Source organism: Schistocerca gregaria, chromosome 9, assembly GCF_023897955.1.
Source record: "Schistocerca gregaria isolate iqSchGreg1 chromosome 9, iqSchGreg1.2, whole genome shotgun sequence".
In the NCBI taxonomy this organism is placed as follows: Eukaryota; Metazoa; Arthropoda; class Insecta; order Orthoptera; family Acrididae; genus Schistocerca; species Schistocerca gregaria.
The window spans coordinates 215,851,826-215,923,914 of NC_064928.1; the positions used below are offsets into that span (position 1 = coordinate 215,851,826).

Sequence of the window (72,089 nt, forward strand, 5' to 3'; positions counted from 1 at the left end):
ATGCTGCAACCAAAAGTTTTGATCACTTACCCATTGATAAAAAATGCCTGACACACAGCAAAATAAAATTTGAAACTAAACTGAAAACGTTTCTCTTTGATAATTCATCTTATTCCGCAGAAGATTATCTGTTACTCTAATGCGTAAATGGTGATAGGTACGAATCACTAACATCTGTCTTTAATTAAAAAAAAAACGTAAAAACTAATAAATGATCAGCATGGAGACATATTTACAAAATAATTGATGTCAGTATATAAAGACTCGTTCCATATCATTAAGATTTACCACGCAGACGATACATGGAACAAGAAAGCAAGGAAATAATTATTGGTATATCACAAAGCATGGTATAGGTTTACATACTTTGAAAACCTCAGAATGAAATTCAAAAGTAAAACTAAGAAGGTGATCAAAGTAGACGTACATTCCAATTGTGCTATCTTTTCTTATGCCTAAAAAAATGCGAGTTACTGGCGAGAAATATTCTGGGAAAAGAAGAAAATAGGCTACTGTTGAAGAGGTAAGTGTACAAGGCACACGGATTAGGCCAACGTTACTAAAAACTACTCCCATACATGTTAAGACAAAATATCCATATTAAAGGGTCTTAAGTGTTTGAGGCCATGGCCTTAATCACATTTATAGCATTCCACAGTGCGGGAAGATGTCAGAAAATTTTTATAGTTTTTTAATCCTGTAAATTGCAATTACCGGTCACACACTGAACGACACATAATGAGTAAGATTTTAAAGTGAGAAAATATGTAAGCTACAGTGAAAGTAATGAACTGGCAAGCTAATAAAACGAACTCTGTTCTGCATGCAGATATAACTAACTCTATGCAATCGTGTTTCTATGACATTTCAGTAATCGTTCGCTTCGCTGGAATGCACAAGATACAATAGCACGCCTAGCTTCTTTCCTCGTTGCACACGTTTATTTTAGAATCATTTTTACAAGCATCTATGTCTTCTGATATTACACAAACTCTTGGAGGCAAAAAATAATTCAAATATTTCGTAAATCACTTAGGAAACAGATCCAAATCAAACACTACGCTTACGACGCATCTAAAGTTCCCCTTTCTCGCCACTTAGAACGCTAGGGTCGCTTCAGTTGTCAAATGGTAACAACATGTACAGCAGTGAGTGTCGCGTCTGTTATGTTAGACTGTGGTATAGCGTAAATCTGTAGTGTCAGTCCAGCAATGCATCTGTGTGGTGTAAGCTATGCTCACTCCATAGATATTCCTACCTACGAGTGAGACCAAAGTTATTCCATGCATCGATTTCAGAGATGATACTCTGTCGAACGTATAGCTGAAATCATATGAAGATCTAGAGTCAGTAAACAATAAATAACGTGGTGCTATCTCCAGCGTGTACAAAATTTTTTGTGAGCTTTCGTCGGCAATAAGTCGTTTGTGAAAAGGAGTGCGATAAAATCGTATTGGAGAATCTTTCACGTCTTCATGTTGGAAACCCTAGGTAAAGTTTCTTTGCTTATGCACCAGGAGGCTGAAATTTAACGCAATTTCTGTAATAGTTCGCTTCGTTGGCATGCACAAGATACAATAGCATGCCTAGCGTCTTTCCTCGTTGCACACGTTTATTGACTAGCAAAGACCACATATGTAAATTTTTTGCAAACGTGAACACTAAGAATGTTGTGCATACGAGGTGTAAGCTGAAAATGTAACTAACAAGATGCAGTACAGATGCCAGTAAGCAAATAGGCGCTGATTCCGGAGTTCCAGTTTCGTTTGATGTCGATACAAATACAGTAAAGTGGCATTAAATCGATTACGAAAGCGTGCTTTTCACATCACATCTTTCTGTTTCTGGTTATATGAAATACAGTAGCAAAAATAAGTTACGTTAACGAAGCCAAATGTGTTATTTTACTAGAGCAAAAAGGCATTCGAGAACAGAAAAACGTTGGAAATAGAGTTCTTGACGTAGACGCTACAGTTTTTTTATTGAAAACAGTTGTGCACACATAACAGAAATACTGAACAAGAAGCAGTCGTAAACAGCAATCTGCTAATGTTTTGGGCTAGTCAAAATGGCGGCAGACCCCTCCCACTTCGGCTTCTAAACAACGTATAGTGTACGTCTGGAGTGTCACGTCCCTTCTTATTTTACCTCCATGACGTTATTGCCAGTCCAGCAATGCGTGTGTATGGTGTAAGCACAGAGTAGAAATATCTCTGGAGTGAGCATTCAGAAGCGCTGAATTCATTTTGTGTTGTCAACATACGTTGCCACAATGGTCACGTGATCTCAGAACGCCGTAGATTTGTTCTGTACATTTTGAATGTTGTCATATCGCTAGTAAAGACAGATTCCCTTCGTAAGTGCTGTGGATTTAGTACAGACGTTTTGCAGGCACCATAGCAGTTTACGTCTGATATTTGAAATAAATTGTGCTCTTAGCTTTGAAGAGCAAAATGAACGAGCATGACGTCACAGAAGCTTCACGTCAGCATGTATTTACAATGTCTTTCATGTCACATCTCGTCAAGTCGCTTAACACAGTACTGAATGGCAAAATTGGGGTTTTGAGTCGCCATCCCTAATATGCATAAATGTTAGAGTATAGTATCTAACAATGGCGAAAGTTTGTCAATGGCCGAAGCAAACTTTATAACCTATGTTCTTGAGCAGTTCAGTAAATTACTGAGAAGTGAGACAACGTTTCAAAACATCGACAATTATTTGCTAGGGAAAATGTGTACATTCATACACATCAAAGAAAGCTTCAAACGAATTAATGAAGCCTGTTAAACTTATCCATTATGTTTTTTCTTACGTAATAATAACGCCATAAACAACTGTATTTTACTCCTTCATTAAAGTTGACTTTTTTGCTTAAAATGTCATATGGTGGAATTTGCTTCGTCTGCTTATGTTCTTATACATATATATTGTGGGCGTCAGCTCTGTTGTGTTATCGTAAAACCTAAATAACTTCTTCGCCTTCAGATATAAGCCCTTGGTTGTGTACGAAAGTAGAAAAAATATCCCACTCGTCATGGAACATCTCCAATTTGTCACTAAAACAAAGCGCTATTATAAAATAAAGATTATGAAGATACAACAGTGCAAAATCCACTATTATAAGGAGAATGAGCGCGGCGAAAATAGGTTAACTTCAGATATTAAGAGACCGGTACCGTGATAATTTTCTTCCCGAGAAAGCTTGACGTACCGTGAAATGACGTGACGTTCCGTTGACGACCTGTGCGAATGCCTCAATTCGAAGGTTATTGTAGAATGTTTTGATGTTATGTGACAAGACGTGACGTGCGTTAAACAATCGACGTCGTCCCGAGATCACGTGACAATTCCAGTTTAATGTTGACAACGTGCGCAGGACGCAATGCTCACTCCAGAGATATTTCTGCTCTATGGGTGTAAGCTATGCTCACTCCATAGATATTCCTACATATTGATGGCATCAGAGTTAATTATGCATCGATTTCAGAGATGATACTCTGTCAAATGTAAAGCTGACATCGTATGTTGATCTAGAGACAGTAAACAATGAATAACGTGTTGGTTCCTCCAGAGTGTACAAAATTTTGTGTAAGCTTTCGTCGGCAGTATGTTAGTCGTTTGTGAATGGGAGTGCGATAAAACTGTGTAGGAGAATCTTCTTGTAGGAAAGCGCGCCGATCGTAAAATTTCAGCGAGACACTGAATGCAATTGACGTGTGACAGTCTGGATAGATAGGTGTCTGTTGAAGGACGGGGCAGCAAATTTTTTCTACATTGTCGCTGGTGGGCCGACAGCGAAATTTGCAAACAGACGCCGGACAAAGCAGTTGCGTATTGCACGTATGGCGTTTGTGCTTCAGATTGTCGTGTGGAGCTCTGTCGTCGCGATGACAGGGTGCGGCCTGAATACGCCAGAGGAACTGCGGATGGGGAGAGAAGCCATCGAGCAGTGGCGCTCCGTGAAGGAAGACAACGGCCGTCTTGGAAACAGAGTGTTTGGAGGATTCGTGACCCACGTCAGCCAGTATCCGTTCGCCATCTACTTCATGGGGAAGGAGGAGGGGAGAGTCTGGGACTGCTCGGGCAGTATACTGGCACCCACGTGGATCCTGACAGCGGCGCATTGCATGGGTCTCAAGAGAATCTGGGCAGGTGAGTACAGCTCGTAGATGCGTATTCAGTTTCCAGAATGCGTGTATATCTAAATTTCACTAGGTGGTATTCGTGTGCTGCGCTTGTTTGCGGTATACAGTAGATGTCTCCATGTCAAGTTGGTGGTAGCCACAGAAACGATATTATGTTTCCAAAATGAGATTTTCACTCTGTTGCGGAGTGTGCGCTAATATGAAACTTCCTGGCAGATTAAAACTGTGTGCCGGACCGAGACTCGAACTCGGGACCTTTCGCGGGCAAGTGCTCTACCAACATTTTTTAAAAAAATTATTTAATCTCATTTTGTTCGTTTTCGTTCGTTGTATCTGCTCCGGGTGGACGTCGAAAGATACCCGTTTCAGTTCGTTGTTGATCCATTAACTCAGTTTTTTTTATTACAGAGGGCAGGTAGCCCTCTGACCGATCAACTGAGTTACCCAAGCACGACTCACGCCCCGTCCTCATAGCTTTGCTTCTGCCAGTACCTCGTCTCCTACCTTCCAAACTTTACAGAAGCTCTCCTGCGAAACTTGCAGAACTAGCAGTCCTGAAAGAAAAGATATTGCGGGGACATGGCTTAGCCACAGCCTGGGGGATGTTTCCTGAATGAGATAACTCAGTTGGTAGAGCACTTGCCCGCGAAAGGCAAAGATCCCGAGTTTGAGCCTCGGCCCGGCACACAGTTTTAATGTGCCAGGAAGTTTCATATCAGCGTACACTCCGCTGCAGAGTGAAAATCTCATTCTGGAAACATCACCCAGGCTGTGGCTAAACCATGTCTCCGCAATATCCTTTCTTTCAAGAGTAAAGTTCTGCAAGTTTCGCAGGAGAGCTTCTGTAAAGTTTGGAAGGTAGGAGACGAGGTACTGGCAGAAGTAAAGCTGTGAGGACGGGGCGTGAGTCGTGCTTGGGTAGCTCAGTTGGTAGAGCACTTGCCCGCGAAAGACAAAGGTTCCGAGTTCGAGTCTCGGTCCGCCACACAGTTTTAATCTGCCAGGAAGTTTCAGGATATTATGTGGTAGCCAAGAAAAAGCTGTTACCTCTTGCCATTAACAGAAGAGTTCATCATACAGGGTGAGTCACCTAACATTACCGCTGGATATATTTCGTAAACCACATCAAATACTGACAAAGCGATTCCACAGACCGAACGTGAGGAGAGGGGCAGGTGTAATTGGTTAATACAAACCATAAAAAAATGCACCGAACTATGTTTTTAACACAACCAACGTCTTTTTAAATGGAACCCCGTTAGTTCTGTTAGCACAACTGAACATATAAACAAATACGTAATCAGTGCCGTTTGTTGCATTGTAAAATGTTAATTACATCCGGAGATATTGTAACCTAAAGTTGACGCTTGAGAGCACCGAATTACGCAGGGATCCAAAGGGAACGGTGATGGACCTTACGTACAGAAGAGACTGGAACAGCACATTACATCCACATGCTAACACCTTTTTATTGGTCTTTTTCGCTGACGCACATGTACATTACAATGAGGGGTGAGGTACACGTACACACGTGGTTTCCGTTTTCAATTACGAAGTGGAATAGAGTGTGTCCCGACATGTCAGGCCAATAGATGTCCAATGTGGTGGCCATCATTTGCTGCACACAATTGCAATCTCTGGCGTAATGAATGTCGTACACGCCGCAGTACATCTGGTGTAATGTCGCCGCAGGCTGCCACAATACGTTGTTTCGTATCCTCAGGGGTTGTAGGCACATCACGGTTCACATTCTCCTTTAACGTACCCCAGAGAAAGAAGTCCAGTGGTGTAAGATCAGGAGAAAGGGTTGGCCAATTTATGCGTCCTCCACGTCATGGTAATGTACATGTGCGTCAGTGAAAAAGACCAATAAAAAGGTGTTAGCATGAGGACGTAATGTGCTCCTCCAGTCTCTTCTGTACCTTAGGTCCATCACGTTCCCTTTGGATCCCTACGTAATTCGGTGCTCTCCAATACACACGATCGAACAGCGGAGGGGTGGTACTCAAGCGTCAACTTTAGGTTACAATATCTCCGGATGTAATTAACATTTTACAATGCAACAGACGGCACTGATTACGTATTTGTTTATATGTTCAGATGTGCTAACAAAACTAACGTGGTTCCATTAAAAAAAGACGTAGGTTTGTGTTAAAAAACATACTTCCGTGTATTTTTTTAATGGTTTGTGTTAAACAATTACACTAGCCCTCTCCTCACGTTCGGTCTGTGGAATCGGTTCGTCAGTATTTGATATGGTTTACGAAATATATCCAGCGGTAACGTTAGGTGACTCACCCTGTATTTCGTGGACGCCCCTTTTCCATATTCTGCTTTTGCTGCATACTGACATTATGTTTATATACTGAGGTGAGAAAAGCCATGGAATACCCTCTAAGATCGTGTCGGAGCTCCTTTTGCCTGGCGTAGTCCAGCAACTCGATGTGGCAACGACTCAACAAGTGAATGGAAGTTACCTGCAGAGATACTGAACCATGCTTACTCTATAGCCGTCCATAATTGCAAAGGGCTTACCGATGCAGGATTTTGTGCTCGAACTCACCTCTCCATTATGTCCCACAAATGTTCGATGCGATTCACATCGGGTGATATTGGAGGCCAAATCACTCGTTCGAACTGTACTGGGTGTCCTGACATGGCTTTTTGTCGTCCATAAAAATTTAATTGTTGATTGGAAACGAAGTCACATGAATGGCTGCAACTGGCGTCTAAGTAGCCGACCGTAACCACTTCCACTCAATGATCCGTTCCGTTGGACCAGAGGGGCCGGTCGATTCCACGTAGACACAGCACACACCATCATGGAGTCACCACAAGTCTGTGGAGTTGACAACGTGGGTCTTCTGCTGCCATACACCATAAAGGCCAAATTTTGCCGCACTATCCAAATGGATACGTTCGTCATACGTCCTACATTGATTTCTGCTGCTAATTCAGTCTCGTATTACTGACATATGCAAACGCCGCAGCTCCCGATAGTTCAATGAATGACGTCGGCCACTGCGTTGTCCGTGATGAGAGGCAATGCCTGCAATTAGGTATTCTCGGTACACTCTTGAAACCGTGGATTTCAAAATATTGAATTCCTTAACGATTTCGAAATGAATGCCCTATGCGTCTAGCTCCAACGACCATTCCGCGTTAAAAGTCTTAATTACGATCGTGCTGCCACAATCACGTCTGGAACCTTTCCAGAACGATCACCCGAGTTCAGTCAGCCTGCGTAGCTGTGTAGTAACGTGCTTGCCTCCCGTGCAAGCGAACCCGGGTTCCATTCCCGGCCGGTTGGTTCAAATAGCTCTGAGCACTATAGGACTTAACATCGGGGGTCATCAGGCCCCTAGAACTTAGAACTATTTAAAACTAACCAACCTAAGGACATCAGACACATCCATGACTGAGAGAAGATTCGAACCTGCCACCGTAGCGGTCGCGCGGTTCCAGACTGAAGCGCCTAGAACCGTTCGGCCACAGCGGCCGGCTTCCCGGCCGGGTTGGACTGGATGTTGTGTTGTCGTCATCATTTCATCCTCATCAAGTCACCCGTTGTGGCGTCGAATGAAATAAGACTTGCACTTCGCTGCTGAACTTCCCTGAATGGGACTCCCGGCCTACGATGCCATACGCTCATTTTCACTTACCAGAGTACAAATGACAGTTCCGCAAACGCACTGCCCTTGTATACTTTGTATACGCGATACCATCAACTTCTTTCTATGTGCATATCACTGTCCTATGACTTGTCACCTCAATGTATACAGGCTCTTAGATAAACTACTTATACAAAAGTAACATTTAATTGTGAAAAGGATAAATAACTTACGGAAATGTTTGATACACCGGTGAATGCAGTGTATCGTCAAGTTTTACTCCCGGCTAACACTGTTAGTTCCCAAGGCTAAATTTTACTTATGGCAGCGGCGGCGAAGTATGCTGATGCTGGCAACGAACGTTGAATGCTGGGATTTAGATGACGTTGGTGTTAGCCAATCGGCTGATAACATACGGGATCCAATCACGTTCGCTGTTTTGTTTTGGCGGAATACACGAACGTGCATTGTTTGTCAAACTGGAGCTTGGGTAATGACTTATCCTGATCTTGTTACCATGGACTTTAAAATACGATTACATTCTTCCGTATTTTTCGGTTTTTGGTATGTTTGTCGGACAATGTTAGGGGCTTTCCATGACTGATTCGTTTTTGGGTGAAAGAGTGGATTGGTGCTTTTCATGTTATTCTCTTCATACTAACGCAAAAGCTTGTTGCGAAATTTTTGCCTTACGAGCATAATTAATGTAGTGTGTGTGTGTGTGTGTGTGTGTGTGTGTGTGTGTGTGTGTGTGTGTGTGTGTGTGTGTGTGTGCGCTCGCGCACGCGCTTGCGCGTGTATATTTTAAAACCTGACAACCATAGGGCAGGAACAGCAATAATTTTTTACTTCGTGGTCAACAAAACAAACTACTCCCCTCATTCCGTATGGTTGGGTTTTCAAGGAGTAATAATATCTTGGTAACTAATTTGTAGCGTCTTGTTGATTATAATACTGGTTGTCATAAATGTTTTAATGTTTTTGTGTCAATTTCTTCCCGGTTACGATAGAATAATTACTTCAGTATCGCGAGAAAACTACATACAACTGTTTAACGGGAATAACGTTATTTCTTTTTAGTGATGGAGAACAGGCAGGATTATTATCGTTTACCTGTGTGGTTAGGTTTCCATTCAAGATTTCCACACGGGCAGTTTGTTTGGCCATTCAACATTAAAGACACAATTTTTCGTAAGCAAATTTAACGTGTCGCACACTAAAATATTGTGCGCAAGCTGCTACGGATAAGGAATTATTGTGCATCTACATCTATGCTCTGAAAACCATCGTGAGGAGCATCTCAGAGGGTACGTCCCATTGTACCAATTATTAGAGTTTCTTCCAATTCCATTCACATATAAAGCGCGGGAGACAGATTATTTGAAAATGTGAGCAGTAATTACTCTAATCTAATTCTCACGGTACCTATGTGAGCGATACGTGGAGGATTCTAGTATATTCCTAGAGTGATCATTTAAAATCATTTCCAGTTCTTGAAAGTTTATTAATGAATTATGTCGGGATAGTTTACGTGTATCTTAAAGAGTCAGCCAATTCAGTTTTCTTCAGTATCTCTGTGACATTCTCCCACGGATCAAACAAACTTGTGGCCATTCGTGATGTCCTCTGTACATGCTCAATATCCCCCGTTAGTCCTTATGCACTATTCTATAACAGGGGGCACAACTGATTTTTTACCAGTCTCCTTTCTAGACTGATTGCTCTTCCCCAGTATTTTACCGATAAACCGACTGAGATTATGTGGTCACTCCATGTCATATTCCTACAAAGTGTTACACATACGTATTTGTATGAGTTGACAGATTTCAACAGTGCCTCATTCATAATATCGTCATAAGACACTACACTATGTGATCAAAAGTATCCGGACACCTGGCAGAAAATGACTTACAAGTTAAAGTCGCCTTCCGTCGGTAATGATGGAATTCAATATGGTGTTTGCCCACACTTAGCTTTGATGACAGCCTCCACTCTCGTAGGCATCGTTCAATCAGGTGCCGGTAGGTTTCTTGGGGAATGGCAGCCCATTCTTCAAGGAGTTCTGCACTGAGGAAAGGTATCGATGTCGGTTAGTAAGGCCTTTCACGAAGTCGGCGCTCCAAAACATCCCAAAGCTGTTGTATAAGATTAAGGTCAGGACTCTGTGCAGGCCAGTCCATTACAGGGATGTTATTGTCGTGTAACCACTCCGCCTCAGACCGTGCATTATGAACAGGTGTGTTATCGTGCTGAAAGGTGCAGTCGCCACTCCTTGAATCGCTCTTCAATAGTGGAAAGCCAACAAGGTGCTTAAAACATCATTGTAGTGCCACGCAAAACAAGGGGTGCAAACCCTCACCACGACCACACCACAACACCGCCGCCTCCGAATTTTACTGTTGGCACTACGCACAGTGGCAGATGACGTTCATCGGGCATTCGCCATACCCAAACCTTTCCATCGGATCGACACATTGTGTGCCATGATTCGTCACTCCATACAACGTTTTTCCACAGTTCAATCGTCTAATGTTTACGGTCTTCACCCCATGTCGTTTGGCATTTACCGGCCTGATGTCCGGCAGCTCGACCTTGGAATCCAAGTTTTTTCACCTCCCGCCTTACTGTCATAGCAGTTGCGGTGGATCCTGATGCAGTTTGGAATTCCTGTGTGACGGTCTGGATAGATGTCTGCCTATTACACATTTCGACGTCTTCAACTGTCGGCGGTCTCTGCCAGTCAACAGACGAGGTCGGCCTGTACGCTTTTGTGCAGAACGTGTCACTTCATGTTTCCACTTCACTATCACATAGGAAACAGTGGACCTAGGGATGTTTAGGAATGTGGAAATCTCACGTACAGACGTATGACACAAGTAACACCCAGTCACCTGATCGCGTTCGAAGTTCGTTACTTCCGCGGAGCGCGCCATTCTGCTGTCTCGCGATGTCTAATGACTACTGAGGTCGTTGATACGGAGTACCTGGCAGAAGGTAGAAGCACAGTGTACCTAATATGAAAGACTTATGTTTTGGGGGGTTTCCAGATACTCTATCACATAGTGGATCTTTTTTACACTTCCGTACCTTTAAAGCAAGTTGCCAAACTTTACACCTCTTTGAAATCTTACCATGATCTGCCTGTTATTTATGTAGCTTTTCTAAGATAGTACTTCATTATAGACAACTGCATCATCTGCAAAAAAATCTTAGGTTACTATTAATATTTTCCGAAAGGGCATTGATATACAACATGAACAGCAAGGGTCACTGCATACTACACTGGGGCACATCTGAAGTTACTCCTGTATCTGACGATGACTCTCCACGCAAGTTAACATGCTGCGTCCCTCCCCCCCCCCACCCCCCTCCCCCCACCCGCCCCCCTCCCTCACGCGTGTGACACCTAGTACCATTTACGTGGCATTAATGACGAACACTTCAGTCAAGGAGTTTACAAAAGCTTTTCCAGTTGGAGGAACAATTTTAGCCTCTAATACTATTTGTGTGAAAAACATACACTAAAGCGCCAAAGTATCTGGTATAGGCATGCATATTAAAATACAGAGCTGGTCCAAACAAACTGCAATGATGTGAGCAGTTAGAGATCAGACGTAAAAAGAGACGAGCAGAGAAGCAATATAGCTTCGAATGTTATTTAATTTTTAAAGAGAGTGAAATAATATTCGGCTGACCTCCAGCACTACCGCATACGTCTTAGGTGACTATACGGAAAGCATGCAATGCTCTCGTTCTCACCTAACAAAGTATTCTAATTAAAAAAAAAAATGATAAAAATTTCTGACTTAACGACAGGGTAATTTTTTTATTTATTTACACGTCAACTCCCGTCGGACCAAATTGAGGAGCAAATCTCAAAGGTCATGTAACGTGTCAGTACATGAAATTACAACATAAAAGTAGTAACAGATAAAAATAAATGTTCATGAACCTGAAAAAAGTCAGTCCATTAGTGTAAGAAAACTATCAGCTTAATTTTTCAAGGAACTCCTCGGCACAATAGGAGTGACCCATGAGGAAACTCTTCAGATTCGATTTGAAAGCGCGTGGATTACTGCTAGGATTTTTGAATTTGAGTGGCAGCTTATTGAAATTGGATGCACCAGTATACTACACCCCTTTCTGCACAATAGTTAAGGAAGTCTGTTTCAAATGCAAGTTTGATTTCTGCCGAGTATTAACCGAGTGAAAGCTGCTTATTCTAGGGAATTAGATAATATTGTTAACAAGAAATGATAGCAAGGAATATAGATATTGACAGGCCAATGTCAAATACCCAGACTAACAGGGGTCGACAAGAAGTTCGTGAATTTACACCACTTATTGCCCGAACCGCCCGTTTCTGAACTAAAAGTATCCTTTTAGAATGGGAAAAGCTACCCCAAAATATAATATCATGCGACATTATTGAATGAAAATAAGCAAAGTAGACTAATTTTCGTTTCGAACGATCATTCACTTCAGATACCGTTCGAATAGTAAAAATGGCAGCATTAAGTCTTTGAAGAAGATCCTGAACGGTGGCTTCCCATGGCAGTTTACTATCTCTCTGAACACCTAGAAATTTGAACTGTTCAGTTTCATTCTGTGAAATTAAAATGTCAGGTTTTGTTAAATTGTGTGTTAGAATCTGTAACAGCTGAGTCTTACTCTGATTTAGCGTTAGTTTATTTTCTGCATGCCCTCAACTTAGGTCACGTACTGCACTATTTGAAACCGAGCCAATGTTGCACACAACATCCGTCACCAGCAGACAGAAACATTTTAGATTTACCCATAATACTAGAAGGCATATCATTTATATGTGTAAGGAACATGAGTGGCCCCAACACTGATCCCTGGGGCACCCCCCACTTGACAGTACCCCACTCAGATCCCACATCACAGCCGTTATCAACATTATGAATAATGACCTTTTGATGCCTGTTACTAAAGTAGGAGGTGAACCAATTGTGCGCTACTCCCCGTATTCCGTAATGGTCCAACTTCCAGAGCAATATTTGGTGATAAACACAATCAAATGCCTTAGTTAAATCAAAAAATATGCCAAGTGTTCGAAACCTTTTGTTTAGCCCATCCAGTACCTCACAGAGAAAAGAGATCATGGCATTTTCAGTTGTTAAACGACTTCTGAAGCCGAACTGTACATTTGATAGCAAATCGTGTGATATAAAATGATAAATTATCCTTACATTCACAGCCTTTTCAATAACTTCAGCAAAAACTGATAGCTTCGAAGTAGGTCTAAAATCATCTGCATTAGCCCTTTCCTGCTTTTTATAATGCGGATTTACTACGGAGTACTTTAATCGCTCAGGGAATTGACCATTCCTAAAGGAAAAATTACAAATATGGCTAAATACAGGGCTAACATGTGCAGCACAGCACTTTAATCTTCTGCTAGACACTCTATCATAACCATGAGAGTCCTTAGTATTCAGTGATTTAATCATTGACTCAATGTCCCTGTTGTCTGTATCTCAGAGGAGTGTTTCAGCCATCAGCTCCAAATAGCATTTGCCAAGAAAGTTATATGATTCCGTGTAGAAACTAAAATTTTATTTAATTCACCAGCAATGCTCAGAAAGTGATTGTTAAATACTGTACATATATCGGAATTATCAGTAACGGAAATATTTTGACTGCGAACTGACTCTATATCATCGACCTTGTGCTTCTGATCAGACACTTCCTTCACAACTGACCCTATGGTTTTAATTTTATCCTATGATTTGACTATTCTATGTTCATACCACATACTCTTTGCCTTCCTAATAACACTTTTAAGCACCTTACAATACTGTTTGTAATGGGCTACTGTAGTTTGATTGTGGCTACTTCTAACATTTTGATATAATTCGTGCTTTGTTCGACATGATATCCTCATCCCACTTGTCAGCCACATGGGATGCCCATTACTGCTAGTACCCCGTTTAGAATGTTCTAATGGAAAGTAACTCTCAAAGAGCCTGAGAAATGTGTTATGGAAATCATTTTATATTATCGGAACTATAAACATCCTGCCACTTGTAGAGACACTGCTTTCCCCGAAAGTCGATAATATTTTTTTTTCTTTCGGGCATTACCTTGTAGTACATATGTACTATTTATTTCAACTATTCTTTATTTGTTAATACGTCACATTGTTTTTTCATTCATTTTGCTACTGTTTTACATTTTATATTAGCCATGAATCAGACACCATTGTCGTGTGGAGACACTAACTGTTAGAATTGCGTGGAAGTGGTACAAACCAAAAAGTTAAGTAAAAGAACAGTGCTGTGATCTGATCAAGAAACATTTATTATATCGTCCAAACTGTCTTAAAGACGACGACGAAAATTGAAGTGATGTTTAACGGACTGTTATAGTGAGAAACACGTGTGACTGTTTTCCTGTGGCAACACGGTGAAAGAACTGTGCGAAATATTGGCATTAACCGGATATATATCGTAAATACTAAAGACATTGCATAATTCCGACCTACCCGCACCGCGTGATTAATAAACTTTCAATAATAAAACGTCGCGCGCGTAACGACAACGCACACACTGCAACTATTACTGCCGCGCCAGTGCTGCCAGCTGATTCGACTACAACGGAGACGTCGACTGGAATATTAATGAAACAGGAGGATCCATCATTATCTTCACGCCACGAACCAGGATTCACTTCACACATCTTCCGCGCGGAACACCGCTGACGTCATCGCACTGCCTGCAGCAACAGTTATGACATTAAAAGAAAATTATTACGCTCGCTCTCATTTCAAAATTAAAGACAATTGCAGTTAAATTATCTATTTTAAAAATACTGTCACAATATCTCAAGTTTGTTTAGTCCCAATAAATATTCTTTCCATTATTTCGCCTTGTTGACAGTGTTGAAAACCCGCCAAATTAAAGTTCAATTAATAATTTTCTTTCAAAATTCTTCTCACACATTTTGCTGCTCATTATACTTTTATTTTAATGTTCGTTTGTAACTTTTTTTGGAGGGAGTACAATTTTATTTTTTGTGTAGCAAAATTAGCTACTGTAAAATTACGTACATTACCAGATAATGTATCCGCTATTACAGCTTGAATACTGCACCTATTTTCTCATTGGCTGTCAGCTTCAAATCAAAATTACGTATTTCGTCAGCATCTAGCAGATGCGCGATGTATATGTAGTCCCCTAGAATATAATTTGTTTTTACTTTTGCAGGTTTACTGGAATTATGTTGACTTTAATTGTTCATTTGGCCCCCGTTAAAGTGATTTATCGCATCTATACAATAATTGTACTGAATTACCTAATTACTAACAGGTGTAATCAGATCCCTTGTATAGGTCATGTTTTATTATTTAAAAAGTTTTTTGACGTAGAGAACCAGTTCCTTTACACACTCTTGTTCCTTGACAAGGTTTAAAAATCTCTATTGCTCTTGGATTAACTTTCCTATATAGTTTGTAACTAAATATGACATTGGTTTGAGTACAAAAGCCTTTGTGTGTTAAAATTTGTGCATCATGGTCTGAAAGGCCATTCACGCTTTAACTAACAAAATGCCCATATAGTAATCAAGAATGAATGAAAATATTGTCTATGGCTTTGCTACTGTTCCCCTGCACCTTAGTTGAAAAAAACACACTTTGGATCAGATCGTATGAATTTAGGAGATCTACCAACATCCTTTTCTTGCACAGTCATATACAAAATTTATGTTGAAGTCACCAAATATAAATAGTTTCTGGTACTTCCTACAAAGTGAATCAAGAACCCTTTCTAGCTTGAGCAGAAATGCTCTGAAGTCTGAGTTAGGGGACCTGTAAACAACAACAACTAGAAGTTTAGTTTGACTAAATTCAACTACCACTGCACAACATTCAAATATCTGTTGAGTGCATGTTGTGATACGTCTTTGGTCTCAAATGGAATACTGTTTTTTTACATACATAGCCACTCCCGCACCCTGCAAGGAACTCCTCGAGAAACAGCCGGGTAATCTGTAGCCTGGTAAAGGAAGCCTCTGAATTGTCAAACTGTTTAAGTGGTGCTCTGATATACCAATAATTTCAGAGTCAACATCTATAAGCAGTTCACTAACTTTACCTGTAATACCTCTTATATTTTGATTAAATATGCTAATTGCTTCTCTACCTGGAAACTTTACATCCCCGGAAGGTGAGCTCTTAGAGGGACTTCCTTTAAGCAGGTGTACCTATCAGCTGATTTCAATCTAAAAAAGGTGCAGGTCTAACACCAACTACTACAGGAACTTTTCCATGAGTGACACCACCACCACCACCACCACCACCACCACCACCACCACCACCACCACCACCACCACCACCACCCACTACACTGTCACCTATAAGCTTAGCCAGCCTCCCCTTCCCATACCTACTGAAGTGCAGTCCATGCCTAGTGAAACCCCATCTACTGATAGACCCAACTGGCACGACTGAGATGTGACCCACGCCCTCCGCCATCAGTGCCCTCCCCAGCCCCACATTAACGCGCCTAACAGCCACACTGAAGTGAGGCCGATGATGACGCCGAAACAGTTGCACGAAATGCACATCGGTGCCACCAGTTTGAGTAGCTATCTTAACCAGGTCACCACCTACATCATATTCCCCTTCCCTATCGAGACTGTTCCCTGCTCCACCCACTATCACTGCCTGATCCTCCTTCGTAAAGTTATTACATAACTCCCCTTTGGTGTCACTCACCTGAGCCAACCCTGCCCTAGGCTTCACAATGCTGGTGACCTGGTACTCACTCCCTAACATTTCCTGCAAATGCTGGGCCCCACCTCTACCGTGGGAACTACCTAGCAGCAAAACCTTTTTTTCTGCTAGACTTTGCAACTAACCTAGGCCTCCTAATTGCTGAGGACTGCTGCATGTTCCCTACATGTACAATCACGCTAGGGTCCTCTCCACTCAACTCGACAGTTGGTCACATCTATTGCATGTACGCAAAGGAAAACTGTCTGAATACCTCCTCTTCCTAGCTGCCTTCTTGCCAACTGCCAGTTCCCATTCCCCACCACACTTCACCCTACTCAACCTCCCTAGTTCCTCCTTTGCGCATTGTAACTGCACCTGCAGTGCACAGATTTTACGCTCCTGCTCCTCTCTCAACTTATTTCTACTACAGATACTGCATTCCCATGAGAGGATCTCACTAAAATGACCACTGGCTTCCCCACAATGAAAGTACTTTTAACAAATCCCACACCGAAAGACACTACTCACAAAGCTACGACAGAGCCCACACTTCTCACTCATGGTAAAATTTTACGGTTACTGAAAGAAAACTATATGTCTACGTTACCAACGTTCAGTTAAAAAAATGGTTCAAATGGCTCTGAGCACTATGGGACTCAACATATTAGGTCATAAGTCCCCTAGAACTTAGAACTACTTAAACCTAACTAACCTAAGGACATCACACACACCCATGCCCGAGGCAGGATTCGAACCTGCGACCGTAGCAGCCCCGCGGTTCCGTACTGCAGCGCAAGAACCGCTCGGCCACGGCGGCCGGCTACGTTCAGTTACACCAGTAGGACTATTTAAGAACTGACAATAGTCGTCTCGAAATTCTGTGCCTACTAAGAAAGCAACTACTCGTGTTAATACTGCTACACCGCAGCTAATACCAGTACCAACAAAACTTCACAAAATTATTAGCTAAAACCAAAAAATTCAAACCGCCACTGGAACACTAAGCGAAGTTAAAACACTGAATGAAAATTTTACTGAAATATTTCACTTGAAACAGTAAGAAACGTCAGTTGAAAACTAAAGCACGAAATTTACTAAACGACTTCTACGCACAGAAAACTCTAAAAAGAAAAAACACAGCGAGCGAACGATTACAAAAGTTTATTAAGTCGTTATTTCTCTACAAACGGCACGCAACTATTAAATTTAATAACTGTATTACAGAGCACAAATAAGTTTGTTAGTACTTAGCTTCATAACCGCTACAGCTGAGGTGTACGCCGCCAAACGTAAACACACTACCGAGGCGCGAGGCTTAGACGAACGACACAAGCACACTCACGTATAATACACCACTCGAGCCAATAACACAGGGAGAAAGACTGAGATTAATGAAAATCCACTAATAAGTTACTTTTACAGCAAATATTAACACAAATTAACTTTAAAATAATTAAATGAAAACTAAAATTTTATAAAATATTAACGAGCAATTTCAACAGCAGTGCAGCACACATGACGTCACACCAGAGTTACGTGTGATGAAGAAGCACATTGCGGGGATTTCGCCGTAATGTTGAATACTGAAGCTACTGAAGGTATTAATTACAGTCAGTCGTTTGGTAATCTCTTAGCTCCTTCCTTATCCGAATCCGAGAAATATATTTCAGCTCTGCAACTGTCATTTGCTACGTTGATAACGAGACGATGAAGAGCAGAATACACTAAGACACCTCCCCTTCTTTTATGACGTGCCGTTCTATATCCCGCCAGCGTTCGTCAGTGACATGTGAATAAGCTGCGCGCGTTAGCTCCAGCACGCCAGACAGCTAAACAAACTCGTTATCTCTCGCGGCAAATCCCTCGATTTGTCTCCAGATCAGTTTCGTTGGGTTCGTATTGTAATCGAACAGTGGCAAATGTAACAACGCAGCATTTGTATGGTGTGATCGATGCTGTGAATATGATTCGTTTTTCATGTTTCCACGACTCTTATTACTTTGGTTCCTGTGAGACTACATCTATGACATAAAACAGTGGAAATAGTCCAAAGAAAGAGTATTTGGTTTTTCGTTTTGTCCTAAAAAATTAAATCGGTATGGCTTCTTAAGTTAAGCAGCCTTTATTTACAATATTTCATAAAATATCGATAATTAAGGCTTTATATTTAAAATGAAAACAGGAATTTCGCGTTCAGTATGCAATTAGAAACCAGAAGACGTGCATTACTCATAAAAATGATGATGAATTTTACAATCACGAGATCTGGTTATTTCAAACTGAATGAAAAGCAAAGATGACAAAGGCGAGATTGAACCAGCAATCCATGAGCTGCACTAGATTATCGTCTTACTACGCTACTGATACTGATATACATCCAGCGTGTATTTGTATCTCAACCGTATCAAACACAGGTGCAGTAAATATACACTGAAAAGCCAAAGGAACTGGTACCTACCTAATATCGGCCCCTGAATCCTGCGGACCGACCATAAATCCGTAAGATTGTGAGGGGGTGAATATCTTCTGAACAGCACTTTGCAACACATCCCAGATATGCTCAATAACGTTCATCTCTGGGGAGTTTGGTGGCCGGCGGAAGTGCTTAAATTCAGAAGAGGTTCCTGGAGCCACTCTCTACCAATTCTGGACGTATGGGATGTCACAGTGTCCTGATAGAATTGCCCAAGTCCGTCAGAATGCACAATGGACATGAATGGGTGCAGGTGATCGGAAAGGATGCTTACGTACGTGTCACGTGTCAGAGTCGTATCTAGACGTATCAGGGGTCCCATATCATTCCAACTGCACACGTCCCACACCATTACAGAACCTCCAACAGCTCGAACAGTCCCCAGCCGAGGTGCAGGATCCATGGATTCATGTGGTTGTCTCCATACCTCTACACGTCCATCCGCTCGATACAATTTGAAACGACACTCGTCTGACCAGGCAACATGTCACCAGCCATCAACAGTCCAATGTTGGTGTTGACGGGCCCACGCAAGGCAAAAGCTTTGAGTTGTGCAGCCATCAAGAGCACGCAAGTGGGCCTTCGTCTTCGGAAGCCCATATCGAATAGTATTTCGTCGAATGGTTCGCACTCTGACACTTATTGACGGCACAGCAGAAATTTGCGGAAGGTCTGCATTTCTATCACGTTGAACGATTCTTTTCAGTCGTCATTGGTCCCGTTATTACATAGTACCAATTATTTCACTGACTCATTAGTTCGAGGTTTAATAGAACAACCAATGAAACTTAATACCATTTATATTAAATTTTTGCCTTCTAAAATTCAATTAGGCACTGATTTTGGCGATTGTGAGGGACCGGCGAGGGGAGAGGTTGGTAGTAGCTATCATCCGATCGCACTCAAGGGCAGGGACCTCACAAACCCTGGGAACCACTGAGTTAAGACGGTCAATGTTGCAGGCATTACCGACGCCACTACACTAAAGCAGTGTCACTAAATGTGGTTTTCCTAAATTCCTCCACCACGGAAGGCGAAGCAAATATTTCAGAATTCGAATCAAGAAGTGCATACAGAATGGATACCGTAGAAATACATATCCTCGGTGTAGCGAAGCAACTCGAATCACTTAAGGGGGGTAGGACGTCAAACGGACCGACTTGGAGCAGGAGAGGCACCACAGGACATTTTAATTTCCAATGTCTATATCTTTACAAAAAAAATGCATAAAACATTGTCAGCAAGACAGGAAGGATTCAGAATTCACAGTCATAGCAGTGGAAGTTCGAAAACATAACGAAATATTTTTTTTACGGGTGAAATTTCATAATTTTTCAATTACTAATGGCAGTATTTGTTGCTATAGGTACACTTTTATTCATAAGTAAGAGAGATTCTTCGATGAATTGTGCACAACATACAAACCATACTTAAAGGTGTATGAAGCTCTAGAATTTTCGAAATCTATTGAAAACTGTGGTAAAAATTGAGGTAATTAACTATAAAATTTGTGTTTTTCCTAAACATGAAGTTTTAAAATGTAAAAGTTAATTTCTTTTTTCATAAATTAAATAAATTCTAGAGTTTCTTACACCTGTGAGTATGATATGTATGATGTGCAAAATTCATCGAAGTATCTCAATTACTTATGAAGAAAAGTGTACCTATAGCAACAAATGCAGCCATTAGTAAGTGAAAAAATGATGAAATTTCACATGTAAAAAAACTATTTTGTTAGTGTTTTCGAACTACCACTACAATGAGTGTCAATCCTGAATCCTTCCTGGTGATGCTGACAAAGTTTTATGAATTTATTTGTAAAAGTATTGACTTTGGCCATGATAGATACGAAGCCCACACCTACTACAGTAGTACAAGTTTATATGCCAACAAGCTCTGCAGATGACGAAGAAATTGATGAAATGTATGATCAAATAAAAGAACTTATTCAGAATATGAAGGGAGACGAAAATTTAATAGTCATGGGTGACTGGAATTCGATAGTAGGAAAAGAGAGAGAAGGAAACATAGTAAGTGAATATGGACTGGGGCAAAGAAATGAAAGAGGAAGCCGCCTGGTAGAATTTTGCACAGAGCATAACTTAATCATAGGTAACACTTGGTTCAAGAATCATAAAAGAAGGCAGTATACATGGAAGAAGCCTGGAGATACTGACAGGTTTCAGATAGATTATATAATGGTAAGATAGAGATTTAGGAACCAGGTTTTAAATTGTAAGACATTTCCAGGGGCAGATGTGGACTCTGACCACAATCTATTGGTTATGAACTGTAGATTAAAACTGAAGAAACTGCAAAAAGGTGGGAATTTAAGGAGATGGGACATGGATAAACTAAAAGAACCAGAGGTTGTACAGTGTTTCAGGGAGAGCATAAGGGAGCAATTGACAGGAATGGGGGAAAGAAATACAGTAGAACAAGAATGTGTAGCTTTGAGGGATGAAGTAGTGAAGGCAGCAGAGGATCAAGTAGGTAAAAAGATGAGGGCTAGTAGAAATCCTTGGGTAACAGAAGAAATATTGAATTTAATTGATGAAAGTAGAAAATATAAAAATGCAGTAAATGAAGCAGACAAAAAGGAATACAGACGTCTCAAAAATGAGATCAACAGGAAGTGCAAAATAGCTCAGCAGGGATGGCTAGAGGACAGATGTAAGGATGTAGAGGCTTGTCTCACCAGGGGTAAGATAGATACTGCCTACAGGAAGAATTAAGAGACCTCTGGAGATAAGAGAACCACTTGTATGAACATCAAGAGCTCAGATGGAAACCCAATTCTAAGCAAAGAAGGGAAAGCAGAAAGGTGGAAGCAGTATATAGAGGGTGTATACAAGGGCGATGTACTTGAGGACAATATTATGGAAATAGAAGAGGATGTAGATGAAGATGAAATGGGAGATATGATACTGCGTGAAAAGTTTGACAGAGCACTGAAAGACCTGAGTCGAAACAAGGCCCCCGGAGTAGACAACATTCCATTAGAACTACTGACAGTCTTGGGAGAGCCAGTCCTGACAAAACTCTGCCATCTGGTGAGCAAGATGTATGAGACATGCGAAATACCCTCAGACTTCAAGAAGAATATAATAATTCCAATCCCAAAGAAAGCAGGCGTTGACAGATGTGAAAATTGCCGAACAATCAGTTTAATAAGTCACAGTTGCAAAATACTAACGCGAATTTTTTACAGACGAATGGAAAACCTAGTAGAATCCGACCTCGGGGAAGATCAGTTTGGATTCCGTAGAAATGTTGGAACACGTGAGGCAATACTGACCCTACGACTTGTCTTAGAAGCTAGATTAAGGAAGGGCAAACTTGCCCTATGTTTCTAGCATTTGTAGACTTAGTGAAAGCTTTTGACAATGTTGACTGGAATACTTTCTATCAAATTCTGAAGGTGGCAGGGGTAAAATACAGGGAGCGAAAGGCTATTTACAATTTGTACAGAAACCAGATGGCAGTTATAAGAGTCGAGGGACATGAAAGGGAAGCAGTGGTTGGGAAGGGAGTGAGACAGGGTTGTAGCCTCTCCCCGATGTTATTCAATCTGTATACTGAGCAAGCAGTGAAGGAAACGAAAGAAAAATTCGGAGTAGGTATTAAACTTTGAGGTTCGCCGATGACGTTGTAAATCTGTCAGAGACAGCAAAGGACTTGGAAGAGCAGTTGAACGGAATGGATAGTGTCTTGAAAGGATGACATAAGATGAACATCAACAAAAGCAAAACTAGGATAATGGAATGTAGTAGAATTAAGTCGGGTGATGCTGAGGGAATTAGATTAGGAAATGAGACACTTCAAGTAGTAAAGGAGTTTTGCTATTTGGGGAGCAAAATTACTGATGATGGTCGAAGTAGATAGTATATAAAATGTAGACTGGGAATGGGAAGGAAAGCGTTTCTGAAGAAGAGAAATTTGTTAACATCGAGTATAGATTTAAGTGTCAGGAAGACATTTCTGAAAGTATTTGTATGGAGTGTAGCCATGTATGGAAGTGAAATATGGACGATAAATAGTTTGGACAAGAAGAGAATAGAAGCTTTAGAAATGTGGTGCTACAGAAGAATGCTGAAGATTAGATGGGTAGATCACATAACTAATGAGGAAGTATTGAATAGGATTGGAGAGAAGCGAAGTTAGTGGCACAACTTGACCAGAAGAAGGGATCGGTTGGTAGAACATGTTCTGAGGCATCAAGGGATCACCAATTTAGTATTGGAGGGCAGCGTGGAGGGTAAAAATCGTAGAGGAAGACCAAGAGATGACTACACTAAGCGGATTCAGAAGGATGTAGGTTGCAGTGGGTACTGGGAGATGAAGAGGCTTGCACAGCATGGAGAGCTGCATCAAACCAGTCTCAGGACTGAAGACAACAACAACAACAGACATCTGAAATTAAAATGGCCTGTAATGCCTCCCCTGCTCCAAGTCGGCCCGTTTGACGTCCTACCCCCCTTAATAAAGGCAAGTCTTCCGATCCATGCCTCTAGGATCCTTTCTGAATAAGCTGATACAACAACTCTTTGCTTAGCAATCAATGCAAGAGCTCGCTCGACGAAAGACCTGTATGTAAAGAGTGGAAAGGAAATAGGAATAATCCGCTGAATTACAGACCCACATCACTGACTCCGATTTGAGGTAGGATGTAGACTCATAGTCAGAATGTATTAAGAACATAGCTTTCTTGTTCAAGAGGACTAGCTCTTTATTCTCATGGATTAATGAGAGCCATCGATAGGGAAATTCAAACTGATTCCATATTTCTACATTTCCATAGTGCTTTTGACACCGTTCTTCACAAGCGATTTATAATAATGCGTGCCTAATGACCAGTTTCTCAGTTGAGTGACTGTACTCATGATTTCCTGTTGGAAACGTCACAATTTGTAATAACTGACAGGAAGTCATCGAGTAAATCAGAAGTGATGCCCGGCATTCCCCATGAAGTGTTATGGGCCGTCTACTGTTTATAATCCATATTAATGATTTAGGAGACAATTCGAGCACCCCTCTTAGGTTGTTTGCCGATTATGCTCTCATTTGCCATCTAGTAAAGTTAGCATAAGACCAAAACGTATTGCAAAATTATTTAGACAAAGTATCTGTATGGTGCGAAAAGTGGCAGTTGAACCTAAATAATGGAAAGCTTTAGTTCATCCACTTGAGTACTAAAGGAATCCGTTAAATTTCAGTTTCGCGATAAATCATACAAATCGAAAGGCTGTCACTTCAGGTAAAGACCAAACGATAACTATTACAAACAACTTAAATTCGAATGATTGCATAGATAACGTTCTGGAGTAGGTGAACCAAAGACTACGTTGTATTGGTGCAAGACTTAGGAGATACAACGCATCTTCTAAAGAGACTGCCTAAACTAATCCATTCTCTGTTAGAGCAATGCTATGAAGAATGGGATTCTCAGCAGACACGACTGACGGGGGCCTTGAAAAAAGTTGAATGACGGTGAGTTCTATTTTCCCGTTGTAATGGAAGTCATTAAAGCAAAGACGTTTTTCGTCGCGGCGAGATCTATTTAGGAAATTTCAGTCACCAACTTTCTCTTCCGAATATTTTGTTGACGCACACCTACACAGGGAGAAGTGACCATCGTAATAAAATGAGAGAAATCAAAGCTCGCACGGAAAGATTTAAATATTCGTTTTTCCCGTTCTGTGTTCGGGAGTGGAGTGGTAGAGAATCCGTGTGAAAGTAGTTCAGTAAAACCTCTGCCAGGCATTTTGGTGTGAACTGCTGATTGGTCATGTAGATACAGGTGCGATGCCACACGCTGTACATAACTGACTGTGGTCAGCTGCACATTGCGGTGGCGGGATGTTCAATTAAGTGAGGTGTACAAACAAGTACCCACTTTGCTGAACACACAGTACATTCCCCCCTTGCATGCGACCTGAGGACGAGATGTAAAATTATTGGCTTCACGGAGCGACAAGCTTCCTCGATTCGCTGTTTCATCTGGGGTTGTGGGTTCCGTGGGATGAATACGATTCTCTAGAAATCCCCACAAAACTAAATCTATACTGTTAAATAGGGCGAGCGCGCTGGCCATTCCCGACAAGGGAACATCCCCATCGCACCCTCCTCAGATTTAGTTATAAGTTGGCACAGTGGATAGGCCTTGAAAAACTGAACACAGATCAATCGAGAAAACAGGAAGAAGTTGTGTGGAACTATGAAAAAAAAAGCAAAATATACAAACTGAGTAGTCCATGCGCAAGATAGGCAACATCAAGGACAGGCTGAGCTCAGGAGCGCCGTGATCCAGTGGTTACCGTGAGCAGCTGCGGAACGAGAGGTCCTTGGTTCAAGTCTTCCCTCGAGTGGAAAGTTAATTTTTTTTTTATTTTCAGACAATTATTATCTGTCCGTCCGTCCGTCCGATGCGAGGTAACTGCGCCGTAGTATGATGACGCTACACCTAAACAAACACCGAAACACACGACGTCAGTCGACTACAGCGCACGGAAGAGAGACTATTCCTGCTAACGAGGCTCCCTGGCTGGCAGTTGACTGTTCGCTACTTTGGACGAGAGTGCACTAAATACGTGAGATGCATTCCGTTGGCAATATGAATCCAGCAAATATAGCTCGTGACTTCAATAACAATGTCAATGAATATTTCCCGAACTGTAAGGCATCGGAAAGTTCCTTAAGGGATCGAACGATTGTCGAACATTTGTATGATTATTTCCTACATTTGTTGATAAACAGTACGTGTGGTGGTGATCGTCTGAAAGTAAAAAATTAAACTACTCACTCGAGGAAAGACTTGAACCAAGGACTTCTAGTACCGCAGGTGCTCACGCTAACCACGCGACCACGGCGCTCCCGAACTCAGACTATCCTTGATGTTGCTTATCTTGGGCATGGACTACTCAGTTTGTATATTTTGCTTATTTTTTTCATAGTTCCACACAACTTCTTCCCGTTTTCTCGATTGATCTGTGTTCAGTTTTTCAAGGCCTATCCACAGTGCCAACTTATAACCAAATCTGAGGAGGGTGCGATGGGGAGGTTCCCTTGTGAGGATCACGGCATCTTAACTATTTTTCACAAAATGTGTTGCTCAGTATTACATACTATTGCGTTCAGAATAGGCCTTGTGAGCATGATGATGTATCCACCAATGGCCTTTAATGTCCAGGCTGATATGTTCAAAAGTAGCAACTGAATTATCGACAATGAAAGGTCGATACGTCTCAGTTGTCAGAGTACAGGGGTTGGAAAAACATTGAAACATCAAAAACACAATTCACTACTATGGTATAGCCCAGAAATCGTGGTGTTACGCAATGTCGGCAACAAGTTTCGATACCACAGACATTAGTGAGATCTCGTTGCAATCAGCAACGATATATGGGAAGTGCTCCTAAGACCATACTCCCCTGTCAGCACAGCAGCACACTCACAGCAGAGGTCAATGTAGAACCGAGCATGGAAGCACTCTGCTCCAGTGCGTGACCTCGTCTGAAGGACTTAACGCCATAGTACCAACGAGTTGTTAAATTTTAAGATAGACTTGTACTTTAGTAACGTGGTACTTTGTACTTCCCTGTACTAGTTAGTGGATCAAGTAGTGCTTCCAGAGAACAGTTTGATAATTAATTAATCATGTGATGCTTCAATAGTCAATTACGGTTGTCAGTTAGCCAGTACTCCTGTGGAAAGGAACTCTGTAGTTAAGTAAATCTCCTTATCATTTATGTAATAAAGTGAACTAATACACTAAGTGATCAAAAGTATCCGGAAACCTGGCTGAAAATGACTTACAAGTTCATGTCGCCTTCCATCAGTAATGCTGGAATTCAGTATGGTGTGGGCCCACCCTTAGCCTTGATTACAGCTTCCACTCTGGCAGGCATATGTTCAGTTAGGAGCTGGAAGGTGTCTTGGGGAATGGCAGCCCATGCTTCACGGAGTGCTGCACTGAGGAGAGGTATCGATGTCGGTCAGTGGAGCGCTCCTTACAGATCTCCGGGCGACTAAACCATGCCTGTTCAGTCGTCTGTAGACTGTGTGTCTGGAGACAACTGTTCCAGTGGTTGCGGTACGGTCCCGAGCAAGGCTGTCTGCAGTACTCCGTGGCCGTCTGCAGTCACTGATGGTGAGATATCGGTCTTCTTGTGGTGTTGTACACTGTGGACGTCCCGTACTGTAGCGCCCAGATACTTTTGCCGTATGCTGGAATCATTACCATAATCGTGAGATCACATTTCGTAGCACACAGTGCGCCCGTGCTACGACCTGATGAGTTTGACCAGCCTCCAGGCGCCCTAGTATTCTTCCCCTCATAACGTCATCAATATGTGTTCTCTGAGACTTTTTCAACTCACACTCACCATTAGCACGTCTGAGAACGTCTGCACACTTACTCACTGCACCGTACTCTGACATGCACCGACACACCTCTGCGTATGTGGACTGCTGCTAGCGCCACCGTGCGACGACAGCAGGTCAAATGCAACGCAAGGTCATACCCTGAGGTGATTTAAACCCGCAAACCGCCCACCAGAGCGTTCATTCACCCTGTATCAGCATTATCCTTAATTTATGAACATGAGTGTACTACAGATCATACCCTGAACTGACCTCCGCTGTTCAGCAAAGTCACTATACATTTGTACAGATTTGTGCCATCATCTATCTTAGGCAGCGAAACCAGATTGGAAAAATTCAGTAATTTGCTTCTTGATACATGATTTTAAAGCTTTTTTAAGATCATCCATGAAGAGAGAGTGTAGGAAGGCTGTAATAGATGTAAGTAGGCTGTTTAGTTTCTTTTATTGGTAACGCCGCCGCTACGTAGCGCTATGTATGAAAATCACTGGCTGTGCCGTGTGCAGTCTGTGGCTGGTTGGCATTGTTGTAATACTCGCCATTGTAGTGTCGGGCAGCGGCAGCTGGATGCTAACAGCGCGTAGCGTTGCGCAGTTGGAGGTGAGCCGCCAGCAGTGGTGGACGTGGGGAGAGAGATGGCGGAGTTTTGTAATTTGTAAGACTGGATGTCATGAACTATCATATATTTTTTGACTATTAAGGTAAATACACTGTTTGTTCTCTATTAAAATCTTTCATTTGCTAACTATACCTATCCGTAGTTAGAGCCTTCCGTAGTTAGAATCTTTTATTTAGCTGGCAGTAGTGGTGCTCGCTGTATTGCAGTAGTTCGAGTAACGAAGATTTTTTCTGAGGTAAGTGGTTTGTGAAAGGTATAGATTAATGCTAGTCAGGGCCATTCTTTCGTAGAGATTTTTGGAAGTCAGATTGCGTTGCGCTAAAGATATTGTGTGTCAGTTTAAGCACAGTCTTATATAAATTGTTCAAAGGGGACGTTTCATATAAACACAGTCGAGTAAAAATTTTTCTAAGGGGACGTTTCATATGTCGACCCTTAGCCAAGGATACCTCACTGTAATCTTCTGATTTTTTCTTGTAGTTTGTGTAGTTAGTGTAGCCTTTGTTTATTGCTAGCGCCTTATCATAGAGAGAATTTCCTTTGTAGTTGTAGTTTTTCATTGTTGTACAGTAAAACAGTTGTGGCATGCATGTAGAGTTGCACCAAGTATTTCGCAGCTGCGCTTGCAATTAACTAGATATTATTTTCTATGTTAATGTATTCTCTTATTTTTGCTCTTCAAATTGTGTTTTTTTCTGTGTTGTCGTGTGAAATATTGTGACAATAATGGCGTGTGAAAAACGTAATACTAGGCTCCAAAGTAAACTGAGAAATGACAGTGAAGACGAAAGCAGTGTGTTAGCGCCACCATGTAATGAATTAACTAATGTTCAAAGTAGTAATTTGGTAATTGTGCATAGGGAAATGGAGCGGGTTGCAAATAATGGTGTAGGCAGTGAAACAATTAGTGAACAGGGAAGCATTATCGATCGATCGGTTGGCAACAGGTCGCCTCAGGATTCCGAAATGACAGGACACAATATTGCAAATACTGTAGATTCAGGTTTTGCGTCCTCACCGTTTTCTCAAATAAGTCAAGACACATTTTCTGTTTTTCAAACTGCGAATATTGCCGGTGCAAATGCATTGCCGAATAGGACTAAGGAACATGTTTCAGACACCAGTGCATTGTTATTACAATTAATGCAACAAATGGGACAAAAGCTTCAAAAGTTAGACACAATGGAACAAAATCTTCAAAAGTTAGACACAACGCTTGAACAAAATCAGAAACAAATGGGACAGAATCTTCAAAAGTTAGACACAATGGAACATAATCTTCAAAAGTTAGACACAATGGAACAAAATCTTCGGAAGTTAGACACCACACTTGAACAAACACGTGAAGATGTAACTACTGAGTTACATAACATTGAATCGAAATGCCAAAAAATCTGTAATGACGTAAAAACACAAATTTGTGAGCATTTTCAACCTATGTTTTCGCGGCATGAAAATGCATTACAGAATCACGAAGCAGCCATAAAAGAATTGCAAACTGTTGTTCGTGAAAATCACGACACCTTGCAAGCTAAAATGGACTCAGTTGCATCCACCGATTCGGTTACGCAACTTGCAAGAACTCAGGAAAACTTAAAGGTCACAGTAGATTCGATTTCAACACAAATGGACACTCTGAAACTTGGTTCAGAAAAACACACTGAGGAAATGTGTTCACTATCAGAGAAAGTAGCCGAACTTTCAGATCATTTCACTAACTTATCTACAAAGGTAGATGATGATCTGAATGATACAGAAGAGTGCGAACAAATTAGGAAATTCAAACAAAATCAGAATCAAATTAATACACAACACCAAAGAGAAATCCGGGAAGTGCAAGATCAGCTGACACAGGTAATACAAGAATTACGTATTTCAAAGGACAGTCGCGCTCCAACACGGGAAGAGGGACTTATAAATACGGAAAAGCCACAAAATAATAACACAGGGCATTTCGGAAATTGTGAAAGAAATTGGCAAGGTGCACCGAATTTTGAGATGGAACTGCCGACACGACGTAACAATGACCGATATGCTACCCGCCGACACGATGATTTTGACTATAAGCTGTTCATTACTGCACGTAAATTCAAAACATTTAAGAATTCTGGCAACGACATTCATCCACAAGCGTGGCTCCATCAATTCTCTCATTGTTTTCCTCCCAACTGGTCACTAGAGCACAGATTAGAATTTATGTGTGGCTACTTAGAGAGTGAACCAGCTGTAAGAATGCGATCGGTCATTCACGATTGCCACAGTGAAGGAGAATTTTATCATGCCTTCCTCTCAGTATATTGGTCTCAAGCTACACAACACCGAGTAAAACATAGCATCATAATGATGAAACACTTTGAACAATCTGAATTTTCCAGTCTTGTCAAATATTTTGAAGACATGTTGCATAAGAATCAATATCTTTCAAACCCATATAGCCCTTCAGAACTCATCCGCATTTGCATAATGAAATTGCCTGAACATTTAAGGAATATTATTTTGGCAGGACGCTGCAAAGATGACATTGAAGCTTTTCAGGGACTGTTACAAGAATTGGAAATTGTCACTGAAAATCGCTGAACGCGAAAACAGGGACACTACAATTACAGGTCACATCCGTCACAATTCCGTGACGACAGAAACAATAACTGGACACGACAGGTCTATTCTTACAACGCAAATCGTGACCAAACAGACACCACCCGTATGACAACCGTTGGCAGAGTAGTAATAATTACAGGGAAAGGTCACCTCTCCGCGGTAATGACTATCACAGAGACAATTAGAGAAACAGACAATATGGGAACCAAAATAATTACTATCAAGGGAGACAGAATAACTTTAGACGCAAAGGTCCAGCGCGCAGTTACGATTCAGGGAGAAATTCTCCACCACGTGACCGACAACAAATTAATTACAGAAATTACCGACATGACGACAGACGATATAATCGTAACGACAGACCGGAATTTCATCATAACTGGCGGGATTCAAACAGAGCTGGGCCCTCTCGGCAAGGTGAATTTGTAGAAGTTAGGTCTCCTAATCCCAATAACGGCGCGCGCCAACAAAGAAACAGACAATAACTCGCACCGCAGGCAGCCACCTGCGCCGGCTGGCTCAGAGAAAAATAACAAGAGACACTAACCTTGAGAAAAGATTTAGCATTCCTTACCGACGTACACAACACGATAATTGCTTTGAAGTTAAAACTCTGCGAACTAGAAAGGGTAAATGATGGCACCACATTTCACATGTAATACCGTTTATTGAAAGATAATCTGCTTTTTAACTTTGTCTTTGCCATAAAACATTTCACTTCACATTTCTAGTATGCTTTGTCACACTTAGAAACTGTTAACATGCAACAATGTTTTGAAGTTCACTATCCAGTCTAGAACCTACGGAACATATTTAGACAGTATTTACGAGTGCATTGTTATAGTGAACAGACATCACTGTGTTATTTCGTGTGTACATTCTTGCTTGTTAGTTGCACGATTACGTAACGACTATAAGGCTCACATACTTAGAACATTTACCAGTATTGCTAATGAGATTTTAATGCAACATTTTGGTTTACTTGAAAATACATTCTGGATTTAAAGTACTTTCTGTGAGATACCAGATGATACAGTGGTTAGTTTATGTGACAGCTACACGATTTTATCACGACGCTACTAATGAGTGACAATTTACAATGTTGCTTTTGCAGTTTATCTGTTTTATATCTGCACAGTTTTTCTGAATTTTTCTGGAAAGTAAAACATGTTTTAGTAGTAACTTTTGTGGTATAGCTACAAGGAGACAGTCTTTTCTGTAGCACAACAATACGTTACAGCACAGTACTTACTTCATCACGGCAATAAGCGTAATAACTAAGGCATCTATACGCAAAGCATTTCAATTTCGTTTATCATGAGGTAAGTACATTGACTTCTGCAGAACTTAGCTTTCGGAGGACAATAACTACGACACTTCCACAGAGATTGTCTTACAGCAAGATGCACATTTAGCGCTACAGGACACGCATTAAAGTATTTATTTTTCAACATATTTGAATTACAAAGAAAGTTTTCCATGATACATTTCATTCCATTGCTGTAATCTGTAACACCTGAGGATATAATTACATTAATCCTCAGGGGGGTACACGCTTACTTTGTGTACCATGTGTTTGGCAAGCACAAGGAGCCCTAGCTAATATGGTATTTACTTATACAATTTCACACATCAGTACCATATTTCTCTAACACATAAATTACACAGCTATCTGATAACTTAACTGAGAGAGACAAACATTTACTTTACTACATCAGTGACAGATGTTTACGTAATTACACCATTGGATAACTTCACACCTACGAAGTTGTATTTTGTCTGTATTTTGTGAACTGTTCATATTTTTTCGGAACCATTGTGATACTATGAGAGCTTTGAATGACATATTTGGTATGGGATCACGATTTTTAAAGTACGTGTGAGGTAGATGACACTTTTGACATGAGCAGAGAATTTTTTTAGCTTTTGAAATTATTGGAGGAAGCTACGACGATTTTGAGAATTTGACTGAGGTGTTAAGATGTTATTATTACGTCGAAGATGTGAATTATGCTGCTGAAGTATGCTTAAGCTGATGCTATATGAGTTATTGGGTTATGCTACGTATCTGTTATGATGACATATTGAAGAAGTGTCGACGAATATACATATGTGTAATAAGGTAAGGAATAATGAGTGGTGGTTAGGGACTCTGGTTTGTGAAAAAGGATGTTGGAAACCAAGAATAGTACTTTAAGAGTTATGAAATGTGTGTATACGCGTGAATGTATCACAAGGCCGCCAAAAAATTTTTGGACACTGTTATATTAATAGAATTTTGTTTCTACAGATGTGTAACGCAAATTCTTGACCTGTGAAATTTTTTACATGAGACTGCCACTGTAGCGGAAACTGGTGTCGTAAATATTTCGTTAAGACAGTTAAGTGACCACCTGCACGTAATGCGTCGTGGGCACCCAGCTGCGCGACAACCACCTGACAAAAGAAAGCCATTAGTGTGTGCCTTTCAGAGGCACAGGTAAAAAAAAAGGCCATTATCCTCTCTACTGACATTCCTTTGTAGAAAGCACCGCAAATACGACACGCTCATTACTGAGAAAGATACTTACATCTGACACCTGATTATAACAAACGTCTTTCTACGAGAGTTGAGAGAATTCTACTAACTTATGAAATGTCACATGACTATTGAATGATATTTTTATGCTTTGTCCATAGTTGCTTATTTCATTTGATATCTGTTTTCCAGCTGTGTTGCATCATTGATTTTATAAAATAAAAGTAAATGCATTTGCTAATGTGAAAACTTTCTGTCAACAGATCTGTTAAATAATAAGTTTATGATCCACATTCTTAAAAAAAAGGAGCACTTGGAAAGGAAAGAACAATAAGAAGGGACTAGTAACAGGAACTGCATACATAATTTTCTTTTCAAGTACTTGGTAATTTATTTAATAGAATAAGTTGTGGTGCACCACTTTAATTACATAGTCATTAAGATGTGATTATAACTTTCTCTTATCTGCATTGTTGTCTTCAGTGTACTATTTTTTCTGCTTGTGGGTTTGTCATGTTTAGGTATAAGTTATTACATTTATTGCTGCTTGCTATGCTTACTTGCATTTTTTATTCATTGCTGTTTGTGTTAATCGTTTTGTGCTGCTGCATTGCGTCGTCCCTTAGTTTAGCATCTGAGCTCAGTAGATTTTAAGTTAGCTTAAGAGGTGGTAGACTATATAAGAAACTAACTATGATGAATTGGAAGAGAATCATTGAGAAGCTATATGAAAATGATTTGGCCAAAAAAAAGTAGTGTATAGTGGAGAAAAACTATTTTTGAAAGAGGATGAGTAAAGTACAGAAATCAGGTATAGATAGGACTTTTTGGAAATAATGAAGAACGAAGGGAGATCTCCGAGAAGTAAAGAAAGTTTTGTTTGCAAAATACTGCAGTAAAACAAACCCTGTCCTTTCCTTGTGTTATCCCATTATGTGTTTGTGTACCCTTGTGTATTTATGTTCTTCCTGTCTTTATATGTTTATCTGATAAGACTTATGTTGCAGAATTTATCTAATACTAAGCTACATTCACTATGATGAGGAATACTGTTATCCTCAAATATAATTTGCATTAATAACATGTTATTTACTTTGTAAAGATGTTTACACATTATTTATTCTGTTTTGTTCTAATGCTCATCTGTGAAGTTGATGTTTCAAAAGTTATTCTGATCTTTTATGTATGTACTTATGTCGTAATTTTTGTAACACTGATGTATTTGCTATTTCGATTCTTTTGTAAAGCCTGTATTACAGCAAATGTTATCTGTACTATTATGTTCTTTAATGATATATTTTGTCCTTTGTTATTGTATTCTTATGTTATAAAATTGTAATTGACACCAGTTCATCAGATTAAGTAACTTGTAAATTACATTTCACTGCACACATTTCTGTTGGTCATAGTGTATGAACAATATGTGAGAAGTAGGGGCTGATAGTGTTTGCACATGTGCTAATAATTCAGTAAGGGACTGGATAACAGCATTGCTGGTTGTAAGGACATTTCAAAAAGAATTTTTGTGAGTGCACAAGTGGTGGTTATGGACTTGCTATATTATCCGCAAGACTCTTCAATGGTGATTGTGCGCCTGCACAGTCAAACAGATCGCTGCTGGCCATCTCTACAAGGCCTACAGTGGGTCTACACCTTTGATGACCCACCAATACCATTATTTCTACAAGGACTGCAATGGGTCTGCACCTCTGGTGGCCCACCAATACCGTAATCTCTACCAGGACTACAGTGGGTCTGCTCTGTGATGACCAACCTACCGATAGTCTTCAACGTCGACTGACTCTGTTGTGGCCCATTACCTGTCTGCATGTCAAGAGTCAGCACTGTCTTTCGTTGGAAGGACAACACTACTTCTTCAAGACTGCATCGAAATCCACTACTTCCATGTGCATTTTCTTTTATTGCTCAGTCTTTGAGAAAAACACTACTATTTTACTGTGATGAATGATCAGGACTGTCTATATGGACTGTGAGAAAATTTTAGCTTTTGACCAACATTGTATAGATAAGTGTGTGCATTTCATTTCTTTGTTATTGTAATTATGAAAAAAATTTTCAAATCTGTATTGGCCACTGCCCAAAACAACTTGTAAATTTTTTTTGGGGAGCATGGGGGCTATGTAAGTAGGCTGTTTAGTTTTTTTTATTGGTAACGCCGCCGCTACATAGCGCTATGTATGAAAATCACTGGCTGTGCCGTGTGCAGTCTGTGGCTGGTTGGCATTGTTGTAATACTCGCCATTGTAGTGTCGGGCAGCGGCAGCTGGATGCTAACAGCGCATAGCGTTGCGCAGTTGGAGGTGAGCCGCCAGCAGTGGTGGACGTGGGGAGAGAGATGGCGGAGTTTTGTAATTTGTAAGACTGGATGTCATGAACTATCATATATTTTTTGACTATTAAGGTAAATACACTGTTTGTTCTCTATTAAAATCTTTCATTTGCTAACTATACCTATCCGTAGTTAGAGCCTTCCGTAGTTAGAATCTTTTATTTAGCTGGCAGTAGTGGTGCTCGCTGTATTGCAGTCGTTCGAGTAACGAAAATTTTTTCTGAGGTAAGTGATTTGTGAAAGGTATACATTAATGCTAGTCAGGGCCATTCTTTTGTAGGGATTTTTGGAAGTCAGATTGCGTTGCGCTAAAGATATTGTGTGTCAGTTTAAGCACAGTCTTGTATAAATTGTTCAAAGGGGACGTTTCATATAAACACAGTCGAGTAAAAATTTTTCTAAGGGGACGTTTCATAGACATCAGTAATGTGCGGCGTTGGGTGAAGAAAAGGGATAGTGGAGAAAGTGACATTCCAGATAAGGTGCGCTGCAGCTGACTAGTTACTTCCATAATGGACGCCAATCGAGGACTCTCCGATGAAGTGATTCGAGGAACCAGAAGCTCCAGAGTTGACAATTAACAGTTTCGAAATCACTCTGACAAAAATGGTTAACGAAGCAAACCCTTGAATTTTTCCAAAGTGGTTTTGATGCATGGGTTCGACAATGGCTCAAAAGTGTACCAATTCAAGATGGGTATATAGAACGCTATTGAGTTGTAGAGGACAGTTCCGGATATGTGTACTAATGCCGCTTTTATATGTCAGTTTGTGGTGTGTGTACTGTAAGACCTTCGGTACACACACCATCAGATTATTTGACTTGTCGGTCCAACAAAGTAGGCGAGTGTTAGCAATATGTCCCGTGGTCTTATCATGGCGTGTTTATCTTCTGCCGTTAGGTCAGACGATAGAAATGCCACTTGCACGCTTAGAGTAGCAGATTGACGGTGACCAACTTTAAACAGAACGTGATTAATTTTCACACACATTTATTAAAAATAATGAAAATCATAGATATTACGTAAGTTGATTCTGGATGCTGTTTACAATTAACAATCTGAAGTTCCTTTGGTCTTGGTATGTTAATCTTATTCTCACATATCTCTGATACTTGACAAAGTGTCTATATATTTCTCTTCATGACTATGTACAGTAATACGATAATCTTATTAGGCACAGACTGAAACTTGACTATAGACTAGTACAGACAAATGCAGACCATTGCAGACTGACTGATCGGATGTCTGTACACCCATTATAATACCTCAAGCATTCAGGTATCACTGCGCGAGTGTGATCCATGAGGAGAAAAGGTTCTACGTTAGCAGCAATCTCATTGGCTGCGTCACATATTAATACGCAGGTCTGCGGAAGCAAAATTTGGTCCGTCTCTAAGACAGCGCCATCTCGTAGTGTGGAGACGGACGAAGGCTGCACCTCCGCTGTTGTGCTTAGCAGGGCGCGCTCTATTGGGAAAGTTGTGTACGCGCTGACTATGTGGAACTATGTACACAACACAAGTATTAATTTTCTACGTTGTATGAGGCATTACTTTTTGATACGTTCTACTATTTTCCTTAGCGCATCTCGTGTCAGCATCATCCATATCCACACGAGTACTGTAATTCACACTTCAGTGCCTGGCAGAGGGTTCTTTGAACCACTTTCAGACCAGTTCTCTAGCGTCCAACCTGGTCATGAGCCCGGGACAGGCACTGCAGGCGATGTAGTGCTGTTAGCAAAGGCTCTCGCATTGCACGTCTGCAGCGATAGACCATCAACGCCAGATTTCGCAGCATTGCCCTAACGGATAGGTTCGCCGTACGTCCCACGTTGATTTCTGTGATTATTGCTCGCTGAGTTGCTCGTTTGTCAGTACTGACAGCTCAATGCAAAAACTGCTGCTCTGGGTCGTTAAGTGAAGGCCGTTGGCTATTGCATTGAAATTTGGTATTCTCGGCACACTCTTGACACTGTGGATCTCGGAATATTGAGTTCCCTAACAATTTCCGAAACGGAATGTTCCATGTGTCTATCTCCAATTACTATTCAGCGTTCACAGTCTTTTATTTGCGGTCGCACGGCCATAGTCACGCCGGGAACCTTTCCACATACATCACCTGAGCACAAATAACAGTTCTGCCAATGCCCTATCCTTTTATTACCTTGTGTACGCTATGCTGCCGCCAGAGTATATATGCACATCGCTATCCCACGATTTTTGTCGCCTCAGTGTATTTGCTGCTATGACGTCAAGTATGTTTTCGCTACCGTTTACAATTCGAGTGGACTCCTGAAAGGCCGGCCGTGGTGACCGAGCGGCTCTAGGCGCTTCAGTCTGGAACCGCGCGATCGCTACGATCGCAGGTTCGAATCCTGCCTCGGGAATGAATAGGTTAGTTAGGTTTAAGTAGCTCTAAGTTCTAGGGGACTGATGACCTCAGAAGTTAAGTCCCATAGTGCTCAGAGGCATTTGAATCGTTTGAACCACGAAAGAATTACCCAAATAGGACAGAAATCGTTACATTTGATGTATATGTGCAGTCACACAAATGATTACAATTTCAGGGAACTGGATGATTTATTCAAGAGGAAGGGCTTCACATATCGAGTAAGTCAGTAACACGTTAATACATCTCTGACCCTTGCGTAACAGTTATTCGGCTTGGCCTTGACTAATAGCGTTATTGAATGTCCTCATGAGGCCAAATTCTCTCGAACTGGTGTGTTAGATCGACAAAATTCCGAACTGGTTCCAGGGCCCGAACGTGCTCAATTGGGGTGATATCCGTTGACCTTACTGGACAAGGCAGGGTCTGGCGAGCACGAAGACGAGCAGTGGAAACTCTCACCGTGTGTGGGAGAGGATTATCGTGCTGAAAGATAAGCTCAAGATCGCTTGCCACGAAGGGCAACAGAGCTGACGTAGCATATCATAGCTGTAAGAGTGACGCAGATGCGTTTCAAAAGAAACGGCATCCCAGACAAACATTCCTGGGTGTCGGGTTGTTTTGCGGGCGATGTTCAGGCTGGCGCCCCACTGCTGCCCAGGGCGTCCCCAGGGACGTATTAGGCCTGGAATCTCATGGATTGTAGTAGAAACGTCTTCAGCGACGAGTGGCGCTTTGGTCCGAACCCTGGCCACCTGCGAAGACGTCTCTGGGGACAACCCAACCAGCAGTGGGATACCGGCTTGACTTGCTTGCCATATGGTGCAACAACCAGGAGTGATGGTCTCTCTCACACTGAGATTAATTCCTGTATTATTCCTTTGACATTTTATTAAAAACGTTACCAATAAACGAGGGTGAGTCAAATGAAAAACTCAAATATCTTTAAAATATTATGTATTGTGCAAAAGTGGTACAAAGCCCCCCCCCCCCTGCTCAACGTAAGTCCTCCAGCGCTTACAAAGTGGATAAATTCCTTTAGAAAAAACTTCTTTTGGTAGTCCTCACAACCACTCATGCACCGCGTGGCGTACCTCTTCATCAGAACGGAACTTCTTTCCTCCGACTGCGTCTTTGAGTGGTCCAAACATATGGAAATCACTCGGGGCAAAGACTGGTGAGTATGGTGGATGAGGAAGACACTCAAAATGCAGGTCTGTGATTGTTGCAACTGTTGTACAGGCAGTGTGGGGCCTTGCATTGTCATGTTGCAAAAGGAGACCTGCTAACAGCAATCCGTGTTGCTTCGATTTGATTGCAGGTCGCAGATGATTTTTTTTAGGAGATCTGTGTATGATGCACTGGTGACAGTGGTCCCTCTAGGCTGTAATGCACCAAAAAGACGCCTGTTTTTGTTCCAAAGGAGAGTCAGCATAACCTTCCTTGCTGATTGTTCTGTTCGAAACTTCTTTGGTTTTGGTGATGAGGAATGGCGCCATTCCTTGCTCGCTCTCTTCGTTTCCGGTTAGTGGAAGTGAACCCAGGTTTCGTCCCCAGTAACGGTTCTTGCAAGCAAGCCATCACCTTCTCGTTCAGAGCGCCGAAGAAGTTCTTCACAAGCCTCAACAAGTCTTTCTCTCATTTCAGGAGTCAGCTGCCGTGGCAGCCATCTTGCAGACACTTTGTGAAACTGGAACACATCGTGGACAATGTAGTGTGCTGACCCACGACTAATCTGTTAACATGCTGCAATGTCATTCAGTGTCACTCGGTGGTTTTCCTTCACTATGGCTTCAAATGCTGCAATGTCCTGTGGAGTCCACAACTCGTTGTGCCTAACTTGGGCGAGGAGCATCGTCCACTGAAGTCACACCATTTGTGAGCTTCCTACTCCATTCGTAGACTTGCTCCTGTGACAAACACGCATCACCGTACTGAATTTCAATAAGTTTCACACCTTCACTACGCAAAAACCGAATAACAGAACGCTGTTCTTCCCTGGTGCAAGCTGCAAGTGGGGCGGCCATCTATATACTGATACTGCGACGGTATGTGTGCATCTGCACTACGCTGCCACCTACAGGGCATTCTGCATGCTATTTGTAGCACGCTTACGAACTTACAGGATAAAGGCGCGAAATTTCGAAATGTTATTACAAATTTAAGGTTTTCATTTGACTCACTCTCGTAATTTACGGAGAAAGCGTTTAGTACAATTTCTGACAATGTTTTACACCTCCCACAGGCCTCGAACAGATACTTTCGCCAACATATCGAAGGAAGATCGAAGTATTTGAGATGATACTGAAGGTTTCTTTCAAGTGTCCGGCAACTGAATCATCTGAGTCGGGGGGTCGGTAAAAGGAATGCAACCAGGCGGCAATCAACATGCAGTGGACAGTGGTACAATGTTTCGGCTTATCGGTGTACGTGTAGAGATTCACATGTCTTTTGTAGGCGGGCGGTGGTTGTTCTACGCCAAGATCTCTAGCCAAAGAACAAGAAAAGATAAATCTGTATTACTTAGTGTTTTTCCGATAGTGAGTAAAAACCAGGGATATGCTTCATCACTGTTACCGGACTCTGTTTTAATCATGTTTCTTTCTCTACAGGGATTCTTTTCGCTGGCGACGTAGACTTTACGACTGACAGGGTCTTCACAAAGATCAACATCCAAATCCGCGCTCTCAAACAAGCCTATCAGTACAAAGTGAACGACACCTACCGCCATGACATCGTGTTGTTTAAACCTTTCAGAGGCTTCGTCATTGAACGGGGATTCGTCGATACCATTCCTATAACGGAAACCAGATCGTGAGTAACAAGGCTATTTGTTTTCACAGTGTAAGGTGCAGTCAAATGAAAACGTGACAGGTGGAAAAAAGTAAGTTAACTGTTTACTGTTTCCAAACTAACTGTTAATTCATTTACCACATTGTGAGACAACATATTCGATGCCTTGATAGGTAAATATTTGTGGCTGATTATGCAACCGTGACTGTACCCAGGCGTCGAAGAAAAATATCGTGACTTTCGTGGACCTGAAACCTCCTGGCAAATTAATACTTTGGTCCGGACCGAAACTGGAGCTCCGGACCTTTGCCTTTTGCGGGCAAGTGCTGTACCACACTCTTCTGCAGGGTGAAAATTTTATTCTGGAAATATTCCCCCCCACCCCTACCCCTCTGTGACTAAGCCTGTCTCCGCAATATCCTTTCTCCCAGGAAGTTTCGCAGAAGAGCTTCTGTGAAGTTTGGAGGGTAGGAAACGAGGCACTGGCAGAATTGGAGTTGTGGGGTCGGGTTCTGATTCCTGCTTGGTTTAGGTCAGTTGGTAGAGCCCTTGCCCGCAAAAGGCAAAGGTCCGGAGTTCGAGTCTCGGTCCGGCACACAGTTTTAATCTGCCAGGAAGTTTCATAACAGTGCACACTCCGGTGCAGGGCGAAAATTTCATTCCGTGGACCTCACATGCACAGTTTCGCATTTCTTTCTGTGCGGGTGAATCCATATACTTCCGTTGTTAGCTCTGACTCTTGCTCTCCGGCTCATAATCATGACAGCATGCTTCATCTCCCACGAAAAGATGGGATTGGTTTCAGGTGCTGCAGTGATGTCGACATGCTCTTCAACTTCGCTCTTCCGTCAAGCTAGACACAGAGTTTCCGGAACTTCGTCGTCTACGTCATTAAGTTTTTTCTCAGTCGGAGCGCCTGCATGCCTAGACCGACGTGGTGGCCATTACTAACGTTGTACTGTCAGCTTCGTTTGGCGAGTTAAAGTAGAGGAGTTCACGGGATGTGGTGTTGCGATGTCCGTACGTCTGGGTAGGATTACCGACTAACACAGGTCCATCGATGAGATAGAAGTGGTCGGAAAGCGAATGGAGGGTAGAGGTTTTAAGGGCAGAAGGATTTTTTTTCCCGCAGTCGCTTAATGAATAAAGAAAGAGCATATGGACTATCAGACCAATTGTGTAATATAACAGAACGCAACATGTCATTCTCAATGGACGGAACTCTTCCGAAGTAAGAGTGATTTCAGGTGTGCCGCAGGGGAGTGTCGTAGGACCGTTGCTATTCACAATATACATAAATGACCTTGTGGAAGACATCGGAAGTCCACTGAGGCTTTTTGCGGATGATGCTGCAGTATATCGAGAGGTTGTAACAATGGAAAATTGTACTGAAATGCAGGAGGATCTGCAGCGAATTGACGCATGGTGTAGGGAATGGCAATTGAATCTCAATGTAGACAAGTGCAATGTACTGCGAATACACAGAAAGTTTTAGCTACAATATAGCAGGTCAGCAACTGGAAGCAGTTAATTCCATAAATTATCATGGAATACGCATTAGGAGTGATTTAAAATGGAGTGATCATATAAAGTTGATCGTCGGTAAAGCAGATATCAGACTGAGATTCATTGGAAGAATCCTAAGGAAATACAGTCCGAAAACAAAGGAAGTAGGTTACAGTACAATTCTTCGCCCACTTCTTGAATACTGCTCAGCAGTGTGGGATCTCTACCAGATAGGGTTGATAGAAGAGATAGAGAAGACCCAACGGAGAGCAGCGCGCTTCGTTACAAAATCATTTAGTAATCGCGAAAGCTTTACGGAGATGATAGATAAACTCCAGTGGAAGACTCTGCAGGAGAGACGCTCAGTAGCTCGGTGCGGGCTTTCGAGAACATCCCTTCACCGAGGAGTAAAGCAGTATATTGCTCCCTCCTACGGATATCTTGCGAAGAGACCATGAGGATAAAATCTGAGAGATTAGAGCCCACACAGAGGCATACCGGCACTCCTTCTTTCCACGAACAATACGAGACTGGAATAGAAGGGAGAACCGATAGAGGTACTCAGGGTACCCTCCGCCACACACCGTGAGGTGGCTTGCGGAGTATGGATGTAGATGTAGATGTATGTGCCATGCTCCTTATACACGCTGTAACGGGTACAATTAAAGATGTTTCTGTGCGTGACTGGGGAAGAACTTTACGTCAGTATTTATATCATTTGCAGACTAATAATTATGACTACTAGGTGTAATATGTTTTTACATTGGATGGTACCTAGAACTACATGTGGTAAGAGCGAGACATTAATGCTTATTTTTCCCTTGGGATCGGATCAGGTGTTGCAGTGTGGACGTAGGGACACGAAATGGTTAGCTTGTACTGACAGCTGTAATCCATTTCGTGTTGCAGTTGCAGCCATTCAGAAAACATCGGGTCGTAAAGTTTGTGACACGTTTGTGGAAAGACTGATGCGTAGTACATATTAGCCTTTTCACACGTTCTGGCTATAATTGTGTACATTAATATTGCAACAGAAATATTTTTCCTCACTTGACACCTCATTACACACCTGTGAATATTCAGTCTTTTTATTATGCACAGTGCTGGGCATCACTTCAAAAATACGAACAGGTGAATGTAGCAGTGCGCAGCAGCTTGTGACTGACATAGTTCACGGAAGGTGTTGGTTAGCTGTACTCCACTGTATAATTGAATATTATCATGGTAATTACTGAATTATCAGTGTATTTATTACAGCAGTGAATATTTCAGAACTATTTATCTTAGCCCACAAAAAAAAACAACCAAAAGTTGAAAATATGTATTGAAAATGGGTACATATATTTGTATAAGTCATACATCTAAAATCATTAAAAAATAACCTTAGAGAATTAGAGCATAAAAAATGTCCTTCCTCCAGAAAAACGTCAGGTCTGACAGGGTTAAGGTACCAGACAAAAAAATATTAGCACTTATACCCGTTACAGCCTTCACAGTCTTGTCTCCTTTTCATTTGACTGCCTCTTGTAGATATATGTGGTTAAACTGAAGAACATGATGCTGGTATCATTTGTTGACTTTGCGGACAATATTACTGGTAACCACAAACTTTTCTCATACCATGCTGGTAGCTATAGTGAATAATGTCTGACAGAAGACGATATGCTCCAATACTCAGTCATATCTTAATAAGGACTGCAAGTCGGACCAACACTGACACCTTGCTCTAAATATTCAGAAATGTAAGAATGTACACTCCATAAAACGAAAGCAAGTAATATTACAACAACAAAGACTTTGGGACTGTTGGGAAGACATCGTGAATTAGAGGTGAAATGTGTATTTGTTGTCCAATGTAAAGTAGCCACAACTTATATTTCACATTCAGTTTAATATAGTGAGTCACAAATGGAATCTTTCAACCCATAAAAATACCTGGGTGTAGTTATTTACAAGGACGTAAAGTAGAAAAATCACATAGGCACAGTTGTAGGTAAAATGGTGGTTTTGGTTTATTGGTCGAACACTGTGAAAATGCCGTCTAGAAATGAGATTGCTTAAAAAAGCACTCTTGCGACACATCCTAGAATATTGCTCCGTACCAAGGGGTAAGATAGATACTGCCTACAGGGAAATTAAAGAGACCTTTGGAGAAAAGAGAACAACTTGTATGAACATCAAGAGCTCAGATGGAAACCCAGTTCTAAGCAAAGAAGGGAAAGCAGAAAGGTGGAAGCAGTATATAGAGGCTCTATACAAGGGCGATGTACTTGAGGACAATATTATGGAAATAGAAGAGGATGTAGATGAAGATTAAATGGGAGATATGATACTGCGTGAAGAGTTTGACAGAGCACTGAAAGACCTGAGTCGAAACAAGGCCCCCGGAGTAGACATCATTCCATTGGAGCTACTGACGGCCTTGGGAGAGCCAGTCCTGGCAAAACTCTACCATGTGGTGAACAAGCTGCATGAGACTGGAGAAATACCCTCAGACATCAAGAAGAATATAATAATTCCAATCCCAAAGAAAGCAGGTGTTGACAGATGTGAAAATTACCGAACTGTCAGTTTAATAAGCCACAGCTGAAAAATACTAACACGAATTCTTTACAGACGAATGAAAAAACTAGTAGAAGCCGACCTCGGGGAAGATCAGTTTGGATTCCGTAGAAATGTTGGAACATGTGAGGCAGTACTGACCTTATGACTTATCTTAGAAGAAACATTAAGGAAAGGCAAACCTACATTTCTAGCATTTGAAGACTTAGAGAAAGCTTATGACAATGTTGACTGGAATACTCTCTTTCAAATTCTGAGGGTGGCAGGGTGAAAATACAGGGAGCGAAAGGCTATTTACAATTTATACAGAAACCAGATGGCAGTTATAAAAGTCGAGTGGCATGAAAGGGAAGCAATGGTTGGGAAGGCAGTGAGACAGGGTTGCAGCCTCTCCCCAATGTTATTCAACCTGTATATTGAGCAAGCAGTAAAGGAAACAAAAGAAAAATTTGGAGTAGGTATTAAAATCCATGGAGAAGAAATAAAAACCTTGAGGTTCGCCGATGATATTGACAACAAAGGACTTGGAAGAGAAGTGGAACGGAATGGACAGCGTCTTGAAAGGAGGATATAAGATGAACATCAACAAAAGCAAAACGAGGATAATGAAATGTGGTTGAATTAAGTCGGGTGATGCTGAGGGAATTAGATTAGGAAATGAGACACTTAAAGTAGTAAAGGAGTTTTGCTATTTGGGGAGCATAATAAATGATGATGGTCGAAGTAGAGAAGATTTAAAATGTAGACTGGCAATGGCAAGGAAAGCGTTTCCGAAGAAGAGAAATTTGTTAACATCGAATATAGATTTAAGTGTGAGGAAGTCGTTTCTGAAAGTATTTGTATGGAGTGTAGCCATGTATGGAAGTGAAACATGGACGATTATTAGTTTGGACAAGAAGAGAATAGAAGCTATTGAAATGTGGTGCTACAGAGGAATGCTGAAGATTAGATGGGTAGATCACATATATAATGAGGAAGTACTGAATAGGATTGGGGAGAAGAGAAGTTTGTGGCACAACTTGACTAGAAGAAAGGATCGGTTGGTAGGATATGTTCTGAGGCATCGAGGGATCACCAATTTAGTTTTGGAGGGCAGCGTGGAGGGTAAAAATCGTAGAGGGAGACCAAGAGATGAATACACTAAGCAGATTCAGAAGGATGTAGGTTGTAGTAAGTACTGGGAGATGTAGAAGCTTGCACAGGATAGAGTAGCATGGAGAGCTGCATCAAACCAGTCTCTGAAGTGAAGACCACAACAACAACAGTCCACACCGTAAACAACAAAAAAGATAAATTTTCAGACAGGAACAGACAAAATCAAGTGTAAAACTTGCTCAACTATTAATAGGATAACTTGGCAGAAATTTTCAAGTTAGATACTCTGAACATATCAACCGTTATCCACATACCCAGTTTTCAAAATTAGCAGTAGAAATACACACAAAAACACTGAACATCAATTCAAAAACATAGAAGAAGATCTTAAGACACGACACTAGTTTCAAAGATCATATAAACCGGGTTTAATGGAGGAGCAGATATTTTTGTACTCCACAAAAAGCAAAGACAAAAAATTCTCAATAACAAACTAGACACAGAATTTTTTTTCTTATTCACTCCTGTGTATGGTAGCTGTAGTAATTTCCATAAATACAAACATTAACCCTTAGACACAACTGAAAAAAAAAACAATTTTACTGATATTTAAATAGTGTATTTTAATAGTAAAATAAATTTGATAATTGATAACTTTATGTATATAATGTAACACCTGTGACTGTATACAAAGTCTTTGTGAAACCACATTGTTGTAATGTCTTTGTAGGATATTTTGGTTGCAAAGAAAAAAAAACATTGTAAGTGATGATTTGCCTGTTTGTGATATGTGACATTCTGTGTAATGGAGGAGGCACAATACTTGTAAGCAAAAATAGCCTATAAAACATTTTAAGAATCATTTATCCGATTTTTAGATTGCAGTATAACCTCAGAAAGACATCTGCAACGCAAGCGCGGCAGGAAATCACACACACAAATATCCCAAAAAATATTCATGCATACAATGTACTTGAAAATGGGAACAATTCTCTAAAGGCGTTGTGCAAAGCACGAAAAAATAAGTAGCAGGTGCAGTTCTTCATTATTTAAATGATTCTCAGTGTTTCCTCTACAATTTCGAGCAAAAACTCAGTGTAGGGTTTGCCTGTGAGGGACTTGTGTGGGTGCCAGCCACTGTGGCCGAGCGGTTCTAGGCGCTTCAGTCTGGAACCACGCGGCTGCTACGGTCGCCGGTTCGAATCTTGCCTCGGCTGTGTCCTTAGCTTAGTTAGGTTTAAGTAGTTTCTATGTTAAGTCCCATAGTGCCTAGAACCATTTGAACCATTTTGAACTTGAAACTTGCTGGCAGATCGAAACTGTGTGTCGCACCGAGACTCGAACTTGCCCGCGAAAGGCAAAGGTCCCGAGTTCGAATCTCGGTCTCGCACACAGTTTTGATCAGCCAGGAAGTTTCATATCAGCGCACACTCCGCTGTAGAGCGAAAATTTCATTCTACATTTTGAACTTGTTTGGGTGGGGCTTGCAACCATGCAAAAAGGTAGTGTGGTACCTCTTTCTCACTTCTGAATACTTGCCTCGAAGTGCGAGGGGTGCCATAACAAATTGATAATCAATGAGAATAAGTTTTACTCGTTTTTTTAAAAAGTTGATTTTGTTTGCTATTTCAAGGTTCAAATGGTTCTGAGCACTATGGGACTCAACTGCTGTGGTCATCAGTCCCCTAGAAGTTAGAACTACTTACACCTAACTAGCCTAAGGACATCACACACATCCATGCCCGAGGCAGGATTCGAACCTGCGACCGTAGCAGTCGCACGGTTCCGGACTGCGCGCCTAGAACCGCGAGACCTCCGCGGCCGGCGCCATTTCAAAGTTTAGTCGTACTGTCGTCTAATTTATTTCGTTGTTCGTTGAGAACAGAGCGTTTCGTATGACAAAAGTGTGCTGGAATCTTGCGTTGTCTTTCAAGTAGCATTCATCGTAACTCGCTTCGCTCAGGCGCACTCGTCCAAACTGTGCTGCCACTAACATAGCGATTGAAACTTATCTTTTGCTGGGTGATCTGTTTCGTCGTGAAAGGCTTACACTGAAAGTATGTTGTTTTTGACGATCCTACGAATTGTAAAATGTAAAATTTCACTCGCGGAAATGTGATAATTAATAAACTGTTCCGGGCTATTATGCCGCGGTCGAATGGATATCCCCAACGGGTATCGTAGCTTCTTTGAATGTCAGTAGCGGGCCATGGTGTGAATCGGATATTCAAGGAAGCTACGAGAACCCTGGAATATGTCCTTAGCAGGTGGGGACGAAACCATGGCTTTGAAGGTGATACCAGTTCGACCACGGCATAATAGCACAGAACATTTTATTAATTGTGATCCTACTTAGGCCCACCAACATTAGTTGAAACATAAACACAGTCACGTGAATGTACTGCTCCACTTGTCGAACACCCTGCAGGGGAATGACTGCAATAGACTATGGCCATGTGTAGCCAATAAAACTAGCCTGCAAGTTTTATCTAGAGCCGCTGAGCTTTGTGAAGTCCTATCAGCAATGAACTACAGTTAAAACAACAAACCAATGAAAGACAAAGTAAATAAATAAGAAAAGGAATAGTAGTAGTAAACGTTAAACAGCGCCATGTTGAGACATGCCTCTATCCACCCGAGTAGTATGGTCTGCTTGTGGCAGGTGAGCTACAAGGACGTACGCTGTTTACGTCCTCACTGCTGTGAGTCAAGTGCCGAGGTGAGTGGTGAGTAAACTTGGTGCGAAAAACGGTTGCTTGAAGATGTCGGACGTAACAGTGACGTAACAAATGGTTCAAATGGCTCTGAGCACTATGGGACTTAACTTGTGAGGTCATCAGCCCCCTAGAACTTAGAACTACTTAAACCCAACTAACCTTAGGACGTCACACACATCCATGCCCGAGGCAGGATTCGAACCTGCGACCGTAGCGGTTGGGCGGCTCCAGACTATAGCGCCTAGAACCGCTCGGCCACCCCGGCTGGCGGGATGTAAAAACGGCATCCCAGGTCCGTAAGGACAATCTGAAACTTAGTTTTGACAGTCACTCAGCACGACCAAGGCCTTTCAAAGTAGAGGTACCTTTGCAAGATGTGGTGAAACTAAGCTTTCACGAAACTATCAGGATTAACTTGTCGATAGTTAGATGCATGGTCTATTTGAAGCCTATAAACACAGACTACTGTGAAAGAGTCATATCCTCAACAGGAGGATGAGTTAAATTCGACAATTGAGATGGAAATGTGGGAGAGGTAACAGCAGAAATGGCGGGATTTGGGACCAAGAACATAAGGATCTCTGAACTTCCCTTTGAAGTGTCTCAAGAGTAAATCACTTTAGTTCTCAAAACATACATCAAGGTCCTGAGTAACAAGGCGGAAATATGGATACTTTTTCAAACCTTTCCTGTCCCAAACGATGTTTGACAGGTTGCGCCTGAACTCTATGGACGTGTCCCATCAAATATTAATGTCTGTGGATGTAGAGCGGTCGTAATGTATGAAGGGCAGCCCCAAACTTATTCAGGATGTGGCAAGGAGGTACATGTGTGATATGAATGTGTGAAGAAGAGGGTGGCCAAATTACCAGTGTGAGAAACAATTGGCCCTGCGCAAATGTCAACACTGCCAGTGACTTACGTTACAGCAGTCAGAGGAGACGGATGGGAGTAGAGCTGTTACAAGCCAAGGAGGAGGGTCGAGGGGTGATGGTTAGTGGGGAAAGCATCACAGTAATGGGCACAGATCATACAGAGATGACAGAATCACCTGCTGAATCAATGGATCGAAATGAAACCAGTGATGGTGAACAACACCTCAGAGAGGTCCCTGTTGAACACATCAGGCGAAAGAGGTTGACGATCTGAAGCCGCCAAAGCCAAGCATAATCTCAGATGATGGCGTGAGTATATCGCAGCACTCTCAACGAAAATACAAAGAAACAGCTGATAGCACCGAAAACGTGGACCAAACGGGGAGGGAAATGTATGAAAGAGCGCAGAGGATCGCCTGCACATGGGGTTGGGGGGGAGGGGGGGGGACTTTGGACGGCCACCGAGACCGAATCTTCAAGATATCTCATCTGGCGGCCCCCTGAGTAGTCCGAGAAAGGAAATGCACCCACCCATCAGACAGGATCTGCTGGGACACAAGGAACGACGCGGAACGAGCTAACTGCGCAGCGTCGCAATGATGGGTTGGCATCGAGGTGCCTCAGGACGGCAGGTAATCGGGCAGATGAAGCGGAATGTGATTCGTCGGGTGAAGCCGGGAATGAACGAACGAAGGTAGGTGTCAGGATAGGGGAAGTGAACAGAGTCAAAGGACATACTTCACAAGTTGTATAATTAGGATATAATATATACTTCCAGGGTGTTTCAAAAAGAATATACTTATTTCGAATGCATATTTTTATTAACCCTTAAGACATACTAATATTAAACTTTACACACATATTAACGAACCTCTCAAGTACAGATTACTGATGTTCTATACGTCCTCCATCGGCGACACGAACAATATCACATCGATACTCAAATTCCTCCCAAACTCAGGCAAGCATGTCCATCGTCACTGATGTTATGACAGTATGGATCCAGTTCTTCGACTCTTCCAAGTTCTGTGGGAGTGGTGGTACATAACTGTTGTCTTTAACGAAGCCCCACATGAAGAAGTCAGAGAGTGTGAAATCCGGTGAGCATGGGGCCCCAGATCACGTAAGAAACAGATTGCCCGATCGCATGGTCTAGCAGGCAACCCTGGTCAGGGAACGGCCATCAGGCGGCAACAGCGTCACTCCCTTACTTGTGGAATCAGCCACTAGATGGCACTCCGTTCTGTGAAATATGTGCCAACATCGCCGAACGCATGCAGCTTTCCACCGTTTGGCGTCTGTGAAGTACAGCTGTTTCTGACATACCGGTGGCAGTGGATCGAGTCGTCACGCCGAGGGCCTGCGAGTATATCAACTGTGGAAGGAGAAGACGGACAAATCCTGAACTAAAAATGTTCAGATTTCCCGTCAAAGATAAAGAAAGTGGAGTGGATTTTAAATTCAGGTAAATCAATAAATTAGTTACGAGTAAGAATTAATAAAGAGCCCTAAGCATTATATCCTATCTAAATTTTGTCGACCTTATTTTCTGATATAACGTGGCAGCCCTTCCTGTACAAGAATCATATCACATAATTTTTAAATGAAATCTTTGCTGCGATTTGGGTTTTTTTAAACTGTTTATTCACTTTACTATCGTAATTTTGGCTGTAGAGGCATTTTTGTGTGCAATGTGGAAACTGAAACCAATATAAGATATGGATAACAAAATGCAAAGCATAGTGTGGTAACATTTGGTAAACAATTTAAGAAGCATTACCTTACAAGACCTTTCGCTTGGTACTTTAAAATGGCTCTAGAGCTGAAACCGCAACCGTGAAATAAATGAATAATAGCCACCATCTAACTGCTAGGTCATCTACTATAGCGAACGAAGTGAACGAGTGTAATACCTCGTTTACACTGCTGCAAATGAGTATTCATAGATAATTCGCCAATGTTCACTGCCATTCGTTTATACGTGCGCTAATAATCCTCACACTGCTTTCACTCGAAAACAACATTACTTATACACTCCTGGAAATGGAAAAAAGAACACATTGACACCGGTGTGTCAGACCCACCATACTTGCTCCGGACACTGCGAGAGGGCTGTACAAGCAATGATCACACGCACGGCACAGCGGACACACCAGGAACCGCGGTGTTGGCCGTCGAATGGCGCTAGCTGCGCAGCATTTGTGCACCGCCGCCGTCAGTGTCAGCCAGTTTGCCGTGGCACACGGTGCTCCATCGCAGTCTTTAACACTGGTAGCATGCCGCGACAGCGTGGACGAAAACCGTATGTGCAGTTGACGGACTTTGAGCGAGGGCGTATAGTGAGCATGCGGGAGGCCGGGTGGACGTACCGCCGAATTGCTCAACACGTGGGGCGTGAGGTCTCCACAGTACATCGATGTTGTCGCCAGTGGTCGGCGGAAGGTGCACGTGCCCGTCGACCTGGGACCGGACCGCAGCGACGCACGGATGCACGCCAAGACCGTAGGATCCTACGCAGTGCCGTAGGGGACCACACCGCCACTTTGAATGGAGGGACGAATGGAGACGTGTCGTCTTCAGCGATGAGAGTCGCTTCTGCCTTGGTGCCAATGATGGTCGTATGCCTGTTTGGCGCCGTGCAGGTGAGCGCCACAATCAGGATTGCATACGACCGAGGCAAAGAGGGCCAACACCTGGCATCATGGTGTGGGGAGCGATCTCCTACACTGGCCGTACACCTCTGGTGATCGTCGAGGGGAGACTGAATAGTGCACGGTACATCCAAACCGTCATCGAACCCATCGTTCTACCATTCCTAGACCGGCAAGGGAACTTGCTGTTCCAACAGGACAATGCACGTCCGCATGTATCCCGTGCCACCCAACATGCTCTAGAAGGTGTAAGTCAACTACCCTGGCCAGCAAGATCTCCGGATCTGTCCCCCATTGAGCATGTTTGGGACAGGATGAAGCGTCGTCTCACGCGGTCTGCACGTCCAGCACGAACGCTGGTCCAACTGAGGCGCCAGGTGGAAATGGCATGGCAAGCCGTTCCACAGGACTACATCCAGCATCTCTACGATCGTCTCCATGGGAGAATAGCAGCCTGCATTGCTGCGAAAGGTGGATATACACTGTACTAGTGTCGACATTGTGCATGCTCTGTTGCCTGTGTCTATGTGCCTGTGGTTCTGTCAGTGTGATCATGTGATGTATCTGACCCCAGGAATGTGTCAATAAAGTTTCCCCTTCCTGGGACAATGAATTCATGGTGTTATTATTTCAATTTCCAGGAGTGTAGTAGCAGGTCTACGCGAGTGCAGATATCTCTAGTAGTAACTGTGTTGCAGATAAAAGCGTATGTCTGTTGCAAATATTTGCGTGTTATCTTTAAAATGTACAAAGTAAATTTTTAACATAATTATGGTTTGCCGTCTGTGGCTTTTCAAAGCTGACACCGCCAAAATATGCTCGAAAACCACGCTTTCATTTGTATATTACAGCGCTTCCAGCCCCCTTTCAACAACAATCCAAAATTCATCGTTTTGTGCCACTCTTATATCATTTACGATAAGTTACATGCAAAGTAAAAGAATTTAAAATTTGAAATGACTGTCACTGAAATATGTCAAGCCTTAATTCGCATCACAACCGAGTGCGGACATCAGCAGACAAAAATTCAGGCCAGGCACAAGTCCCCTTTCAGAGCAGTGGTGGGTTAAACTGCTTTTATTTTTTTTTTGGTCATCAGTCTACTGACTGGTTTGATGCGGCCCACCACGAATTCCTTTCCTGTGCTAACCTCTTCATCTCAGAGTAGCACTTGCAACCTACGTCCTCAATTATTTGCTTGACGTATCCCAATCTCTGTCTTCCTCTACAGTTTTTGCCCTCTACAGCTCCCTGTAGTACCGTGGAAGTCATTCCCTCATGTCTTAGCAGATGTCCTATCATCCTGTCCCTTCTCCTTATCAGTGTTTTCCACATATTCCTTTCCTCTCCGATTCTGCTTAGAACCTCCTCATTCCTTACCTTATCAGTCCACCTAATTTTCAACATTCGTCTATTGCACCACATCTCAAATGCTTTGATTCTCTTCTGTTCCGGTTTTCCCACAGTCCATGTTTCACTACCATACAATGCTGTACTCCAGACGTACATCCTCAGAAATTTCTTCCTCAAATTAAGGCCGGTATTTGATATTAGAAGCCTTCTCTTGGCCAGAAATGCCTTTTTTGCCATAGCGAGTCTGCTTTTGATGTCCTCCTTGCTCCATCCGTCATTGGTTATTTTACTGCCTAGGTAGCAAAATTCCTTAACTTCACTGACTTCGTGACCATCAACGTGATGTTAAGTTTCTCGCTGTTCTCATTTCTACTACTTCTCATTACCTTCCTCTTTCTCCGATTTACTCTCAAACCATACTGTGTACTCATTAGACTGTTCATTCCGTTCAGCAGATCATTTAATTCTACTTCACTTTCACTCAGGATAGCAATGTCATCAGCGAATTGTATCATTGATATCCTTTCACCTTGTATTTTAATTCCACTCCTGCTTTACAAAACGTTAATATCTCAGAATGCGGATAAGCAGCTTGGCAGATGTGGATAATGATCTTGTGGATGCGGTGCACATACGGACGGCGGCATTTTTCCTGTCCGCGCTGACTTCTAGTTGCAGCTACGATGTAAATCTTTGATATTCAGATAAGATTATTTTGTCCATTGGTTTTGACAAAGCAAAGAAAGTGGCGTAGGAAAATAATTATGTCGGTAATGTTAGGACGTGAAACCCATTGCTCAGTACAATATTTGTCAGTAAATTAACGGATTATATTTCAAAGACGTTGAGAAGATTTTGAAAATTTTCTAGTGATAACCTGCACCTGGAGATCTTTTTCATCACCACAATCCGTATCAGAAGAGCTGTATAACAAAGAGGAAATAGACGGCACGGTCGGCGAGTGTAAAACCTATGCGACTGCAATACAGTCTGCATTAAACAGTAACTCACGAGAAATATTTGTGTGTTACTTTCCATTTATTTCATTTCGCATATGATTGGAGAAGTGTCCCTACAGTAGAAATAAACTTGGTTTGTAGAATTACAGGAGCTAATCTACATTCTTCGATTGAAAAATCGGGTAAAACCATAGCCGACCATGGTCTACAGTCAGCTGTGTGACGAATGCAATTAGTGCGCAGCGCTCTAGCCGAACACCAATCAGCGTCATTCACGTCAGCGAAGATACAGCGTTGCCAACTCCGCGACATGGACACGTGAGTTAGCATTGTAGCGTCGCCTGCGACATCTGTTGACAGACGGGAAAACTATTTTTACGGTTGCCTGTTCCGTCGTAAGGACGGTCAATCTGTTTCTTATGTGATATGGGGTGGAGCCCAGCTGAGACGTGCTAAGTCGCCGGCTCCTTGGCGACCAATCCAATGGTTCGGTAGAGTTTTATTCAGGTATTCACGCACTCGGCGACTCCAGTGAGGGGGTGCCACGTCTTGCTGAAAAATGAAGTTGTCTTCGTGCAGCCTCGAAACAACCAGTTTTGTAACATAGCGAGATAATGCTGACCATTAACCACATTTCCATCAAAGAAGAATGGGTCAGGATATCGCACAAAACACTTTGACTTTCGGTAAATATACACATTCAATGGCTGCATGTGGGTTCTGTAGGCCCCAAATCCGAACACTTTGTTTGTTTACCTGACCACTAACATGGAAAGTCGCTTCATCACTGAACACGATGCGTTGTGCGAAAGTGTTATCATTGTCAACAGCATCAAGAATCTCGTTACTAAATGCCACACATTTGCGTTTGTCATCAGGACGCAGAGCTTGTAACAGCTGTAACTTGTACAGCTTCGTAACCAACCGACGGCTCAAAACACGCCGAATTGTTGTTGTAGGCAGTTGTAACTCCCGACTGGCACGACAAGTTGATTTTGAAGGACTACGTTGGAAAGCAGTTTGAATTCGTGCAACGTTTTCTTCAGAAACACGAGTGCGGCCATGAGTTTTTCCTTTACATACACATCCTGTATCTAGAAACTGTCGATACCATCTGCGAATGTTCCACCCATTCGGAGGATGAATTTGGACGCTCAACCTCCTGAGGATACGAGGTGTATTTAACACTAAATTCTTCTAGAATCTTCATACATAAACAATGCTCTAAGCCCCCCCCCTTTTCTAACTCCGACTTTTGCTGTTGCACATGGATTAAAAAGAAACGCGAACTGACTGTAATCGATCCTGCAAGTGGAGTAGAAAAGAGTTTGGCACCTCCAATAATTTAATTTGATAAATAAGTTAAATAAAGGAAAGTTTCATTAACGTAGTGAGAAATGAAAGCGTTGGTCTACCGATGAACAGAATGAAAGTTCTGTCCAAAATAACAACATGATTTATTACGACTAAAATCAAAATAATAAGCAAAACACATGAAACATTTACAATACATCAAATTGGATAGTCAAAAATGAAGGCTGTGAAGGTGAAGTTGTCCCTAAACTAGACTGTGACATTTATGACGAAGTGGTATGTGGAGCCAATTCCTTCCAACTCAAATCTTAATATAAAAACACAGCCAACCCGACATTAATTGCTGCTACAGTAGTGAGAACTCAGACAATGAACACCCAAGGCAGAGCAAAGTTAGAAAAAGACGAACAGGCGCGCTCTGCTGAGCTCTGATTATCACCTAGGAAAATCCCTATTACCGGTGCTGCGGACATACATTACCAAACTGTCTTCTTAACTGCAAGAACACGATCTGGCGTACCGGAGGCGATGTCTGGTTGCTTCGACGTCCCGTCGTTTTGATGATAATGTCGCGAGTATAGCCCGAAACAAATTATCCTGGTCTGGTTGTTCCAGACTTAAGACTTCCTAGCAATACAAATGCGCCTCTGAGGGAGACGAAGAAGGCTCACCACACAATCACTGATGGTACAGTGATTGATTTTAACAAGCGAAGTCACACAGTAACTCCGATACAGTCAACTTTAGCCAAAACTGCTCAAGACAGACAACATAATCCGCTTGTACACAGAACGCTCAATTGCCAACAAACTTACGTTGAAGTCGAAACTTCAGCAACTTCATCAAACAGTTACAATTAAATAAAAGTATGTTAGACAGCCAACCGAAGGCAGGCTCTCCAGAGCAGCGAGAGCTCAGTCTTGTAACCTACTCCGACCGAAAGGCGGGAGCCGACTCCCTTAAGAGCACCCGTACAAGCCGAACACAGAACATTCCCGCCCCCATGACAGTGGCTGTGGTTAAACGTTCCAATCAGCAACTCGAAAACCGGCGGAAAATTCCACTCTATTGCCGAAGCACTACCATTCCACCAATGGAGATTCTTGGCGCCAATTTCTGCGCCGATTTTGCTACGTCATGGAGCTATGCCCTAAGCAAGCCAATCACAGTTACGATTTGCCAGAAAACGGGGGAATTTGGCCGCCAAGGCTGCCTGGGAACACAAGTCTTTCCCACGCTGGTAGCCCGCCAGAAAGTGTTTTTGCTAAGTTTCTGCGAAGTAACGGAACCTCTAGCCCAGCCGTTCCTCCAGGCCCCTGCGGACGTGTCTCCACTGTTATTATATGTCGGTGTCTGGAAAGCATTCACTCGACTCCCTCACACCTGTTGGTTTAACCCTTTCAAGATCAGCAGAACCCGCCTGTCACCGGACCACCGGGGTGACGAGAGACGCTGCGTGGGAAGTCCTCGTGTGAAGGAATAACAACTTTTCATTGCATGCAATTAGAGAGGAAAATCGAATTACTCAGAGTAAGATAGAAATATGAGAGGGGGCTTCTGCCACCTCTCAAGGAGTAGCCATTTTAAACATGTGACGGTTACCAAGCAAAACAGAAGACAAGTGACACCTAGCGGCTATTAATATAAACTAGACTATGTATTCGTTTCTCCAGTAGCTGAGGCTAGGCGCACCGATCGATAGCACGGACAAAAAAATACTTTGTGGTACGTATATTCTTTTTGAAACACCCTGTATTTTCTACTCTGTTTGACGGTTTTTCTGATTTTCGCATTTATAGGTGCAGCACAAAAATTTTTAAATGTTGAAATTTAAGGAGTCAAACTGTGCCGATTTGGAAGCTCGATAAATACGTAATAGTCACTAGACCTAAGTCATTGCTTCAATATATTCCCGGAAACGTATGCTGAGATTTCTTCCTGTTTGGGCGATGTACAGCTTCGCTCATGAACTGGAGTTAAGTATGTATCTTCCTGATCGACTGCATGGCTTGCTGTTATTTTTAGTGTCGTAGATGGCTTCGTCCTTTATTTTGTTATTTCTGTAAAAACTGATTCTGACATTTGTTACTCGGAAAAATGTGTACGACAGTGCTGCTAAAAATGGCAAGCCCACAAATTTTTCTGTGAGCTATGATATGGTATCATTTAGAGTTGGTTTGTCTTTCTGGTTACTTATGTGGGAATTTAATTCACTGTTTAGGTCATGTATTAATTCTGAAACGTAGCCATCATTGTAAGCAGTTGCTGTAATGGTGTTCAGTTGGTCAGTTTGGTCAGCTGTTTTTAGTGGGATTTTGTGCATTCTGTTGAATGCATTGTTCATTCTGTATGAAGTCATTTTGTGCTCAGGGTTGCTTGAAATCTTATTGTTGTCAAACACGTCAGTCACTGCATTCCCGTGAGTTATCTGGACATTCTGTACTCTGAGAGACACTCGTGTTTCACAGCGGTCTCATAACGAGATGGATCTTGAGGGTTCTACATTTGTTGCTCTTTTAGGGGTCCGTACAACAGTCGGTAAAAACGGAACCACTATTGGATCACCTTGTTCTCCGTATGTCTGTTTGGACTGTAGAAAACCCTTTTTCCAGGAAAGGTTAGACGCATCAGCTTGAAGTTTATGCCATGCAGTTTATGTTTCTTTGGTGATATAAAAAACTGAAGCTTCTAAACCAATGTGATGGAAAGATACGGCCATTTATGTCACGTGTTTTGCTGCTCGCAATGTCACTCATCAAAACCTACAGAGTTCTTCCCGTTGACCTGAATTATGAAATTTGGCAAGAAGCAAGGTTTCACAGTACAGCCAAAGGGAAGAAGAATCCGAAAATTGTTAATTTGAAAGTACATCACTCAAATTTTTTTCGTTTGTCATCTGTCTGTCCGTCCGTGTGTAAAGGCCGCTTGTTTTCACGAACGAATCTACGTATCACGTTCAAATCCACCTCACATACTAAAGTCTACGTTCCGTTGGTTGTATAAGAGACGTAAGCTTCTACGTTTGTGCAATCAACAGGTGTGGCCATATATGTCACAAATTTTGATATTTTGCCAGTATCGATACCGATAACTAGCAACACTCGTCGAAAACCTCGACTATCATTATGGATGAACTGTGCATATATTAGGTTGCTCCGTAACTTCGTAACGTTTTTGTTTTGCATATTGGTATTGCCGTTCCTATGGTTTTATTTATCGATCGTTATTTTCATTTGTAGTTCACTGTTGCTATTTGAGTTTACATATTGTCATTTGAAGATAGTGAGTGGAGATGTGGTCGACAGAAAGTAGTGTGCCATGTGGAGAATTCGGAACATTTCCGACGTATTCTTCTGTTTGAGCTTAATAGAGGGGTGACAGCAGTAGATGCAGCCAGAAAAACTTGTGTCGTTTATTGTGATAATGCGACAGGACAGAGCACGCAAGGAAAAGGTTTCCTAGTTTCAAGGAGGATCGTTTCGGCATTGATGACTGTCCACGTTCAGGAAGACATTCAGTGTTTGATGAACATCGTTTAAACGCATTAACCCACAATGATCGATGTCAGTACACTAGAGAACTGGCAAATGTGAGGAACTGTGGTGATCATTACACCATCGTCCGACATTTGCATGCAATGGGAAGGTTCAGAAATTGGGTGTATGGGTACCACATACTCTAAGCCAAAACCAGGGTAATTACTGATTGGCCATATATGCGTCTCTCCTTGTTCGTCACCAACTGACTCGTTAACAACACCTACCGCTCCTATTTTCAATCGTTACTGGTGACGAGAAATGCGGTATTTATGCTAACATAAGGAAAAGAAAGATAATGTTATGCACCTGGTGGAACAGTGATGGTGTGGTGTAGTACAAACTGCATTCCCAATGTGTAACCATCATTGCCAACAACTGAGACGTCTTGCAGACGCATTCCAAGAACGAGCAGGAAGGCTGCGTGAAGACTCCACGATAACGCCCATCCGCATTCTGTTAGTGTCATAAACAACACTATACAGTGGTTGGGTTTGGAAATCATTCCGCACCCACCTTGTTCACCTGATCTTGTGCTCTCAGATTTTCACAATTTCTGCTCTCCATCAGACAACCTTTCAGGAAGTTCCTTTCTGGATGTACAGGGTGACAGACGTGAGACGGACGGTTTTGAACTGCGTAGTACTGAGGGCGCGGTGGTGGGAGGTGGTCGTGGTGGGGATGGTTCTGATCCACACGAGACGCCATTTCGTGTACTTAGTCACTATGGAGCAGCGGGACTTGCAACGTCGAGTGCTTGAATATGAAAGTTTCATGAAAAGTGGTGAGTCTATTATTGCTATGCAGCGATTGTTTCGTGTGCAGTTTAATGTCGGTCGAGCTGTTCCGAGCCGTAACACAATCCTCAGATGGGTGGAAAACTTCAGATCAGCTGGAAACATACTGGATAAGAAGCATCGTGGCCCTAGACGCAGAGTAACGACCCCAGAAAATGTTGAAAGGGTGAGGCAAGCGGCAGTCAGAAGCCCAGGACGGTCAGCTAGACGTCATGCTAGTGAGTTACGAATTAATCGTGAATTGGATAGACGAATTTTGCATAAAGAATTAAAATTCCATCCCTACAAAATGCTCATTGTCCAACAACTTAAGGAAGCTGATTTTTATGTATGGGAAGACTCTGCTTACAGAATGCAAGTGATTTTGGGATCGAATGAAAATTAAATTTTATTGATGAGCGATGAAGCTCATATTCATTTAAATGGGACCGTGAGTAAGCAAAACCTATGTTACTGGGCTCCAGAGCATCCACACCTCATCCTCTAGCATCCTCTACATTCAGAAAAAATAAGTCTGGTGTGCTCTTGGCTCTGTTGGTATTATTGCACCTTATTTTTTTTTTTTTTTTTTTTTTTTTGGAGAGAACGGGGCCACAGTTACTGTTAATTCGGTTCGTTACATTCGTATGCTTGAAATATTCTTAAACTAGAACTAAGAAGACGAATCCCTTTAAAATGCGTTTGGTTCCAGCAGGATGGGGCAACATCGCACACCACAAACACTTCAATGACAGTTCTTAGACGCATGTTTCCTGCCCGGATTGTCTCACGTTTTGGGAATGTTCCTTGGCCTCCCAGATCTTCCAACTTGTCAGTATGTGACTCTTTTCTGTGGGGGTACCTTAAGAACTGTGACTATAACCACAAACCACGAAAATTTGGACGAGCTGAAGAATGCAATCATTCAAGACATTGCTGCCATCCCTGCAGAGATTTTAGTCCGTGTGATGGAGGATTTTGAGAAGAGACTCGAGTCCTGCATTCGAAATGATGGACATCATCTTGACGACATAAATTTTCACAAATACATTTGTTAACTAAAATGGCAAATAAGGAGCTTTGATTTTGCGTAAATAAGCATGCATTAATTTTAAAGTTGGCTGAGTATTATTTCACTATAAACTGCCCGGATCCCGTGTGTCACCCTGTAAATGCGCTCCAAACATGGCTCGACAAGTTCTTTGCTTCAGAACCACATGATTTCTACAGTAACTGAAACCAGAAGTTACCCCAGCGTTGCAGACTGCTGTAAATATTGAAGGAAATTACATTGTTGATTATTAAAGGCTCTGTTATGTGTATCTGTTGTATTTTTTAAACTTATGGAAAAACGCTACGAAATTATGCACTAACCCAATACTTAACCTAATCTGTAAGGAACCATCAGCGGCGTGAGTCTTATCCAGACTGATTTTTAATAAGCCGTTGCGACCTGCGGCTACAGGGGGATGCTTTTCCCGTCATGTCTTTTTCCTTCTACCGTTAACTCCTGCTTTATTTGGATCGAAGTGTTTCACAAGTGTGACTGCCTCAGGTGTGTGGTTTCGTGTGTTGCCCTGCAGATACGGCCCAGACTTCAAGGAAACCTGCACAATAGTGGGATATGGGCAGCGTGGCAGGAACCTCCGTCCAGCCACGGGGATCCAGAGGGCAGCTAGCTTCCTGATGGAGCCCGGGCAGAAGTGTGGTGCTCCAGGCATCAGGGTAAGTAAGGTAATGTAGGCCGGGACGGCCGCCTACCACTCTTATAATTAAACGATCACTGCTGCGTCGCCACAGGAAAGTGTAGATTTGTTTCTTTTCTATTTTACCATGGCTTTTTATACTACATTACTGAGGGAAAATGCAATACCATCAAGGACAAGATGATTTTATAGACAAATGAGGTGACAGGTACTTCGTCATTCTAGGAGTACACGGTAACAAGTTCAGAACAAATAAAACACACACGTCACAGTGAAATGTCCTCAGACACTCGCATCAGCACACAGTGTATTTCTCTTCGGCGGCAATGCAAGGGTGTATTCCCGCATGCAAACGATCATTTAGGTGCCGAATGGCACCCTGCGACTTATTGTACCAAGTATCTTCTGCCTTTTTCCGCAATTCGTCTTGCAGGCACAGAGACAGGGTAAAAACATGCCACATCGTGTCCAGCACATGTTCAATTGGAGAGGGATCTGGTGATCTTGGTTGCCAGGACACTTGCTGGACACCATGATGAGCTCCTTGTGGATCTAGGTTGCTGTGCTGAGAAAACATGTCACCTCCCTGTTGAAGAAATGACAGTAACATGAGTATAACAGTCTGTGAGATGTAGTGAGCACTGGTTACTTTATCCTGCAAAAACACCAAATGTGGCTGAGAGTTGTAACTGGCGACCCCTCACACCAAGAAGCCTGGGATGGGACCTGTATATCATACACGAATGCAAAAAAATGACTCTGAGCACTATAGGACTTAACATCTGAGGTCATCAGTCCCCCAGACTTAGAACTACTTAAACCTAACTAACCTAAGTACATCACACACATCCATGCCAGAGGCAGGATTCGAACCTGTGACTGTAGCAGCAGCGCGGTTCCAGACTGAAGCACGTAGAACCGCTCGGCCACTACGTGAGTGCATTCCACAATAGGCTCCTCACATGTGTGTGTCCATCACTCACATACAAACTAAATCTACTCTCACCACTGAAGACAACAGTGCGCCATTCCATCTTATAGTCATCTCTTTCACGACGCCAGAGTAGCCATCTTTTGTGACGTCATGGTGTCAGTCATAACCTGTCAAGAGGCACACACGATCTGTTGCGAGCAGACGACGCAGAAGGTGCAAGATGTACCCCGGTTATGTTCCTGGATGATATTCAGTTGGCAATCTAGACATGGTAACAAAACAGGAAGTTACCAAACTAGGTTACTTGTGTAATAATGTATGATGCTCACGGTTTTGATTCAAGACATGTGTATAGGAAGGGAAACAGTAGGATAACTGTCATAGTTTACTATTTCGTGGTGTTTGTTTTTATTCTTGTATGTCATTTAGAGCATGTTGCATGGACAGATGATAGGTTACTGTAGTAGGAGGGGCTAAGCAAGTACAGATTAACAAAGAACAGTTTGAGAAATTGCAGCCCAGAGGAATGATGTGGCATTTGAGGTGTGACAATAGATATTTAATGTCTAGCAGTAATATTTTCTTAATGTCCAGTGATATGTACACTACTGGCCATTAAAATCGTTACACGGAGAAGAAATGCAGGTGATACATGGGTATTCATTGGACAAATATATTATACTAGAGTTGACATGTGATTACATTTTCACGCAATTTGGGTGCATAGATCCTGAGAAATCAGTACCCAGAACAACCACCTCTGGCGGTAATAACGGCCTTGATACACCTGGGCATTGACTCAAACAGAGCTTGGATGGCGTGTACAGGTACAGCTGTCCATGCAGCTTGAACACGATACCACAGTCCATCAAGAATAGTGACTGGCGTATTGTGATGGGCCAGTTGCTCGGCTAACATTGACCAGACGTTTTCAGTTGGTGAGAGATCTGGAGAATGTGCTGGCCAGCGCAGCAGTCCAACATTTTCTGTATCCAGAAAGGCCCGTACTCGACCTGCAACGTGCGGTCGTGCATTATCCTGCTGAAATGTAGGGTTTCACAGGGATTGAATGAAGAGTAGAGCCTCGGGTCGTAACACATCTGAAATGTAACGTCCACTGTTCAGACTGCCGTCAATGCGAACAAGAGGTGATCGAGACGTGTAACCAATGGCACCCCATACCATCACGCCGGGTGATAAGCCAGTATGGCGATGACGAATACACGTGCGTTCACCGAGATGTCGCCAAACACGGATGCGACCATCATGATGCTGTAAACAGGACCTTGATTCATCCGATAAAATGACGTTTTGCCATTCGTGCACCCAGGTTCGTCGTTGAGTACACTATTGCAGGCGCTCCTGTCTGTAATGCAACGTCAAGGGTAACCGCAGCCATGGTCTACGAGCTGGTAGTCCATGCTGCTGCAAACGTCGTTCAACTGTTCGTGCAGATGGTTGTTGTCTTGCAAACGTGCCTATCTGTTCACTCAGGGATGGAGACGGGGCTGCATGATCCGTAACAGCCATGCGGATAAGATGCGAGTCATCTCTACCGCTAGGGATACGAGACCGTTGGGATCCAGCACGGCGTTACGTACCCTCCTGAATCCACCAATTCCATATTCCGCTAACAGTCGACCAACGCGAGCAGCAATGTCGCTATACGATAAACTACAATCGCGGTAGGCTACAATCCGACCTTTATCAAAGTCGGAAACGTGATGGTACTCATTTCTGCTCCTTACACGTGGCATCACAACAACGTTGCACCAGGAAACGCCAGTCTACTGCTGTTGCTGTACGAGAAATCGGTTGGAAACTTTCCTCATGTTAGCAAGTTGTAGGTCTCGTCACCGGCGCCAACCTTGTGTGGATGCTCTGAAAAGCTAATCATTTGCATAGACAGCATCGTCTTTCTGTCGGTTATATTTCGCGTCTGTAGCACGTCATCTTCGTGGTGTAGCAATTTTTATGGCTAGTAGTGTATATCATTTATTACTTTTCTTACAAATAATGAAGAAAGAAGATACTGTTTTTTATACAACGATCATAATTTTGTATATCTGGTTTGTAAATAAATGTCTTATCTTCTTGTGATGAGAAGCGGTAAAGTTTTTACGAATAGTTTCATGTGAACGTCATTTAGTTTTAATAGGTGAGATGTAAAGTCCAGACACCTATCACATGATAAAACTGTTCGTATGCCTTCTATGTAAAGTCAGAGATGGAGTTAGTATTGTTCTGTGTGTGCATAGATAACTAAGATGTTTCATTGTCCTGTGTAAGATTAATAGATGTGCAGAAGTGCGAGATTTACGAGCAGCGAATACAGACAAAGAGCCAAGGGGTCTCAGCAGCAGACAGAGTTCACTTGACACAATTAGTGACTGGGACGCACTGGCTGAGACGTGGCTTTTCCCTACCCAGGGACAACATATGGTCAGTCTGCCACTGCAGAACAGATGTGGAGAGCTGAACAAAACAATTCTGACAGGGAATCTGGTGCCCGTGGGAAGAAGTGTGTCGTTGACCTGACACACAGCTGGTTTCGACCAGAGAATGACAGCTGTGAGACAACTCAGGAGCAGCTGGTCACCAGTTCATTGTGTGTTCCCACTGGAGAAGGCCCTGACGTTGACCAGCTCCAGTCTGTCCGTGAGAACTGTCACTGCAGCAAAACTAGTTTCAATACTCAACAGGCATCTACATGTCTCATCACTTGAGTGAACAGAACTGTCACTTGAGGTGCCAAGGGTCTGGTCCCCACATAGCGGCTCCTTTCCCCTCCCTTTCCAAAACTTCAGGAGGGTGAATGGTTGGAATATTAGGTCACACTTAATCACAGTGAATAAGGGTGCTTTGAATGTAAGGCACACCTAGGTCGCAATGGAACCGGCAGTTACATTTCCTTCTTCCCACCCTCGAGAACGTTAATTCTGTCCTGCAGGGGTGGTGAGGATATAAGTGCTTGCGGCACAGCTTGTCGATGGTAAGGTTTTGACCTGTAAAAATCGATGATTACAGAACGATCTGCCATTAGCACCTCAGCATTTATAGGAGATGTCAAAGATGTAGCTTGTTGCTGCCCTTTGTAAGGCGGGAAAAAACTTCTCAGATTTCCCTTTTTTAATCACTGGCCTTCTGCACCAAGGCCCAGTCATCTGGTCAGCATGGTGGTAACACTGGTCCTTTATCGCCCCATTGCGTCTGGCCTGAAGCTGTCTTGAAGTTGGCATGTCTAACCTTCTACTTCACCCAGATCAACACCAGCTGGCAATTTATTTAATTCGAACGAGGCGCCCATATACTTCTTCATAGGGCACATTGTCTGTTGTTTTGTGGATCCTGCTGTTGTAGGCAGACAGGATATACAGAAAATAATGATCCAATCATTGAATGTCTTAGATAAAAAGATAGCATTCTAACAATAGTTTTATGAGCACATTCAACTCAGCCGTTGACCTTAGGGTAGAAAAGGGTGTTTTTTTAATTTGTTGGGTGTTTTTTTAGTTTATTGATTTTTGAAACGTGCCTACATAGCTATCTCAACAATAGAATATCAGTTATGACGATACAAACACAAGGACAGGACAACACTCAGTCCCTGAATCGAGAAAATATCCAATCCGTCTGGGAATCGAACTCGAGCCCATTCAGTTAGCGTTCTACCGCACTGACAATGCAGCTGCTGAGGCAGTCGATGGGAGTGGATCTCAGTTTCTTTATAGTTAACAGTGTACACACTTGTACAAATAAAGTGGACGTGGAATTCAATTCCTGGTCTGTCAAAATGACATCACGGCTTCTGAATGGTAAAGTTACATGATTCACAAATGATTTTTTTCCCATGTCTCCACCATAATATTCACAATTGGCACCAAAAGAGTTACCAACAAGTGATCAATAATTGACAGAACACATTTATTCTCCTGCTTCCAGCACGGTTTGGAACTGAATCTACAGTCGTGTTTGCTGTGCTCTTTGTGGGCATGAAAGACAAGCATGCATGTATCATTCAAAGTAACATTGCTGGTTTTACCACCAGTAGCATGTGGCAGTTTGAATATCATTAACTTGTTTGCTGCTGTGGAAGGGTAGGCAATGGGTGATGATGTGAGACTGGAGCGCTTTCAGTATCATTAACCAAATTCCATGGGGCATTTTGTGGTACAGAACGTCATCTTTTAATGCAAAATCCAGGAGTGTTGCATTCTACCGACGATGAGCATTCTCTCTTGTTACCTCTTTCAAATCTGAAATAAGCACATAATCCGTTTGCACTACACAGACTTTTCTACTTAATGCACCTGCATTTCGATAAAGTTCCCCAGTTTATGATGTATGTCATTATCATATTCACTCAGCTTCAGTATCCAGTATGCCAGTTGACTGCTGGGGGTCCTTCAACTCAATTCAGCAACCACAAAAGGGGAGCATGGTCAGTTACCAACTAAACTTCTTACCATACAAATATTATTTAAAATAATTAACTTCAGACACAAGGCTAAAATTCTTTCGCTGTTGTACTGTAAATAATTTAAATAATTCAGCCTTACTGAGTTATGACAAGTGTTACCAGCCAGTGTATCTTCGCCATCCTGTTCCTGCCTGAGAATGCACACTACAGCAAAATCTGAGGCATCACAGTTTCCCAAAATCTGGGTATATCAGCAGAAGTTAATTCGTTTGCAGTCCACTCAAAAGTTGCTCATTGTTTTAATAGACCTGTTAATTGTTTGGTTACCATAGCATAGTTTCCCACGAAGTGATGGTAATAATTTGCAAGGCTCAGAAAACTCTGTAAATCCTTCAGATTACTGTGGGCAGGAAAAATGTCTACCTCATCTGTTGGTCGTTGATCACGGTTTTACACCTTGCAAGCTAATGTTGTTGACCAGGTATTGAAGAAACACAACGATGTCATCTAGAAAGATAAAACATATAGTTCGTTTTAAACTCCTTAATAACGTACCTACAAATCGCTGGAACCTGGCAGATGGATTTTTTAAGCCAAAAGGTTTCCTTCACAACATGCTATTTAATTAGCGATCTAATAATTGTAATTTTTGAAGTAGACAGTATGTAAATACACATGTTTATTAATTCAATACACAAGGCTGTAACTCCACGCAATAATATTGTAACACACACAGAGTGTAGCAAAATATAAACATGTGAATGCAAAACTGATGTCATAGCACTTCCATATATGCATGCAAATTCTATCTAAAGTTAGGAAAGTTCAAATACAACATTTCCTCCCCAGTTAATTTGAGGACAGGTGGTATTGAACCACGTCTCAGTGAATCCTCCTAAGTTCAGCAGATGTCACCACTATCTGTGTATTTTCTGGTTCAGTCCCTGAAGTAGCACGGAATCCATTTTCATCATGTTCTACTGCAGGTCCAGGAGGCAGTCAAATTAAGTGCTATTCCTTTTCAGATCTTTGTCGCCCACTGTTTATCGAGAATATGTATTTTCTAAGTTGCATTTGATACGTTTAAACATTTACTTGAGGCAGTTTTATAATGTATGGCATATTTCCACAGCTGTTTGTGTACACTTTCAGTGTTCCATGGCTCAAATGGTTCAAAGGGCTCTGAGCACTATGGGACCTCTGAGGTCATCAGTCCCCTAGAACTTAGACCTACTTAAACCTAGCAAACCTAAGGACATCACACACATCCATGCCCGAGGCAGGATTCGAACCTGTGACTGTAGCGGTGGCGCGGTTCCAGACAGTAGCGCCTAGAATCGCTCGGCCACCCCGTCTGGCAGTGTTCCATGGTGATCTGCTTGACAATTGGTTTGAGAAATTTTTGGCTTAATCTTAATTACCAGCCAGAGACTTTGAACCTTTCTTTGTTTTTATCTCCTTTTATGATAGAAAAAATAATGACAATATGATCCTTGGCTAATGTCCATGATGTTGTTCAACAGGTAATTTTCAAATTATTACATTTGGAATTGTGGAATAGGAATAAGTAATCAGTATTTTCTGCAGAGCGTCCTGCCTGTTCTCTTCTCCTCAGTTAGCTTTTTACACAGGTTGTCTGTTGTGAAGTGGAGGTATAGTTAGGTGTTCTTGCCATTCCTGCCTGCTTTGAACTATGGTCTTGGGGAACCTTTCTAAGGCAAAGACCTTTTTAGCGCCTATCTTGTGGCTTCTGAAGTTGTTGATATGATATCAAATATACACTCCTGGAAATGGAAAAAAGAACACATTGACACCGGTGTGTTAGACCCACCATACTTGCTTCGGACACTGCGAGAGGGCTGTACAAGCAATGATCACACGCACGGCACAGCGGACACACCAGGAACCGCGGTGTTGGCCGTCGAATGGCGCTAGCTGCACAGCATTTGTGCACCGCCGCCGTCAGTGTCAGCCAGTTTGCCGTGGCATACGGAGCTCCATCGCAGTCTTTAACACTGGTAGCATGCCGCGACAGCGTGGACGTGAACCGTATGTGCAGTTGACGGACTTTGAGCGAGGGCGTATAGTGGGCATGCGGGAGGCCGGGTGGACGTACCGCCGAATAGCTCAACACGTGGGGCGTGAGGTCTCCACAGTACATCGATGTTGTCGCCAGTGGTCGGCGGTAGGTGCACGTGCCCGTCGACCTGGGACCGGACCGCAGCGACGCACGGATGCACGCCAAGACCGTAGGATCCTACGCAGTGCCGTAGGGGACCGCACCGCCACTTCCCAGCAAATTAGGGACACTGTTGCTCCTGGGGTATCGGCAAGGACCATTCGCAACCGTCTCCATGAAGCTGGGCTACGGTCCCGCACACCGTTAGGCCGTCTTCCGCTCACGCCCCAACATCGTGCAGCCCGCCTCCAGTGGTGTCGCGACAGGCGTGAATGGAGGGACGAATGGAGACGTGTCGTCTTCAGCGATGAGAGTCGCTTCTGCCTTGGTGCCAATGATGGTCGTATGCGTGTTTGGCGCCGTGCAGGTGAGCGCCACAATCAGGACTGCATACGACCGAGGCACACAGGGCCAACACCCGGCATCATGGTGTGGGGAGCGATCTCCTACACTGGCCGTACACCTCTGGTGACCGTCGAGGGGACACTGAATAGTGCACGGTACATCCAAACCGTCATCGAACCCATCGTTCTACCATTCCTAGACCGGCAAGGGCACTTGCTGTTCCAACAGGACAATGCACGTCCGCATGTATCCCGTGCCACCCAATGTGCTCTAGAAGGTGCAAGTCAACTTCCCTGGCCAGCAAGATCTCCGGATCTGTCCCCCATTGAGCATATTTGGGACTGGATGAAGTGTCGTCTCACGTGGTCTTCACGTCCAGCACGAACGCTGGTCCAACTGAGGCGCCAGGTGGAAATGGCATGGCAAGCCGTTCCACAGGACTACATCCAGCATCTCTACGATCGTCTCCATGGGTGAATAGCAGCCTGCATTGCTGTGAAAGGTGGATATACACTGTAGTAGTGCCGACATTGTGCATGCTCTGTTGCCTGTGTCTATGTGCCTGTGGTTCTGTCAGTATGATCATGTGATGTATCTGACCCCAGGAATGTGTCAATAAAGTTTCCCCTTCCTGGGACAATGAATTCACGGTGTTCTTATTTCAATTTCCAGGAGTGTATATGAGAACTGTGAGGATGCGTCCACAGGCATGAACTAGGATGGTTTCCAAAATGGTCCAGCTTAATCAGTGTGAATTCTTGCCCATTGTTCTGTCACCTGGAGCCAGTTTTGAAAATCCTTTTGTGATTTGATTTTGCCATTTCACAATGCTCAGATTATAAAATCATTTCTTCAATTTTTGTCCATATCTTCTTGCCGCCCCCATCTCGTGGTCGTGCGGTAGCGTTCTCGCTTCCCACGCCCGTGTTCCCGGGTTCGATTCCCGGCGGGGTCAGGGATTTTGTCTGCCTCGTGATGGCTGGGTGTTGTGTGTTGTCCCTAGGTTAGTTAGGTTTAAGTAGTTCTAAGTTCTAGGGGACTGATGACCATAGATGTTAAGTCCCATAGTGCTCAGAGCCATTTGAACCATTTTTGAATCTTCTTGCCATTTATTTCATTCCGATTCAAATTTTTCTTGTGGCATATATTAGGTAGGATAATGCTTGTGAAACTTACTGGTAGATTAAAACTGTGTGGCAGACCCAGATTCGAACTCAGGGCTTTTACCTTTTGCGGCCAAGTGCTCTACCAACTGAGCTACCGAAGCACAACTCGCGACCCATCTTGCCCGCGAAAGTCAAAGGTCCCTAGTTCTAGTTTCAGTCTGATTCACTGTTTTAATCTGCAAGGAAGTTTCATATCGGCACACACACCGCTGCAGAGTGAAATATTCGTTCTGTGAACGTCTCCTACACTAAGCCATAATTCTGCAAGATCTGCAGGACAGCTTATGTGGAGTTTGGAAGGCAGAAGAGGAGGTAATGGTGGAATTAATGCTGTGTGGACGAGCCGTGAGTTGTGTTTGGGTAACTCAGTCAGTAGATCAATTACCAGTGAAAGGCAAAGGTCCGGATTTCGACACTAGGTCAGAACGCAGTTTTAATCTGCCAGGAAATTTCATATGAGCATTCGGTCCGCTGCAGAGTGAAAATTTCATTCTGGAAACCCTTGTGAAATCTGTCAGAAGAAGTAGGGATCTGTTTATTAAAATATGGCTGCATTTTTTTTTCTTTGGCAAATATCCTGGCCATCAATTTTCATAGAATGCAGAATCATTGTTAGCGGTGTATCTTGGCTCATGGATTCTAACATTTTTCAGTGATCAACTGAATATGAATGTATCTGTTTATTAACTTCTTCATTAAGTTGCAAGCAAGATTCTTCAGATGTACTTAATATTTCTCCAGACCAATAGTGAGTTCTGATAAGTTTCTAGCATTGAAATGTTTTTCCGTTGACATGCATCTGATTTCATAGTTATACCCATCAATGTGATTTGCCATCTGTGCAACCTCCAAACCATCTCACTGACAGTTATTTGCTTGTGTGAAATAATTGAACCATACACTTACCATCTGTGATCAGTTCAAAACTTCTTCTGTACAAGAATTGGTGAAATTTCTACACACCATAAATCATAGGTAGTCCTTCTTTTAAGTCTAGCTGCATCTGGCCTGATGTACATTTAAATTCTTGGAAGCAAAGGCGGTAGATTTTTGTATGACCTGTCCGAATACTTGTTAGGCGATACTGCTCCAGTTCCATATCAAGATGCATCAGTGGATAATACCACAGTCTTAGTTGAGTCAAAGTGTACCAATTTAGATTCCATGATAATTTACCTCTTGAGCTTCAAAAATGCTACTTCTTCTTGCTTGGTCCATTTCAACTGTGCATTTTTGTTTAGAAGTTGATTCAGCAATCCAACAACTTCAGCAAATTTCTTGATGAATTTGTTGTTGTACTTTACTTGTTCAGAGAAAGATTCTAGTTCCTGAATATTCTTTGGATGAGGTAGCTTTTTTATTTCTTGCACA

At 42.4% G+C, this 72,089-nt stretch overlaps 1 protein-coding gene across 1 annotated transcript; it reads left to right on the forward strand.

Moving 5' to 3' along the window:
• The first annotated feature begins 3,890 nt into the window (after positions 1 to 3,890).
• Positions 3,891 to 40,649, forward strand: LOC126291520 (trypsin 3A1-like). Its single transcript, XM_049985023.1, has 2 exons — positions 3,891 to 4,155; positions 40,444 to 40,649. The coding sequence occupies exons 1-2, from the start codon at positions 3,891 to 3,893 to the stop codon at positions 40,647 to 40,649; spliced, it is 471 nt and encodes a 156-aa protein (XP_049840980.1).
• Positions 40,650 to 72,089: the final 31,440 nt, after the last annotated feature.

Excerpts from the sequence above, each read along its gene's own strand:
- LOC126291520 (XM_049985023.1), top strand. The coding sequence starts at position 3,891 with ATGACAGGGTGCGGCCTGAATACGCCAGAGGAACTGCGGATGGGGAGA. Across the intron at positions 4,156-40,443 it reads TCTCAAGAGAATCTGGGCAG|GGATTCTTTTCGCTGGCGAC; the intron begins GTGAGTACAGCT and ends CTTTCTCTACAG.